The sequence below is a fragment of the Lampris incognitus genome, chromosome 3, assembly GCF_029633865.1.
Source record: "Lampris incognitus isolate fLamInc1 chromosome 3, fLamInc1.hap2, whole genome shotgun sequence".
Lineage (NCBI taxonomy): Eukaryota > Metazoa > Chordata > Actinopteri > Lampriformes > Lampridae > Lampris > Lampris incognitus.
The window spans coordinates 75,604,349-75,675,907 of record NC_079213.1 but is presented as its reverse complement, the minus strand read 5'-3'; the positions used below and the strand labels follow the sequence as shown (position 1 = coordinate 75,675,907).

At 45.2% G+C, this 71,559-nt stretch overlaps 4 protein-coding genes across 4 annotated transcripts in view; all 4 read right to left on the bottom strand.

The window, feature by feature from the left end:
* The window catches only part of crocc2 (ciliary rootlet coiled-coil, rootletin family member 2), a 69,292-nt gene extending 57,911 nt beyond the window's left edge, over window positions 1–11,381 (bottom strand). The window contains 5 exon segments of the mRNA XM_056276807.1: window positions 426–508; window positions 634–801; window positions 10,150–10,262; window positions 10,464–10,617; window positions 11,214–11,381. Coding sequence (XP_056132782.1) covers window positions 426–508; window positions 634–801; window positions 10,150–10,262; window positions 10,464–10,617; window positions 11,214–11,381 — 686 coding nt within the window.
* A 6,087-nt stretch (window positions 11,382–17,468) lies between these two features.
* klhl30 (kelch-like family member 30) lies at window positions 17,469–23,122 on the bottom strand. Its single transcript, XM_056277666.1, has 7 exons — window positions 22,349–23,122; window positions 22,059–22,197; window positions 20,120–20,206; window positions 19,676–19,831; window positions 19,155–19,343; window positions 18,789–18,934; window positions 17,469–18,329 (listed from the first exon to the last, which is right to left on the bottom strand). Exons 1-7 carry the CDS (start codon window positions 23,120–23,122, stop codon window positions 18,081–18,083), a joined length of 1,740 nt encoding a protein of 579 aa, XP_056133641.1. The 3' UTR covers window positions 17,469–18,080.
* Window positions 23,123–24,473: 1,351 nt separating this feature from the next.
* Window positions 24,474–62,646, bottom strand: LOC130109375 (espin-like protein). Its single transcript, XM_056276256.1, has 12 exons — window positions 62,515–62,646; window positions 61,350–61,675; window positions 60,424–60,614; window positions 58,460–58,646; window positions 58,076–58,258; window positions 57,854–57,985; window positions 52,859–53,026; window positions 52,400–52,544; window positions 52,057–52,229; window positions 51,771–51,935; window positions 49,990–50,951; window positions 24,474–25,236 (listed from the first exon to the last, which is right to left on the bottom strand). Exons 2-12 carry the CDS (start codon window positions 61,641–61,643, stop codon window positions 24,705–24,707), a joined length of 3,132 nt encoding a protein of 1,043 aa, XP_056132231.1. The 5' UTR covers window positions 61,644–61,675; window positions 62,515–62,646; the 3' UTR covers window positions 24,474–24,704.
* On the bottom strand, window positions 62,180–67,727 carry scly (selenocysteine lyase). Its single transcript, XM_056276255.1, has 13 exons — window positions 67,606–67,727; window positions 66,463–66,570; window positions 65,908–66,017; window positions 65,712–65,812; window positions 65,379–65,565; window positions 65,106–65,233; window positions 64,087–64,242; window positions 63,884–63,990; window positions 63,733–63,769; window positions 63,418–63,501; window positions 63,103–63,205; window positions 62,857–62,932; window positions 62,180–62,758 (listed from the first exon to the last, which is right to left on the bottom strand). The coding sequence occupies exons 2-13, from the start codon at window positions 66,552–66,554 to the stop codon at window positions 62,605–62,607; spliced, it is 1,335 nt and encodes a 444-aa protein (XP_056132230.1). The 5' UTR covers window positions 66,555–66,570; window positions 67,606–67,727; the 3' UTR covers window positions 62,180–62,604.
* Window positions 67,728–71,559: the final 3,832 nt, after the last annotated feature.

The window sequence follows — 71,559 nt, the reverse complement described above, 5'->3', positions numbered from 1 at the left end:
ATAAACACAACCCCTTAGCATACAGTTGCATTTACATGAAACTTCTCAGAATACATTTAAGTACCAGGGTAATGCTTATTTGGGACATGAAAGTACATGTAGATTTTCTGTCACTTACAAATGGTATAATTGCCTTTAATTGCATTCAACAATGGAGTGTTATGCATTTGCAGCAGTACTTTGCAGTACGTGCTAAATGTGTGTCCCTCTCAACCATTAGTAGACTGAGAGAGATTCACTGCTCACTAATTGTGAGATATCCACTATTACTATGAGATATCTACTATTACCACCATCTATGTCAGAGAAACAAATATATTCAGGGAGCTATACTGCTCTTTTGAAACTCTGTACAGTTATGAACCAGAAAACAGCTAAAAGAGATCTGCTTACACTATTGATACTGAAGGATCCTAGGACTTAACAGCAGTCTCACCTTTTCCAATTCTGAGGCTTTTTCCAGCACCTGTTCTTCAAGTTCACCACACCTTCTCTTATACTGCAGAACCTGATATAAAACAAACAACATGCAATTTATCCTAGATGAATTTCCTAACAAAACAACATACATTACTATAACAATACTTCAACTGTTGTGTAATACAGCCCAAACTCTTCTTTACATCTGGTTACCTTGGTCTGCAGCTTCTGAACAAGTTGAGCCTGTCTCTGCTGCCCCTCCTGATAGGCCTGCAGTTTGAGCCTGTAGGCCCTCTGCTCGTTCTGCAACTGTAGGTAGTCCACTGACACATTGTCCCGGTCAAAGTCCACTGCTGACTGCATCATTAGCATCTGCTCCAGCTGAACAGGGCAGCAACAAATTACCTTTAGCAATGTCAGCAACATTACTGTGTGCAACCAGTTTTATTAAAGTACACATTGTGGTTCTGGGTACTATAATTCATGCACAGACAAGATGATGCACAGGAGTCCTTGAAAATCTAATAATGATTTTTTTTATCACCCATAATAGGTCATATTTCATTTTCATTAGGATAACATTTAATGTATGTTTTCACTTTGTGTATTGTACAGATGACTCACAAATATATGTTCATGTATGTAGATAAGTAGACTAGTGATGCACCTTGAAGTATTACAAAGTATGTCAAATATGTCCAAAATATTAGTCATAGGGCATTTATCATGTCTACCTTCATAATTCCACCCCAAAACATTTATATTGCCATGATGAAATATGAATGACAGTTGCAGATATCACTACAGGAGGTCAAAGATCTATGCGCCTTTTAAACATAATCATTGTTCTTTCAATCACCACATAAAATTAATCTCACTAGTGCGGGTTAACACATGTAGATGTGCTAATTCTATGTAATCAAAATGATTTCTGAAATTAGCAAGCATTTCACTTTTTGTACAGGTCAGCTGTAAACCCCCCCCCCCCAAAAAAAAAGTTCTGAGTATCTGTTTTGAGCTCGGGTTCACTCATGTTGTAAATAAACTGCCAATCATTCATGGTAATTTATTGACAACTATATGCAAGCTATCTACACGAATAATGGTGGTATCAACTCAAAAGAGTTCTGTATACTCTAAGATTCAATTGTAATGAATGTGTTAAGCAATTTATAAGCTCAAGCCACAGTTCTTCATAATGACACCATCAAAGTTTCAAATAAAGGCTTAAACTTGTGAGTTGCTTAAATGTAAGTATATAATTTTTTACAGATTTTTAGCTGAGTTTAGTGTCTTTTAAAAGTTATGTTAATGTTTTTTTTCTGCCATGTTCTGAATTCAGGGAGGGGATTGTGAAGTTAATTTCAGTGGTACTGTCATATTTTTGTTATTGGGTCTGTGCAAAGTACTGTACATTTGGATTTTGGGATCCAAATGCCCTCACAATAAAATATCCTGCTGCACTTGTACGAACCCTGTCAGATCTTAAAAGGGTGAGGGACGGACATGCACCAGTAACACTTAAAGTCAGGGTTAGGGGTTACGGGTTCCAGAATGAATGGTAGTCTAATGAATGCCCAAGTACACAACACAAGTATGTTTGTCTGTGAGTGAGTGTGTGTCTTGTTTATCTGTGTGTCTTGTTTATCTGTGCAATGTTTGCATTGTTTATACATAAGGGAAATAAAAAGGAACCCCTACAGCAAATGCATGCAAACACAAAGATACACAAACGGACTGGTCTTTCTCATTCTGGAATCTCATATCCTCTCCCATATCTGAAATCCAAATGTCCTGTAACCTCTCAACCTCACACAACCTAAACTCCCTCTACACCACCCACTCTCCATCCTGGTGCCAGACACCCTGTCCTCACTAACACAAACCACATGGCCCTAAAGCGCTACAACACACTGCGTGCCTCCAACTACCCCTGCCGACTTCTCATTTAAAACAGAGGGGAAAAGAAGGAGAGCAAAGGAGCCCCCTTGTCTGTAACACTCTTCAAACCACCACCCAAGCCCCTCAAAATCAAGCCTGCAATCCCCCCCACCTCTCCTCTGTACCTCATCTCTTCACTGGGTGCTTAATCTCTCCAGCAGGCTCCAAGAACACCAGGACAATAGTCTCACTGTTAAACACCGCATCCAGCCGCCTCAGCAGCATTATTAACACATTTTCAAATACCTATTCAGACTTTTACACTACAAACTATGAATACGGGCTATCTTGTACTTGGCTCTGAGCTTTTAGAGTTTTTGTTTGACGACCTGGAGAACACAAAAGCCTCTTTTACTGCCCATTGTTGAGGTGACAGTTTTAGGGACTGAGAGGGGAGGAACGACCTTGGGTGGAGGGGTTTGAAACACAAGGGAAACAGCAGCAGCTGTGTTTAAAGGGACTTCTGGAAACAGCTGTATGTGGAGCATTACTGATTATGTATCTTTTCAAGTATTCTGGCGCAACTGCTGCAATTACTATGTGCTACCAAAAATGTACACTTCTTAAACCCACCTTGCCCATGACATTTATAGTTTATTACAACATGTGAACAATTCTACACTCTACTTTTGGAGCCATGCAGAAATAGCTCATGGTGCTACAACTTTGGAGGGAAGGTAAAGAGAGAACAAGTTACTCGCGTCCTCTTGGGAAACATTAAGAAAGGAATAATACCTTGGATTTGACTTACATGCAAGACTGAATTTTTATTCAACCTCACAAATGGAAATGTCCTGTTTTGATGCATAAGAAGGAAAATAACAGAACAAAAGTTCTTACTGCCACCAAACTGTATGACAAATTGTATTGTATCTATTACATTTCATTCACAAATTGCAACAGTTCATTTCCTCTCCTGTGAGACGGCTGTTTTTTTGTTGTTTTTTTCCCCCACAAGAAACTAATATCTCAGCCCAAGTTATCGCCACATATTTGCCACTGATAACACTCTTGCCCTAGAGGGAGCCATCATGCACACTTCCACTGAGGGCACTATTGTACCACACACTCTCATCTGGAAGACAGCCATGGCTCTTTTCTCCTTTTAACTAGAAAGTTTGAATCTACTAAATTCTACAAGTGTGGGTTTTCTGGGGATGAACAAGATCAGATAACACGCCTTGCAGAGAAAACACACCTTTCCTACAGCTGGAGAGTCACGCAAATTACACAAATCATTGGCTCATTACATTTCTGTGTGAGCAAACTGTCCAAGAATGACATTATCTCTGGCATTGTAGTGATGGAGCATCTATGGTTTGGTGAAGAACACCAAGTCATTCCACCATCAATGGCCACTGCCATGGACTCCAACCTCTGCCCAGTCAGCCTTTCTGTGCACTCAGTGACCAGGTGTCTGACAACCTGCCCTGATAGGAAGGGTGTGTTTGGCCAGTTTCATACATAGCTACACTATGTGGGCTTCATGCCAGAGCCCATGCTCCACACACCAGAGAGAGAAGGCTTTTTTTAGTGATTTCTCCCTAGTCAGCTGTAAAGCAGGAGGCCGGGGGCTGCTCTGGATTAGCTATGCTCCATGGAGGAAGCTCCCAAGAGGGCGCCATAATAGTCTGTTGTGGAGACCCCCTCCCCCACCTCTGCACTAAACTCCCCCACACCACCAACATCTCCACCCTTGGTCTGCTCGCATCATTAAATCTCATCACCCGCACCGCCAAGAGAGTTTGAACTCATTGTTCTTCACAACACACCCATCCATTGGTGACTGTAAAGGAACAAAAAAGAGAGGAAAGTATCCCCACTTCTCCATCTGCCCTAACTCAGGGGCTTATAGCGCTTACTGGGGCCCAAGAGTGTGCACAATGTAGACCCTTGCTATTTACGATCTGCCTCTGAGTACACTCACTCTGGAGCAGCCTCAATGGCCCCCTAAAGTGGGCTGAGTCCTATCCCGATGAAGGCCTGCTTTTTGAGGTCATCTACTGCCATTTTGCAACAATGGTCAATATGAAGTTTATACAAAAACAGCCCTCTTCTCATGGAATGTTTTATGCCTCCATATGGTTGCTGTGCCCCCCCCCACACACACACACACATCCCACCCCTCCACACACACACACACACACCGACACACACACACACACACATCCCACCCCTCCACACACAAATACACACACACCATTTCTTAAGTCCTGCTTATGTTTCAAATGTAAAAGGCTTTTTCAGACTTTTAAAATGTGTTTTGAATTAGTGTTTTATATTGCTTGATATTTATGATTTGTGCCACTCCTTGTATTGTCTCTTTTGATAAATATTTCAAACAACATCAAGGGATAATCTTGCTTTGATTCATCTGCCAACAAGCAACAAGAGAATCATTTTCAAGGCCCCTCTGAAGGGTTTTTGTGTTTGGGCCAAAGTTTGCTGCCATGTCCATGTGGTTGATTAAATTCCAGTCCATTTTGGATACCAAGTTATGGTTATGGTATTCCCTTAATGGCATGTCTCAACAGTTTAGTATTTAGAATTCATTGATTAATCTGATCCTTTGACAAGGTTTTGTGACACAGCTTTAATGTTATTTTGGAGGATGTTAATTCACTCCACACCCTAGATATTTGGTATTGCAGGTCAACAAGTCCTTCAGTTACTCGGAGGAATGATTCCATCCACAACCAGCGACAGATCCACATGCTCCCCCCACCCCCCTCTCTCTAATTCTCTCTCTTCCTCTCCCTCTCCTCACCCAGGACGACATCTGGCCTGTGTGCACAGTCCAGCCAGCATGTGAAGGGTTACAGCTGCAATCGTTTTCCCTGGCTTGGCCTGGACCCAGAGGCTTAATAAAGGGAATTAATGGAGTGCATTATCTGTCAGATTCCTAAACACAGCTGGAGCGGATGTCCCCCCCCCACGCCCCCCCCACTGCCCAAAACTTACTATCCTACTTCAACAACTTACCCACCCCCCTTCCCCTCCCATAACCCCCTGAGCGCTTACTCTGTGAAAGAGCCCCAGCTGATTGTGAAAGCTGCTTATGTATCGTCACTGAGGGTAATTACACAACGTGCGATAACAAACAGAGAGAATGGAGGTGGTGGTGAGTGGATGGATGGGTGAGAGGGGGGTCTCTGTAAGCATGTTTCCCTGTTGTGTCCCTCTTGTTTACGGGGAGGGTTAACTGCGATGGCATACAGAGTAACATCTACATAATGCACCAAATGTATATAGTGTAAAGTGCTAGACCAGCCTCACTGAATTCAATGGCCTTACGATAAACTCAGTGGCTTCATGCACAGCACAGCCTTAACAAAATTACATCCACTCTACCTTTTCAAGAATTTGCCTCTGATTAGCTGGTTCTTACATGCGGCAAAGGAGTGGTTAAAAGTATATTTGATGCCTGATGTCAACAGCAGGTAACATCAGTACCATATTATTAAATATGGCAAAAGGTTTACTGGGCTACTTTCATCATTCATGCTGTGCAGAGACGGACTTTTGAGCATATTTTTGTGGAGAGCCATTGATTTTTTTTTTTTTTTTTTTGCAGCTTTGTGAATGATGAGAGTCAGACTCTATGGCGGTACTCCATTTAAGCTGTATTATAAATGAATGGGTTTATGCAGGCAGGAAAAACAAACTGAAAACAGAAGGGGCAGAAAGGCGAGGGGTACAGTAACACAATCCCCAGTAATCTGACAATATCTACTCCAGCTACATTTGACAGGGACCTGATGCAAAAACGCCCAGAAGAATCAACATCTCCATGGGCAATGGCAAATAGCAGTCGGAGTCAGAAATCTCCCAGCATGAGTTAATCTTTCTCCAACCAAATATTCATCAATATTCATAAATAGCACTGTGCAGCCCATCACTAGGTTTTCAAGGAGAAGGGTATACATGTGTGTGTGCCTGAGAAAATGCATGGTGGCAGAGCTCCAAAAGCAACACAGGAGGTTCAGAATTCACCCTAACTTGTTTTCCGATCTCTAGGGACCATTGAGCTCTGCAAACTGGAACAAGGTTTATCTTGGTTCATGAGTAATATTCTGGGGTCACCAAAGATCACACTGAGTGACTTAACAGAAATGCAGAGGGAGGCTTACAGAATCCAGGTGAGGCGTCACTAGAATTGCTGAAATGGTTCCCTCTCAGATCAGGGGGAGGCGGAGTAAGTGAAGATAGGAAGGTTGGCTATTTGGGACATAGCTGTACTTCCCAAGCATCAGATACTCTGTGGTGGACAAGCTTTAATGAGATTGGTGATAACACCTCCTTTAACACCATTAAGTCGATTCTAGCTTTTCACTAAAAAGCTGTCTTTTATGCACACCAAGCATGTCTCTGCATTTCAGACAATATCCTGCTCTACAATCACCTCTGTATTATCACATTCTAGTGGTTATGGGGATACATAATTCCCCTTATTGAGCTAGTAGGAACATTGGTTTACAGCTGCTGTTTTCTCAGTTCGGGTTTGCAGTGATACACTTCCGCTGTGCGGGTTTTTGTTGTTGTTGTAATGGTGGAAGGAATAAATGGTGCACGTTGTGTAGCCGAAAGAGAAAGTTGTCACGACTCCTGCTTGAGCTCCTCTACAACATCTTTGTTTCGATCTAAAAAAAATTGGCAGGTGGACTAGATTATTCCTATTTATTACTATTTTACATATAATTCCTGCATTTGCACAACATGCAGTTGCTTTTTACTGTGGAATTTTGTCACAGAATAGGTTGGAATAGTTTACTGGTAGAATGCAAAGCCATCATTTCTGCAAATGTGTATCTGGAACACAAATATGCACCTTCATTGGTCATGCTAAGTCAACCACAACACATCCAATGTGCAAATGATGGGATCCTATGAGGCTGTGTCACACCAACATGATACCAGGAATAAATATACTGTGCCAATGCCTAAAAAGGTTGCTGCACCATACCCAGGACCGATTTCCAAGGATTTTGAGCCATAGACCCTTTAACAGACCCCTTTCTTCCAGTAAATACAAGGTTTAATTTCAGTGTAGAAAGTTAGAGTCAAATATCAATTATTATCTTCAAGACTGTGACTTTCAATCAAACTTAAAAAACAATACTTTTAAATTCAGCCATTGTTCCATTCCATCAGAATAATCCTTAAATTTGATCAAATAAAGTGATTCAACAGAATGTCAAGACATATCTCAGTGTTAAAAACTCAGAATTTTCCATCTCAGTGAATACTCTTGTGCTATAGGCAATTGATAATAGTTTTATGACATAAATAATAATAAATGTCAGTTGATAATCAGTAAAACGCCACTCAGAGTAAAGCAAATACACAATATGCTGTTTTTAATTTTCGTGTGTTTAGCTTGGTAAGTAGTCTGTGACAAACTGCACTGGAAGAACAAATACCTCACTGCAAAGCTTCAACCTGTTTCCCAAATCACAGTAGATTGGCCTCAAAGTAATTATACTGAAATACAAACTTATGTTGTTGGTATGCCTTACAGGATACAGTATACACTGTGGTTCCTTATGTGGTTCCTTCTTACACAACGATGACCAAGATGGCACAATCCTCTTGAGCAGATCACCAAACACTCAAACTGCTCCAGCATCATTGCAATGCAAGTGGCCTTGGATTTGGATCCCTAAGGAAACAAATAAATGGGAGCGTGTGTGTGTGTGTGTGTGTGTGTGTGTGTGTGTGTGTGTGTGTGTGTGTGTGTGTGTGTACATGCACATGGTAATTCTAAAGTCAAATTATTGTTACTTTGTGTAAAGTAATTTTCATTGTCAACCCTTACCATAGCCGCAGGGATAGCAGATTTTGATAATCGGCAAATGCTAATACTTTGAGACTAGTTGACTGCAAAGTTCTGAAAACCTTGGAACCAATCTTACTCCCCAACAGCTAGCCTAGTTGTTAACACAACAAGTCACAACTTCAGTAAGGAAACATGGTGCATACACATGGTTCCAAGTCAGAGATATTGTGTAGGTTACTGTCTGGCGGCTAACTCAAGAGCAGCCGAGGACACTCTACATGGGCCTAAAATTGGGTTGGCAAATTAAGCAGATCATATGCTACAGTGATTTGTGACCCCTCAGGCAATACAAGTTGAGGGAGTATTATATATCCAGGAGAAAGGTAAAATGTGCAAGAGGGTTAGCCAAAAAAACTAACTCTGTGCGCATACCACAGCCAAAGCAGTATTTTGCTGTAGGACATTGATTAGCACACAGCATTAACATTGCAGCTCGGTGCCAAACAATCATGCTTCTTTGCAGGGAAACATCTGACAGCACGAGTGGAGACGAGAAAGCAGCTGGCACTGGAGCTGACAAGTCACAACAGGAGTCTTGTGATGAAGCTCTTGACTTTAGTGCCACTACCTGATAACACACTGACAAATCTGTGAGAAATCTAAACTTGAGATGGACAGAAATCTGTTTGTGCTTATTCTGGCCCTGCATCCTTCATACATTACCAGCCAGCGGTGTGGACATTGAATGCTAACCCCCTTTTTTTCCCCCACATCTCTAAAAATATCAGTGACATAAATATGCTATTTATAAATGCCAGGTTAATTAAGTTGTATTTATAGTATTAATTTTAAAATAAGTTCCTGGAGTAAAGCAAGCAGTGGGAGTCCATTAGATAGATTTAAGCAGCAGAAAGAGGGCAGTGTTATCACAAATGGCAGCTTTGTGTGCCATGAAAAATGAGCTTTTTCTTCCAAGGCCTCTGGGGAGGAGGCCACTGACCCTCACAATTTTCCCCAAAAACAGCAGCCACTAGGTGTAGGGGGGCAACCATGGGGGGCTATGAAGGGAGACGCCAGCACAGGGGGTCTGACTCTGCCTGGACAGACCACAAGGAAACCCTTCATGAACCATCTTACCACACACACACACACACACACACACACACACACACACACACACACACACACACACACATGTAATTGATTGTCTGCTTACACTAATTGCAGTTGGTAAGCAGTTATTTTATATTTCAATTAAAGGTGAAAAAATATGCTAAAAATATATATGGGGATAAATCTGGCTAATTAGCATTCATTGGTTTATGAAAATATGTCTGTTATGGCTTTTTTCCACCCACTTTATAACTTCAAACTTGGGTTAATACAGTAAGCAGCACAAGCAGTTTCAACCTGCTTCTTTAAGCCACTGTATGTTTACACAACTCTAAAAGGGCTTTCCCTGTTTGAAAAAATAGTGCGATAAAAATGTTAGCTGTAAGTATATTCCATTTCAAAACTGCATGGACCTTTACAGTCAGTGCTGTAGTGTGACTGACTTTCTTGAGCTCAGCCCCAACTAAAGCTGTGCACAAGCTTCACCATCCATCACATACTCCTTGGCCCTTGAGTGCTGCACTAACCTCTTATATTATCAACAATATTTTCCTATCTAACCTTAGTTACTCAAGAACACATAAGTCAGAAATGGCAAACTTCCAGGAAAAAAATATTTGGGGATGGTGAATGAGAAGCAACTCATCATCCACAATGTACACTCATTACATATATTGGAAGTAAATTATGATCTGCGAAGGAAGTGCTTTTCACTGAACACTACTACTCAAAACAAGAACAAGAGAATGAGTATATCTAACTTAATTTGGCTAGTTAAAACAATATTTTTATATAAAATCACTTGGACTTTCATAGATTGTTAGCTGGTAGAATAACATTTCCCTCATTTTCAACACTGAGTAAACATAGGCCCACTTGCTTTCCGATGTTGTTCCTACCCTGTCTGTGAGAGTTGCCTGTTTAGCAAGCAGTTGGTCTTTGATCTGGTGCTGAGACAGTTGCTCCCGTAGCTCCCTGTTCTCCTCCGATACAGTGACATCAGAATTTTCATCTGTTTGGAGATAGGCACAATGTCAATGATCAAGGCTAAATCTCACATTCACCTCACAATCCTGAATTGGATTAAGTGGGTAAAGAGGATGGATGGAAGGATGATCTCACATACTGTATAGCAAAACAGTGGCTAAGAGGTGCAAATGGTAGGTATAGCTGGAATCTACTATAGCCATCCGTCTATGGTTCTCTTCCCTACCAGTAGGCCGCTCTGTTAGGTTGCAGGTGATGATCTGGTGGATGCAGGTGGATACAGATGGTGGTGTGGTGGTGGGGTCCTGCCTGCCAGCTCCAAGTGTCATGGCCGCCTCCTCAGTACCGTCCTCACAGTTGAGCAGAGACTCCTCCAGTTTCTATATGCACACCATTTACGTAACTTTATCATTTAGTTCCTGCAGACAAATCCAAAACCCATAGTACACTTTTGCTAAGGGATAAGGACAACTAACCAAATCATGACTACGTTTAGCGCGAATTAAATTGTTGTTCAAACCATTTTGTTTTGAGGTCTGCGTCAAACACCCACAAAGAGATGGGATTTGACTTAACCTACCTAAGTTTACAGGCTTACAGATAGGTTTACATATTAAATCTAGAAAACGGGCAATGATCACGACCCCCCCCCTTAATCATAAACACAGCCATCACTAAATAAGCTCGTTTACTGCAGAGAGACGTAAATTTTACCTGAATTACCGCCTCCAATCCCGGCGATTTCGTATCTTGATCCACCTGAAAACTCATTGCAGAAACGACCCAGCTATATTTTCATTAACTTGTCGCTGTGTTTCAGTGAACTGTAGCCTTTACAAACACAAAACGCAAACTCACGTCGTCATTAAATTTTAGAAATGGATTTAAGATTAATTATCGCCGCACTTTGCTGCACCTGTTCACAGAGGTTCAACTTGGCATCTCACTTTATTTATTTATTTTCCTTTAAACTTACAATCTTCGGAACAAACTTCAGGAGTGACTGGCGGTCTGTGAAAATCTCAGCCCCGATTACCAGGGCAACGAGACGCTTCCGGGAAGTTGCTATAGGAACAGAACGCTGGCTTGGTGGTTTCCATAGCAGGGGGAAACGCAATGAGCCAGACGACTTCTGTAGCGTCATGGATACCAACAGGTTAATGATCAGTCTGGAGCTACACAGACAGCGGACATTTGGCTGACTTTAGTCAGCACGTCTTTCAGAAGTCCAAACAGAGAGAGAGAGTTTGAGTGACGAAAAAAAGGCCCCTTTTTAACACAGCTGAGGTAATGATTTGTGAGAGGTATTGCCCCCCCTTTTTCCCCCTCCCCAATAGGCTCTGTGCATAACTGTAGTCCACTGACTTCCGGTTTCTACTTCAGTGGTCACACCAGTTTCCTGTTTGTTGGCAATGGCATATTTTTCGCGATGCCTGCAAGATTTACCATGGATAAATGTCAACGACATGCACAGAACTGTACTAATTGCACTTTCACCTGCACCTACCAGTAAACGGGTGAAAAGTTTCAAGTTGTACATATCAAGTTACGTCCACAATTCTGTGCATGTCATTGACATTATAAAAATATGCCACTGTCAATAGCACACGCCAACAAACGGGAAACTGGTATGATCGCTGCAGTAGAAACCGGAAGTCAGTGGACTACAGTTATGCACAGAGCCGATTGTACTTGGCCAATTACCCACTCTTCCGAGCCGTCCCGTTCGCTGCTCCACCCCCTCTGCCGATCCGGAGAGGGCTGCAGACTACCACATGCTTCCTCCGACACATGTGGAGTCGCCAGCTGCTTCTTTTCACCTGACAGTGAGGAGTTTCGCCAGGGGAACGCAGGAGGATCGCACTATTCCCTCCTGCCCCCCCCCCCGAACAGGCTCCCCGGCCGACCAGAGGAGGCGCTAGTGCAGCGACCAGGACACATACCCACACCTGGCTTCGGGAAACGTCTGGGCCAGGGGTCCCCAACCACCGGGCCACGGACCGGCACCGGGCCGCAAAGCATTTGCTACCGGGCCGCAAGGAAACGATATGATATACAATATTCAAATAAAAGCCCGGATCGTGTAATGCTAGAGGGCTTTTAATTTGAAATGGATACCTGAAGTGTGTACAATGATGTAATTTTATCACTCATTCACGTGGCATTCGGCAGACCAATGGTCACTAACTTAATAATTTAGAGACGCACTCGCTACTAGCAGCTAGTTAGCTACCATGCGTACTGGTGAGAAACAAACGTCGCTTGAGAGTTTCTTCGGAAGAGGTAGGGGAGATAAAAGGTCTAATGATGATGATAATGCAGAGAAGGCAGAGGCCGAGACAGAAAAAAAAAGAGGAAAGCTTCCTCCAATAGGAAATACGACGAGTCGTACCTAAAATATGGCTTTATTGCGACCGGTGACTGGCATACTCCGAGCTCCCTGTGTGTGATATGTGGAGACAAGCTGTCTGATGAGGCAATGAAGCTCTCAAAACTGTTTCGGCACCCTGAGTCCAAACACCCTGCACTTCAAGACAAACCCATGGAGTTCTTTGAGCGAAAACAACGCAAGCAAGCAAGACAGGAGCGCGTGCTGAGAGCCAGCACCTCTACAAATGCTGCTGCTCTGACAGCGTCATACTTAGCGGCTAGTCATGTTGCTAATGCTAAGGCTACTTAGTGGCTAGTCGTATTGCTAAAGCTTCTTAGCCTTAGCAATACGACTAGCAATATGACTCGCAATATGACTAGCAATATGAGCCTTGATTCTGCCTGCTGCCAAGGACATGTGCCGTGAACTGTTGGGGGAAGCTGCAGCCTGCAGCTAACAAGGTGGCAAAGGTTCCTCTTTCAGCTACCACAGTTTCAAGGAGAATTGAAGAAATAGCTGAGGGCATAGAAGCACAGCTGTTGGAGCGGCTTAATGAGTCACCATGGTGTGCTATCCAGGTCGATGAGTCTACCGATGTCGACAACAAGGCAATACTGCTGGTTTATGTGCAATATATACACTATATGTACAAAAGTATTGGGACACCCGGTCATTACACCTACAGGAGCTTTTATGACATCCCATTCTAAATCCATCGGGCATTAATATGGAGTTGGTCCCCCCTTTGCAGCTATAACATCTTCCACTCTTCTGGGAAGGCTTCCCACAAGATTTTGGAGTGTGTCTGTGGGAATTTTTGCCCATTCATCCAGAAGAACATTTGTGAGGTCAGGCACTGATGTTGGACAAGAAGACCTGGCTCGCAATCTCCATTCTAGTTCACCCCAAAGGTGTTTGATGGGGTTGAGGTCAGGACTCTGTGTGGGCCAGTCAAGTTCTTCCACACCAAACTCACCCAACCATGTCTTAATGGACCTTGCTTTGTGCACTGGGGCACAGTCATGCTGGAACAGAAAAGGGCCCTCCCCAAACTGTTTCCACAAAGTTGGAAGCATAGAATTGTCCAAAATGTCTTCCTTCACTGGAACTAAGGGGCCTAGCCCAACCCCTGAAAAACAACCCCATACCATTATCCCTCCTCCACCAAACTTTACAGTTGGCACAGTGCAGTCAGGCAGGTAACGTTCTCCTGGCATCCGCCAAACCCAGACTCGTCCATCAAACTGCCAGACAGAGAAGCATGATTTGTCACTCCACAGAACACGTTTCCACTGCTCCAGAGTCCAGTGACAGCATGCTTTACACCACTCCATCCAGTGCTTGGCATTGTGCTTGGTAATGTAAGGCTTACATGCAGCTGCTCGGCCATGGAAACCCATTCCATGAAGCTCCCTGCTGATGTTAACGCCAGAGGAAGTTTGGAACTCCACAGTTATTGAGTCAACAGAGCCTTGGCGACTTTTACGCTGTATGTGCCTCAGTGCTCGTTGACCCCTCTATGTGACTTTACATGGTCTGCCACTTTGTGGCTGAGTTTCTGTTGTTCCTAAATGCTTCCACTTTTCAATAATACCACTTACAGTTGACCGTGGAATATCTAGCAGGGAAGAAATTTCACGGACTGACTTATTGCAAAGGTGGCATCCTATGATAGTACCACGCTTGAATTCACTGAGCTCTTCAGAACGACCCATTCTTTCACAAATGTTTGTAAATGCAGACTGCATGGCTAGCTGCTTGATTTTATACACCTGTAGCAATGGGTCTGAATGAAACAACTGAATTCACTTATTAAGAAGTCTGTCCCAATACTTTTGTCCATATAGTGTATTTCAAGACAATGTGCATGAGGATATGTTGTGTGCTCTGTCACTACTAATTAAGACAACTGGGGCAGAACTGTTCAAGTCTTTGGATGACTACATGTCAGGCAAACTGGACTGGTAGTTCTGTGTTGGAATATGCACAGATGGAACTGCAGCTATGACCGGACGGCTGTCTAGTTTCACTACCTGAGTCAAAGAGATTGCTCCTGAATGCCAAAGATGTAACCCTATTCTTCTGTCTGCCAGCCCGCACACCCCTTGAACAGTTTCTGTGTTGTGTTATTTGTTTAATATATATTGACTCCAGGGAGGGATTTGCGACAGAAGGGTACCAGCAAGAGTTAAAGGTAAGGTTTACAAGATGGTTGTGAGACCAGCTATGTTATATGGTTTGGAGACAGTGGCACTGACGAAAAGACAGGAGGCGGAGCTGGAGGTGGCATAGTTGAAGATGCTAAGATTTTCACTGGGAGTGACGAAGAAGGAGAGGATTAGGAACATTTATATTAGAGGGACTGCTCAAGTTGGACAGTTTGGAGACAAAGCAAGACAGACAAGATTGAGATGGCTTGGACATGTGTGGAGGAGAGATGCTGGGTATGTTGGGAGAAGGATGCTGAGTATGGAGCTGCCAGGGAAGAGGAAAAGAGGAAGGCCAAAGAGGAGGTTTATGGATGTGGTGAGAGAAGACATGAAGGTGGCTGGTGTGACAGAGGAAGATACAGAAGACAGGAAGAAATGGAAACGGACGATCTGCTGTGGCGACCCCTAACATAAGCAGCTGAAAGTAGTAGTAGTAGTAGTAGAAGTAGTAGTATTGACTCCAGGGCGGACGGAGGGAGAAGACAGTTGTGCAGACGGGAGACAGGAGTCCTGATGGCGGTTGAGGCAGAGCAGGTTTGCTGCATTTATTAGCTTTCTTGTATAGGTACAGCACCACTTGCAGCATACAAGCAGCTTGTAACCCAAAACGGAACTCGTAAGTTTCTGAAACCACAAAAATAAACAAAACATTCAAAGAAATGCTCAATCCATATGAAAAATATCATTAATGAACAAAGTATTAGCCTACTTAGCGTACTAACATTTTATCATGTTAACCAATACATTGTTTAGCTAGCGCAACCGTACAATGCAATAAAATATCAAATGGCACTTTTCCAACTTCCATTTTTAAACAAAAGTCAGCTCTGTTGCATAAAAAACATGTATAACAGCTATCTCATATAAAATCTAACAGTGATAGGCCTTTGACATATTTTAAAATACCCATTTATGCAGGCAAACAATAGATACCAGCGCTTACCTGTAGCCCAGGCCTAGTGAACCTTACCTACCTGTAGCTAGGGTTGCCAGCTGTTCCTTAAAAGAAGGAATCGTTCCTTATTATATATGAAATATATATGTGTGTGTGTGTGTGTGTGTGTGTGTGTGTGTGTGTGTATAGTGTAAGGCACATTATATTTGTTATGGCCGCGCTGCCCTGTCCATCCAACCCCTGTCCCTTTCCCCTGTTCCTATTTCCATTTCAAGGAGTTGGCAACCCTACCTGTAGCCCAGGAACACTCCTCTTTCACAGCATTTCTCTGTGTATCACGCTGTGTGATACACAGAGAAATGCTAGCAAGCCTAAAAATGTCACCTGATCTGAACAGCGTATTGAGTGATGTTATGAAAATTATCACTCACATCAAAGCACACGCCCTTAACTCATGTCTCAGCGGCTTTGTGAGGAAATGGATGCAGAGCACAGATGCCTTCTCTTACACACTGAAGTCAGGTGGTTATCAAGGGGGAGATCCCTGGCCAGGGTTTTTGAGTTAAGAGAGCTGCTACAGAGATCCATCCATCCATTATCGAAACCTCTTATCCTGCTCTCAGGGTCGTGGGGATGCTGGAGCCTACCCCAGCAGTCATTGGGCGGCAGACGGGGAAACACCCTGGACAGGCTGCCAGACCATCTCAGGGTCGATACACACACATATTCACACCTAGGGACAATTCACCTGACCTACATGTCTTTGGACTGTGGGAGGAAACCGGAGCACCCAGAGGAAACCCACGCAGACATGTGGAGAACACGCAAACTCCACACAGGGGACGACCCGGGATGACCCCCCAAGGTTGGACTACCCCGGGGCTCAAACCCAGGACCTTCTTGCTGTGAGGCGACCACGCTAACCATTGCGCCACCGTGTCGCCCGCTACAGATTTGTTTCCGGGAAAAAAAAAAGTCACCATTGGCAGCACACTTCAGTGACGAGGAGTGGGTAACAAAACTTGCTTATCTGTGTGACAACTTCAACCTCCTCAGTGAACTCAATTTGTCACTTCAGGGGAGAATGACAACTGTCTTCAAGTTGGCAGAGTAAGTGTCTGCATGCAAAGCCAGCTGGAACTGTGGGGACCGCGAGTGGACAGGGGCATATTTGACATGTTCCAAACATTAGCTGGGATGTTGGGAGACTGAGGCTGCACCATCCTTCTCCCAGCTGGGAGAACAACCTTCGCTGTCAACAGAATTTGAGTGTTACTTCCCAACCACAGATGACCCAAGAAATGTAAAGGAATAGATCCGTGACCCATTTGTGAATGTCCCCGGCGAATCGTCCATGTCAGCATGGGAAGAAGATCAACTCCTCGAGCTTAAAAATGACAGTGGGCTGAGAAGTATGTTTGACGTAACATCTCTGCCGACATTCTGGATCCAAGTCAAGGCTGAATATCCTTAGATAGCCACAAAAGCACTGGAAACTTTGCTTCCATTTCCAACATCATTCCCCTGTGAAGCGGGGTTTTCTGCAATGAACGCAACGAAAACAAAATTGCTGAATAGACTGGACATAACAAACACCCTTCGGGTGTCGCTGTCTCCCATCACCCCTCGATTGGACCGTCTTGCTGCAGGGAAACAAGCCCAGGGCTCCCACTGATTCAGTGATAGTGGTAAGTTGCAATGTTATATGTATGTTAAGTTAATGCGAGGAAAATATGCGCTGTGTGTTTAATATCAGAATTTTACTTTAAATGTTGTGATACTATTGACTCATAAGCCTAACCTATAGTCCGGTCATTATTAACTCACCCCCGCCCCTCCCTCGGTCCGCCAGAATATTGTCAATATTAAACCGGTCCGCTGTGCAAAAAAGGTTGGGGACCCCTGGACTAGGTTGTACAAATGGATATTTTTCGGCTGTTGGAATGAAACAAAAAACAAAAAAAAACAAAAAAACTGCTTAACATGAACAACAGCTTTGTCATGCTTTTTTTCAGAGCAACAACAGCAGCATCAACAATAACTACAGAGGCAATCATACATTCTGGAAGTTATTGACAATCAAACAGTTTTTAGAATATTTTCTACAAAGACACTGATTCAACTGGCAGAAACTATAGAATAGAAGTAAACAATGTTTTAAGGTAAACACATGACCTCTAATGAAAATAAGCATGCCATGAGCAGCCAAAAGGGTCCTAAAAACAACAGGATACCTGAGGATCAAGTTACATGCTATTCTAGGGTACAGCCAAATCCCTACAATCATGTGATTAGCATTCCATATGCATTGTAACAAATGACTGTCTGTGTGCACAGAGACCCTGATTTCAGTCAAGAGCAATGTGTTTAAGTTGCATCTATGGGGAAAGGCTCCGGCCACTGGGCTGGGTCAAGGAAGATAGCACAAGTCCCACTGTAGAACCAAAGTCTTGGCAGGGAGCCCTCCACCTTCCAGGTGTTGGATGCCTGGTCGTACATCTCCATTTCCACTCCATAATCACCCTCCATACCCTTCCAATGGCCTCCTGTGACAAACAGCAGCCCATCCAGCACCACCAGTCCTCCATTCTCATGGAGCATGTGGAGAAACTGAATCTGGAGGGAGGGCGGATCAAAGTTTATATGACAAAGAATGCAACTATAGTAAGAAATACCTGTAAATTAGTACCACAAGGCTGTGTAAAGATGTTTTTTGCAGAACAGCAATCAAATTTGTATCCAAAAACATAAACAATGCATTGTTTGGCCTTGTTAGAGCATCTTGAAACATTGAAAATTGCAATAGTATCAATGAGTCACAAGTCAATGTACATATTCACATTTAAATTCAGAGTAGTTGAGAATGTAAAAACAAAATGATAAAATATCAATGTTATATGACTTCTTTATTAACTATTAACCATTTCTTAGTAAACATGTGACTTAGTCTCAGTGGAGTTGAGAATTTGACTGCAACAATAATAAATGAAAACAAATCGCTGTCTGGCTTGTTTCATTATCATCAGTCAGTCAAAAAAAGCACTTTCTTTCAGTCTATGTATTTCTGAAGCCCACCTTCTGCCACATGTTTGCATCAGGGTCATAAGAATAAACTTTTTTTGTGTTGTCAGCAATCAAATAAATGATTCCATCCACAGAAACAGCACGAGGTGAGGAGAGGTACTTAGGAATGAAGGGTGAGCAAATTATGCTCCAACCATCTGCAAATGATAAGCAATTAAGAGAGAAGAGATTAAATCGATGATGGGATAAATGCAGGAAAGAACAAAAAGTCTTTATTATGGTTATTTTCAATGAGAAAAAGAGAACAGTGTAGAAGAGAACAGCCATTGGTGCTGTACATCAGCTGATGTACTTATATTAAAGTAGTAAGTCAATGTAAAAATTGTTTGAGTAGAAGGTGCTGCAGATGATAACCACCTATGACAGGGTTGTAGCATTGCATGGTCAATGCATTATACTTCACTGCACATGAGCCAATCAGGTAGAGCTTTCCATGGCATGCAGTGGCAGTGAAGTTAGTAACATATCTCAAGGCGGGGCATGTAAGGGCCCAGGTGTCGTTGTAAGGGTCATAGTGTTCAACCTCAACATAGCTCAATGTTGTACCTTAGGAAAGAAAATACAATTCAGAGTGAGTTTTAAGTCTGGTTTAAAGATCGTCAAACACTAATCATTGCATACTGTGTAGCTAGTATCAACAGCTAGAACAACACACCTGCTAAAATTACCGTTCTGCTCTCAGAAACTGGTAATATTTGAACAGATTCATGCACAATGGAAAACCTGAGCAAATTCATAAAATACATCTTGTTGAAGTAGTGGATGGAAGACCCCAGCAAGGCAGTCGAAAGTACAGATTGGTCTGGAGACTTCGTCACAGTGCTCTATTCCACTGCAGGTTTAAGACACCACATGCCAGACTGTATTTATTTTCTTGCCTCCGATGACGTAAATCTCTCCATTCAGCGTTGCTGATGCGTGGTTAGTTCGAGGTCGGAGCATGGGAGCCACAGTTACCCATCTCCCCTCTCGAGTGATGTACTTCCAGGTCTCTGTGGTTGACCAGGTGTTGGTGTTTGAACCTCGTGAGCCCCCTGTGAGACAGGCAATAGTACTTTGTAAACTGTCTGAAAATACATGAGCTTTCACACCACAGAAATTAGCCTCACAGCTATTTTTTATTACAATTTTTGCTTTGCCCACATATTCACATAAAGTCTTGGTGCTCTGAAAAGCTATGCACACTCACACATGCGACACACATATTCAACTCACAGGCGCACGCACTTGCACACACACACACACACACACACACACACACACACACACACACACACACACACACACACACACACACACACACACACACACACACACACTACCTGTGACGTAGACATCATTATTCAGTGAAACCATAGAGTATCCCCACTTGTTTGGGTTGGGAAAATTAGGCAGCTGATACCACTGCTCTGGGGATAAGAGAAAATATTTATGAATTTATAGAGAATTACCAATTCAGCAAAGGAAAAAAAATCACAAAAAGAGTAAAGTGATCATGGATAAACGGACAATTGTCACAGATATGTAGATGGCAAAGCTGTATAACTGAAACCAGGCAAAGGCCCAAAGATGTCAATGAGGCTTGTGTCAGTGACATCAAAAGTTGGTTGGTCAGCAAGTTTTGCTAATTTGAGTACATACAAAGGTAAACCATTGGTCAATGGGGCATAACAGTTGTAACTCCAAATAACCTGAGCTGGGTTTGACAATTGTGGACTGTGTAGTCACAAGCCAATTTTCTTCTTTCGGCTGTTTACGTTAGGGGTCTCCACAGAGGATCATCCATTTCCATTTGTTCCTGTTCTCTGCATCTTCCTCTGTCAAACCAGCCATCTGCATGTCCTCCCTCACTACATCCATAAACCTCCTCTTTGGCCTTCCTCTTTTTCTATTGCCTGGCAGCTCCATATTCAGCATCCTTCTCCCAATATACCCAGCATCTCTCCTCCACACATGTTCAAACCATCTCAATTTTGCCCGTCTTGCTTTGTCTCCAAACCGTCCAACCCGAGCGGTCCCTCTAATATATTTGTTCCTAATCCTGTCCTCCTTCATCACTCCCAATGAAAATCTTAGCATCTTCAACTCTGCCACCTCCAGCTCTGCCTCCTGTCTTTTCGTCAGTGCCACTGTCTCCAAACCATATAACACAGTTGGTCTCACAACCATCTTGTAAACCTTCCTTTTCCCTCTTGCTGGTACCCTTCTGTCACAAATCACTCCTGACACTCTTCTCCACCCACTCCACCCTGCCTGCACCCTCTTCTTCACCTCTCATCCACACTCCCCCTTACTTTTAATAATTGACCCCAAATATTTAAACTCATCCACCTTTGTCACCTCTACTCCTTACATCCTCATCATTCCGCTGTCCTCCCTCTCATTCACACATATGTATTCCGTCTTGCTCCTACTGACTTTCATTCCTCTTCTCTCCAGTGCATACCTCTAGTGCATACCTCCCTCTCCAGGCTCTCCTCAATCTGCTTCCTACTCTCACTTAATCACAAGCCAATCCAGGTCCAGAAATCTCTGGGGTGAAATGTGATGTGTCTTCCAATTTAGCAAAATAACCTGACTGTGATGTAAAAGAAAATGAAAAGGCCCATTCTTGCCATAACAAAATTGCCTTACAGTCATTTATTTATTTTGGGCAGTGCCAATACTAATCTGCTTATCTAATTGATCCAAAGCTCTGTTCCTAGGATCTTGAATGGATCTGGGAGGGCAAGGTACATTATTGCCATCACTGATTCATTACACAGGTCCCCTTTAAAGTGAATTGCTGATTAAAAATGTTGCCTTGGAATCATTGTAACTTCATTTCCACTTTCCTACCAGCAAAGGTGGCATTTTACCTGTTAAAAGGAAATAGAGCCAAGGGTCCCATTTATTAAGGAGCCATATTCCCAAACCATGTTACAACATTATGATGAAGGTCATATTTTGAGTAAAGACTGACTCTTCATCTGGACACTTTTGTTCTCTTTTCCCACACTGACGTTTTTTTTTTAAACATTTCAAGTAACAAAAAATGATCTGTGCAATCTCGTATATCTGATTTAATCTCTAAATTTGTCAGGCTCATGTGTTTTGTCTTATACATTAACTAATTTTCTTATTTTTTTATTTTATCTTTCCCATTTGTTCAGATGCTCTCGATTTTACATTTTCCAAATTAATTTTAATTCAAATTTCCTATTTTATAAATAAAGACAACCTCAAATTGAAAACTTAGGAATATGGAAGAGAGGCTCATACGGGTCTTCGTGTTGTAGAAGGCACAGTTCCTGGGCAGTAGTCTTGGGTCTCTGTCCTCATCTTCCTCTTCATCGTCTGAGTCATCCAGAGAACGACCTCCCATTACAAGCAGCACCTCCTGCAGGTTGGGCTGTGGACTCTGGGAGGTGACTTGGTCAATATATCCAGGGGCCAAATCCATCTTCTGGAAAAAGAAAATGTCATCAGATTTTTAGTGGGGATCTACTAAGATAGAGCAAACAATGATAAAAGAGCAAAGAAAGGGCGGGGTAAAATGTGAACTCACTCACCTCTTTGTGAACTTTTTCCACAGCCTCCCTGCAGCTGGGGGAGGCCTGGACGAGATCGTTCTTCAGCAAGTTGTCAGCCAAGTAGTCTGGACTGAGAAGGGAGAGCCGGGCTAGGGCAAAGAGCTCAGGAAGGTGGCAGAGCCGTGACGCCTTGTGGTGCCTGACCCAGGTCAGGACAGCCTCCACCCGAGTGCACTCTGATCGTGTCTGTAGACCTTCATTGGACAGACAAGCCACCAGCCTCTCCTTTACCAACAGCAAGAATTCCTCACCCCGCTGCACAGCTTCAATGTTCTCCAAGAGGAAGGCCCATGCCTTGGCTACCACCTCTGGGCAGCCATGGATCTCCCCAAACTCCAGGATTCCCAGGCAGTTCGTGGCATCAATCTGGTGCTGGAGGTATCTACTACATACAGCCCGTACTGTCTGGAACTGCAGCTGACTCGAGGTGCAGATCAGTTCTTCCACATTGCCCTGGTTAATTGTCAGCTTGCCAGTGTAAGCAAAGTCCAGCAGGCAGCTTAGAATATCTGGGTCCACACCGTGAAGCTCCACACGTGCAGCAATGCTCTCCACAAAGTCCCCTGAAAACATGGAGTGGAAGTAGGTGCTACAGAGAGCCAGGATGCTTCGGTGACAGGGGAAGTCCCGCCCCCCCGCACTCAAAGTAATGTCCACCAGTTTTGGGTGAGAGCGGAGGGAGCGTAGGCCCTCTAGGATGCTCTGGGGGTGGGAGGAAAGGCAAAAGTCCAAGTCGTCCACATTGCGTACCATAATGAAATTTAGTTCAGGCCTTAAGCTATGTCCTCTTTTAACAGGAAACGTTGACAAGTTAGTGAGTAGTTACTTTAAGCGCAGGGGAAATAACTCTCAAAACAAAATTCACAAAGTGTTTTAGCAATGAGTTGACAGTCAAATGCCAAAATATTAGTTTCAAAATAATTTATGTTGAGCTTCCTTCGCTGAATATGTCCTTTAAAATCCTACATTAACCAGGCATTATTGATCCAATTGAATCACGTTCAGCATAGAAGTACAGTTTAGGAAATTGTAAATAGTTATCTGATGCAGCCTGTAAGATAGTGAGTGAAAGAAAGAAAGAAAGAAAGAAAGAAAGAAAGAAAGAAAGAAAGAAAGAAAGCAAACAAAGAAAAGGAAAGAAAGAAAAGATAAAGAAAGAAAGAAATGAACAAAGAAAGAAAGAAAGAAAAACAAACAAACAAACAAACAAGGAAAGAGACATTAAGTCTGAGTTGCATTTATAAATGATTACTGAAATCAACTTTCAGTAGACTATGGCAGAAATCTAAAGATTGTCAGGGAGCCCAAGAAAACAAACTTCAAATTCTAAACTTAAATAACTTAGAAAATACACCTCAGTGATCAGATTTAAGTCTGCCATAATTTGCCCTGAGAACTCAGATGCCATTATATCACGCTAAGGACCATACTGTTTGTTTACTTAGGGACAGAGCTCAGTTTTTATTTTGTTTTTCTGCGGGTATGATGTAACGGTATGTCTATAATCTCCTCTGAAGCCAATAAGTTACATTTCCCCATCTTCAAAACACTGTAAAATTAAAAGAAAGAGATGGCAAACTCACCAAAGAAGAAAAAAACGGCAATAATTGCTCATGTTTCCAGTAAAACGCTGTATGTGGCCGGGACGCTGGTTAGAGCAACATGGAGTCGTCAGTATGGCGGAGGGTTTTGCCAAGTCATTGAAACCGACTGCCTGTCATTTGCTCAGCTATTTTTAGGACCTCCAGAGCCCCTGTGCTTAAAGTCAGATTCCTAACAGCATGCATGGGATCCACACCTGCTGTTAAAAAGAACATACTTTGCCTGCAAGAGATGAGATATAGCAACATCTTTCAGAGGGTTATGTTTAATAGACCTTGTGCCATCACAGATAGAGTGGTAAATGCCCCCCATGAGGGTACATATATAAAATTGTGTGAGGTTTGCACTTTGGATGACTGCATGCTCAAAGGAAACCAAAAAGATGATAGGAAGTTAGATATCTATGAAAGCTTTCTTGGCATTTAGATGAGTGAAGATGTACAGGCGCTAATTTATAAGAAATGACATAATGCAGGTATACTGTTTTTGTGTGATGATTTATTTTGGAACAGTGTTAGAGCTGGTGTTCATCCTTTAGGACCATAGATCATCACTTAGTATTCACTTACCACAAAAATGATTTTCTCTCTAAGAAAAGGTACCTTTTATCTTTCTCAAAAACAAAACTAGTCACTCTCGGGCAAAACACAGGCACTCTCATTTTTTAACCGATCTTGATGTCACTTTGTTAACTACAAAGTATACAAAAATATCAAAATTATGACACGAGCAGTTACTCAAAATCAAAAATCTCTGCCTCTTTTTCTTTCCAAAAAGCAAAACTGCGGTCAATGTATTTACAGATTTCCTCATTACTAAAACTGGAAATGTCAGTTCCACTTTTCAGCACCCCTTCATCGGGGGTTGGGGTCTGGACAATAACTTTGGGGACCTGCCTAATCTCTGGAGGAGTAGGTTTCTCTGTTTCTTGGGTAAGTTCAGATTGATTCACTGCATTTCCAAAGAAGTTTAATTTAATATCCTCAAAGCCATCCTTCCACTCACGGTTCCCAGCCTCAATGTCCTGAATGACAGCCTTGTGGAAGTCCCTGACCGTCTCCCATGTAAAACAACCAACATGGTCAAACACCTCAAAGCACAGCAGGTGTCTCATTTTGCGTTCATCTGCGGGCAGCTCCAACTCCAGGATGTGAAAGTATCCCAGCATGAAGAGGTCGAGGGTAAGGCTGTCATAGTCCACTGGTACTCCATCCACACGAGGCAGAAACTGCTCTGGTGAGTAGAGGGCCTTCTGCCTGTGGAGCCTGTGGAAAAGGCAGCACAATCAGGGACGTGCGGTCAGGGGAGGCAGGTGAGGCAGAGCCTCACCTTTCATCATGAAAAGAAAAAACAAATGATGATAAAATAAAATAAATATTAATATTTGTCTACTGAACTGTGCTATAAATGTAATTTATGTACAATTCCAATAATTTAAATCATTTTTATTATCAAAATCGCTGAATTTGCATATTTCCTGTTCAATTAGAGGGGAGATACGTGAGTTGAGGCAGCGAGGAGTGGAGCCTCACCTCGGATTGAGCAATCCCTCACAAATTGGGTTGAGCGCATGCCTTTTGCTTTCTCACTGTTTGTCACCAATGTAATGTTTGTAGACACTTTTATTATATGTCCTCACTTTCCTTAAAATAGTTAATGTATTTCATGTATGTGTATAACATATTTAGTCTTGCTGATCTTACATAAAACCGCACTGAAAAAGCATGAGATGAGGCAGCCAGTACCTCTGCCTCACTGAAGGGGGCGTATGCGTGAGCCCACGGGTTTACAGGACGGAAAGACTTCTAAAACTTAAAGAGGATAAGGAGGACTTTTACAACAAAGTCACGGAGATTTTTGTCCAGAAGGATAGGAGAATGGAATTCATTTTCAAGTAAAGGTAAGCCCATGCATACACTGCAGTACATCCTTTTATTTGTATTGACTGAGTATGTAATTAATTAAATACTAATAGTAGTAATAATAATAATAAATTTTATTTATAAGCGTCTTCCTGGACACTCAAGGACACTGTACAAAGATAAAAAAGATACAAAAAGCAACAACAGATAAAAACTACACAATATAAAAAATAGTAATAGTAATTGTGGAATTACGATGGCAAATTAGGAAAACACGCACGGTGCAGAGCAAATGCGCTCTTTCTCTGAGCCGCTCCTTGTCCAAATATGTACCTTACTTATGTGTGTGTAAAGAATGCTGATGAGATATGAAACACAAGCAGTAGTCAATGTGCAAGCTGCCAAATGAATGGTGAATTGAAGCTACTACATTGGGTCCATATATTTGTAAATCTGACTCTGAAAAAGACAGTGCCTCACCAGCCACGAACCTCACCGCATGTCACTGAGCACAATTAATCATTAAATATCGACAGAACATCTTTCATTTTGGTCAAACTCAGTGCAAGTATCAGCACGCCATTTTCTAAGTTTCTTCTTTTAAGATTTTTTGATTAAAGATATGTCAACTTATTAGGTGCATACATATGATTTAAAGGGCTAGAAGTGTACCGTAAATATGTGTTATGTGTTGGTAGCTTGTAATACTTAGAGCCCATAAGAAAAGTTTAAAGAATATTTGAGCATCAATGAGAAAGCTGTGAGCATTTTTGTGCTATCACATGCCACCAGGAGGAGGAGCCACACAGTCTGCTGGAAGAGCAATGTGCACCATAGTATTGGCTCAATGCTGAGAAACTCCATCGTTCAATTTTGTATAGGTTTCGCCTTCTAAGGCTATCGCTAGTGGGTTTATCCCTCTCGCCCCTGCGCAGCACTGAAAAAACTTTAGTCTACACTAACTTAATTGAGGGCCCCACTTACAGCCACAACTCGACAGTATATTGAATCAAGGCCGAATAACTGGTTCTCATTTTTCTTCAGCTACTGCTGCAAGCACTCTAGATTTTACAAAAAAAGGAAGACATTTTCAATCAAGCAGTTTGAAAGCGGCGTCTGATTGTGTCCTGTTTGTAAAACAGAATACATTATGGGCTTCGACCTGCATGGTCATTGTGAAGGCTGCCTGGGTCCAGAGCACCATGGCCTGGCGCTCACTCCGCAAGCGACGTGCCCTTACTGTACACATCTCCCCCAAGCAGAGAAACAGCTGAGGGTGGAAGCCTTCGTTGTTGCTGCTGGGGATGTGTGGCCGGTGCAAGACACCTTTTCGGTGGATGAATACTTGGACGAGCCAGAGTCAGATGACTCCACTCTCTCCTCTCATGGATCACCACGCAGCTCGCCCCAGACTTCCCTCCTCCAGGCGGAGGAGCCGGAGTCCACCAACGGCCCGCAGCATAAACACCCAGGGGACCCTGGGGTTTCCTTCTTTGCCTCCAATGCCATGTCAGCGATAGGAGGATAGGAGGCCTTGTTCGCTAGCTCCCAGGCATTATTAAGAGGGCGGTGGCCTACAAGAGTCTTATTGTGCTGCTGGTGCAGGAGACCGCTCCTATGGGTGACATGTGTGGGGTTTACCCTCTAGTTCAGGCAGCTAGACGGGACCCTATCTGGCCTTGCTTCTGGTCATTAAGAGGTATCAGGAGGGGGTGGCAGCGGACTCCAGGAACTTGTGGGCCCCCCATCTCCAACTTCATGCTCATCACCAAGGTGGAAGGCTTTTCGGAGCATGGCATTCTTCCTGTTCCTGCCCTGGAGCCCAGGTTGACCTCTGTTTTTGGGGTCAAGTAACAGGCTGCCTCGGTTGTTGGTTGGAGGCCAGTACCGCCCTCCTCTTGGGACCAGCTGACGGCCCGTTTGGTGAATCGAGCGCACCAATGCACCTTCCAAGCATCGGCATCATTGAACATCTCCTTGTTGGCCTTTTCACTGGCCAAGTTGGCTGTCAAGATGCCTAAGCTGCCCTTGGAGAAAGTGGCAGAGTTTAGCAAAGCCAGCAGCGCCATTCTGACACTGTGTGCTTCTGTTGCGGTCTCTAAGGCCAGAGTTGTGGCATTGCAGACCATGATCCACCAAAATGTAAGGCTGCAGGAATCACCTTTCCCAGAGGTATCAAAGAGGAGCTGATTGAGGTTTCCATCAGTCTGGATGGAATTTTTGGACCAAGGTTCCAGAATATGGTTGACACAATAAAGTTGGCTTCGAAACAAGTGGAGACCATCAGACGTCACGTCACCTGGGCTCCTCCGATTGCATGACCTTTACACCCCCCAGTCAATGGCGGGACCGCCATGATCGTCAGGAGCCTCGCGAATGGCAGAGACGTCCCGCAGCACCTGCCATGGCTTTGCCCTGTGTTACTGCTCTTCCTCCCCTTCACAGCCCCCGACGCAGCTGCCGCCATCTCAGAAGAGCTCCAAGTCTAGATGGCTTTTGTGGCCTGTGCTTTGACCAACCCTCCCCGAAAGCAGAGCAAGAGACAATGACGGTTGGGGGGGGGGTTATAAAGTTAATATATTTGATGAGTGTTCTGTTGTTTTGAATAAAACACAAACATCATCGCAAAAAGAGTTATTATCCTGTCTAAATCAGTCTGCCCCTGAATTTTCTAATTTGGTGGTGGCTGTTGAACACACTTCCTCCATATCGTGTGAGCCGGCAGCCCTTAATCTTTCGGTTGACGATCTCTCCGGACTCACGTCTCCTATGCAGCGCATTTCCTCCTTTTCTCAATCAGAGTTTTCTTCACAACAACATTTTTTTTTACTGAAATGTATGACGATGAGTCCACGAATGCCGACTTTCTGCCTCGCGTTGAAAGCGCTCACGTGCTTTCGCTTGTCAGTAGTGGCTCCTCCCATCCCCTTCGGGACGCGAGTGCGAGTGTGCCATTGCATCACATTAATGTGCCTTTCTCTCTTGAACGACCGTCAGGGGGAGCTTGTGCACGACACAGCCTCTGAATTGTTCCAACCAGCCCTTTCGATACGTTCACACAATGACGGCTCTGGCTCGGCTTGCTCACATGGCAACCGCGGCGCAACAGACTCATGCACAACCGCTCTCAGAGCACTTCTCCGAGTGGCGGCGTGCATGTACAATGAACTGTTGGAGGAGAGGGCTAATCAGCAGAGGCTACACTCGCTTCTCCCCCTTCGCAGTTCAGCAGGATACTAGAGACAACCCTGTCATCTCAGGATCATTGCCTCACTCTCCAATTGGAGCTGCAAGAGCTTCTGATTAAAGACGCCATTTCCAGGGTTCTCCAGGGCGACGAAAATCAAGGTTTTTACTTTCGCTATTCCCTGGTCCTAAAAAAGAAGGGGGGGTGAGGCCCATTCTTGATCTGTCTTTGTTCAACAAATCGATAATGAAGAGATCGTTTCGCATGCTGACGATCAAACAGGTGCTGCGCGATATTCACCAGGGCAACTGGTTCACTTCCATAGACCTGAAAGGCACGTATTTTCACGTTTCCATCATCCAAAAACACAGGAAATTCCTGCATTTTTCTTTCCAGGGACTACAGTATCAGTACAACTGTCTGCTGTTCGGTTACTCCCTGGCTCCATGCACTTTTTCCAAATGTGTGGAGATGGCTTTGGGGTGGTTACACAAGAAAGGGAAGAGTATTACACTGCTCAAAAAAATAAAGGGAACACATAAGCAATGCAATGTAGCTCCAAGTCAATCACACTTTTGAGATATCAACCTGTCCAGTTAGGAAGCAACACTGATTTGTGAATCAATTTCACCTGTTGGTAAATTGTCTAATTTCCACCAGGTGGAAATTAGACAATTTGCAAGACAACCCCTATAACAGGAATGGATTTGCAGGTGGTGGCCACAGACCATTTGCCTGTCCTCATCTTTTCTGGCTGATCTTTGGTTAGTTTTTCATTTTGCTAGTGCCCTCACCACTAGAGGTGGCATGAGGCGGTATCTGCAACATACAGAAGTTGCTCAGGTAGTGCAGCTCATCCAGGATGGCACATCGATGCGTGCTGTGGCAAGAAGATTTGATGTGTCTCCCAGCACAGTGTCCAGAGCATGGAGGAGGTACCAGGAGACAGGCCAGTACACCAGGAGACGTGGAGGGGGCCGCAGGAGGACAACAACGCCGCAGCAGGACTGCTACCTGGTCCTTTGTGCAAGGAGGAACAGGAGGAGCACTGCCGGAACCCTACAAAACGACCTTCAACAGGCCACTAATGTGCAGGTTTCTGCTCAAACAGTGAGAAACAGAATGCATGAGGATGGTATGAGGGCCCGACGTCCACAATTGGGGCCTGTGCTCACAGCCCAACACCGTGCAGCCCGATTGACCTTTGCCAGAGAACATCTTGGTTGGCAGATTCGCCATTGGCGCCCTGTGCTCTTCACAGATGAGAGCAGGTTCACACTGAACACATGTGACAGACGTGAGAGAGTCTGGAGACGCTGTGGAGAACGTTCTGCTGCCTGCAACATCCTCCAGCATGACCGGTTTGGCGGTGGGTCAGTGATGGTCTGGGGAGGCATATCCTTGGAGGGCCGCACAGACCTCTACGTGCTAGCCAGAGGTACCATGACTGCCATTAGGTACCGGGATGAGATCCTCAGACCCATTGTCAGACCATATGCTGGTGCAGTGGGCCCTGGGTTCCTGCTCATGCATGACAATGCTCGTCCTCATGTGGCCAGAGTGTGTCAGCAGTTCCTGTATGTCGAGGTCATTGATGCTATGGACTGGCCTGCACGTTCCCCAGACCTGAATCCAATCGAGCACCTCTGGGACATCATGTCTCGTACCATCCGCCAACGCGATGTCGCACCACAGACTGTCCAGGAGTTGACCGATGCCCTGATCCAGGTCTGGGAGGAGATCCCTCAGGAGACCATCCGTCGTCTCATCAGGAGCATGCCCAGACGTTGTAGGGAGTGCATACAGGCACGTGGAGGCCACACACACTACTGAGCCTCATTTTGAATCGTCTTGAAGAATTTCCACAGAAGTTGGATCAGCCTATGTTCTCATTTTCCACTTTGATTTTGAGTATGATTCTGAATCCAGACCTTAATGGGCTAATGATTTTTATTTCCATTGATCATTCTTAGGTTATTTTGCTCTAAACACATTCCTCTGTCTAATAAATAAAGATTTTCAGCTGAAATATTTCATTCATCGAGGTCTATATTGTGTTTTAAGGTGTTCCCTTTATTTTTTTGAGCAGTGTATTTTATCTGGATGACCTGCTTTTGCTGGCACGCTCCAAGGAGGAAACCGCTTTACAGACGACAATATTAGTGTCGCATCTGTCAAACCTGGGGCTTCACAATAAACTGAGAGAAAAGCTTTCCCTCTCAGTTTGCCATTTACCTGGGGGTGGAGTTGAACTCAGTCAACATGATGGCTCTTCTCCACCACGTCACACCTCAAAAAGTGGTGACATCGCTCTCTGTCATGTGACGACTGGGCATAGTGGGGCACGTTACGATTCCCCTAGGCCTCATGGAGGAGGCTACAGAGATGGTTCATTCACCAACGCATCCACCCTGTGCGTCAACAGAGACACACGATTTGCATTCGTCCCTCCGTAGGTTCAGATCTAGCCTACTGGAGAATTCCTCACATCCTGTCAGTGGATGCATCCCCGTGTTGGTAGGCAACGGAATAGACTGCGATGCCACCCGGACGCCCCCAATTTGATCGAACATTTAACCTGGCAAAAGCCAATCACCTTCAAGTAGGGCTAAAAGCCTTACAGAAATCCCTTCAGTCAAGATGGAGGACAAGCTGATCATGTCTCCGGTTGATAATGTAATGACCACGGATGAGTAGACTCGCTAGCGATTGGCTAATGGGTCGGACCCTTTAGCTGACTGGTTAGTGCAGTTGCTCGTGGTGCGGGTGACAAGGGTTCGCGTCCCAGCTGTGACTGTGGTTCCTGGCTGCCCACTGAATTCGCTACATTGGTGTCAGAAGTGGGATGGTGAGACCGTGAGGCCATCGGAAGGCGTGAATCCCACAGGACTGAGGGAGCTGGTATGCTGAAGCACTTCCCGAAGGGGGAGGGGGGGGTAACGATCACGGATGAGTAGACTCGGCAGCCCTTGGCTAACGGGTTGGACCCTTTAGTTTACTGGTTAGCGCAGTCGCCTGTGGTGTGGGTGACCCGGGTTCGCGTCCCGGTTGCGACGGTTTCCGGCTGCCCCCTAAATTCGCTACAATGCTATGCTCCCAAACGGACCGCCAACGCCGGATCCGGGGGGACTTCCAAGCACAGCTACGGCACTGACTGTCAGTGATCCATGATCACAAGAAGATGACTTACTTTTTAGTAGTGATGTGTTGGTTGCGAAGAGTCAGCTCTGTGAGCTAGCTCCTTTAAGTGAATGATGGGAGCCGGTTCCCGTCGACCCGATTCTTTTTTTTTTTGTAAATTAATACAAGAAAAAATAATAGGATGATCCCATAACGTTTTTGTTAAATACAATCCGGAAATATCTCACTTTGGTAATAACATTAAGAGCCAAGCATGGTCAAGTCAAGTCAATTTTATTTGTATAGACCAATATCACAAATTACAAATTTGCCTAAAGGGGCTTTACAGCAACACAACATCCTGTCCTTAGACCCTCGCATTAGATAAGGAATATGGTGAGACTTGTATGTTGCGTCGGTCACCAACATGAAAAAAAAAACATAGTTAAATATTGTAATGACCATGGATGACTAGACTCACTAGCCCTTGGCTAACGGGTCGGACCCTTTAGTCGACTGGTTAACGTAGTCGCCCGTGGTGCGGGAAACGCCGGTTCGCGTCCCGGCTTCGGTGGTTCCCGGCTGTCCCCCGAATTCGCCACATTGGTGTCAGAAGTGGGATAGTGAGATCGTGAGGCCCTCGGAAGCACGTCCGCCCAGAAGCTTGAGGGAGCTGGAGCACTTCCCGAAGGAGGGAGGTAGTGTAACGATGAACGAACTCGCTGGCCCTTGGCTAACGGGTCGGAACCTTTAATCGACTCCTTAACGTAGTCGCCCTCGGTGCGGAGACCTGGGTTCGGCGGTTCCCGGCTGCCCCCCCCCCCCCGAATTCGCTACAATACTCAATTGAGATATTAATGCATTGTAAATGTTAGTGTTTCAGTAGGCTATCTTATAAAGAATGACACACACACGAGTTGCTCAGTGCAGCCAAGTATAATCAAAGTGTTGTAACATGTTCCTGAGCGCGGGTCATGTGTATCTAAGGTAAACTAGTGGATAGCCGATGGCATCGATCTATCTAGACCCGTAACATCCTCCTTTTCCAAGTATAAACACATACACATGAAGTTAGTGCAAAATAAAATTACTTTCATATACGAACAACCAATAACAGTGCAACAGCAGTAAATCTCTTCATATCCCATACCAGTGTAATAACCACAGTAGCGTATGATAACATTTCTCCTCTTTCCCCCCTCTCTCCCACATAGCAACCATCAACATTATTCAGATTACATAGTGAGTTTCAGTGGAGGTTTAGACAGCCGTCCAACCCTTGTGTAAGTGTGTCCATCCGAACGGGCGCATTGAGAAGTGGCTTGCTGAAAATAGAGATCAGAGGCTTATGGTCCGTCTCTGCTGTGATTGGGTCGCGGCCATATAGGTAATGGTGAAACCTCTGGCAGGCGAAGACGATACTGAGACACTCCTTCTCAATTTGTGCATAGTTTTTTTCGGTGGGGGTAAGAGCCCTCGAGGCAAATGCGATGGGCTGACCTTCCTGCATGAGACAACATCCGAGACCGCTCTGGCTGGCGTCGCTCTGGATTGCGATTGGCTTAGTTACATCATAGTAGCGCAGGACGGGCATGGCTGTCGCCAGCGCCTTAAGCTCATGAACCGCCGCCTCGTGCTTAGGCAGCCAGTGCCAGGGTGTGTCCTTGTCCAACAGGCGTCGCAACGGCTCGCAGACTGTAGATAGATGAGGCATGAACTTGGCTAAATAGTTAGCGAAGCCAATGAGACGCTGCACGCCCTTGGCATCTGTTGGGTTCGGCATGTCAATAATGGCTCTCACCTTCTCTGGATCGGGCTTCAGTCCAGCAGATGAGAGAATGTGGCCATGAAACTGCACCTCAGCCACCTTGAACTGCAACTTCTTCAGGCCGAGGCGAAGCTTGACCTCGCGGCAGCGTTCCATCAACGCCGCAAGCTTGACGTCGTGGTCGTCCCCAGCCTCCTTGTCTGTGTCCCCGCAGCCGACGACCAGGATATCGTCTGCAATGGGCTCAACGCCCTTCAGACCGGCGAGGAGCTCGTGCTGCTTGCGCTGATATACCTCGGGCGCCACCGATACTCCAAATGGTAACTTGAGCCACCGCTTCCTCCCCCAGGGGGTCCAGAACGTGGTCATGAGGCTACTCTCATAGTCCAGTTTGCATTGCAGGAATGCATCCCGAGCGTCCACTAACGTGAAGACTCTGGCCTTGGGCAATTTATACAAAATGTCCTCCAAGGTAGGCATGATGTAGTGAGAGCGCTTTAGGGCTTTGTTCAATGGTTTAGGGTCAATGCATATTCTCAGCTTCTCCGGTTTTTTAACAATCACCATGTTGCTGATCCAATCTGTAGGATCTGTGACAGGCGCAAGGTGGCTGTCAGCCTCATACTTGTCCAGCTGGGCTTTGACTGCTGCTTTCATTGCGATTGGGACATTGCGAGGGGCACTCTGTACTGCAGCAACACTAGGATCAAGGTCAAAATGGACCTCCCCAGGCACGGATTCCACAGGGGAGTTGAACACGTCACTGTATCTGTTGATAAGCTGCTCTTTAGTTAGGGCTCCTGGTTGTGTGTGTTCCATTTTGAGCACATCCTCTGGAATTGTGAAATGCATGAGCCCTAAGCGTTCACAGGTGGAGCCTGACAGAAGAGGATGTTGGCTGGTCCTCACTATTTCGAATGAGAGCTTGTGTGTTTGGCCTCTCACAGTACAGTCAGTCTCAAAGGTGCCCATAGAGCTCAGTGTTTCCCCCGAATACAGCTTCAGTCTGGTGTCACTCGGGCGGAGAGGTGTGTTTGGGGCCAGCCTTTTCTTGTCTTGAAAGCCCATTACATTGCAGGTGGCTCCAGAGTCCAGCTGACATTGTTGTGGCTTGTCGTGGAGTTTCAGAGTCACAAACTACTTCTTTCCTTTGGTGTGCACTGCGCCGATTGACTCAAACATGTACAGATCATCTGCATCATTACTATGCTCTGGGGGTTCTTATTCCACACAGTTTACCTTGCCCTCAGCATGCCCCTTTTTGCTCTTTAAGCACACTTTAGAAAAGTGATTTAGTGTCCCACATGACCTACATTGTTCCCCGAAGGCCGGGCAATGCTCTCTGCCCCTTGAATGCGAGCTGCCACAATATTTGCAATTGCCTGCATCTCCTGCTGTTCTGGGTGGATTGCTCTGTTTCCATTGGTTTTGTCTGGGTTGCCTAGCAACGGCATGCACTGCCTCCGGCTGCGGTGTTGTTGCAAACTCCATTGCTCTCATACGGATGTCAGTTTGCTCTGCTGCGCGACACATGTCAATAGCTGTGACCATGTTCAAATCCTTCTCTCTCAACAGCCTGCGCCTAACGGCCTCGCTTGCAACTCCCAGGACTATCTTATCACGGATCATTTCATCTTTCAACTGTCCATACTCACAGGTTGCTGCCCTCTCTCTCAGTCTCGTCACAAAGGTATCAAACGATTCTCCTTCCTCCTGCTTGCAACTCCCGAAAATGTACCTCTCGTATATTGTGTTTTTTGCTGGCTTGAAGTATTTCCCCAACTCTCTCAGTATGGCGTCAGGATCCCCTTGATCATCTTCTGAGAGGTTCAGATTGTGGCGGTAAATATGCCTGCATTCACTTCCCATCACACTCCTTAGAGTAGCCGCTTGTATTTTCTTGTCCTTGCCAAGTATGCCCGTGACGAGGACGTAGTCTTCATATTCGGCCCGAAAAATGTCCCAATTGACACTCCAATCGCCTGTGAAGCTCATCGGGGACGGTGGTGGACTATTCACGTTAGCTGCCATTGTATGTGATGCTATCGGCGCCGGTAATGCTAGCGTTAGCTCCTCTGTGACAACGTCTTCAGCAGAAGTACTTTGCTCTGAATCGGAATCCTCCGACATGTGACCTACTCAGGCCTACAAACTTAAACATGCGAGCTAGTAAAATAAGAAATAAGTTCTCCGACTTCTGGCACCATGTTTCAGTAGGCTATCTTATAAAGAATGACACACACACGAGTTGCTCAGTGCAGCCCAGTATAATCAGAGTGTTGTAACATGTTCCTGAGTGCGGGTCATGTGTATCTAAGGTAAACTAGTGGATAGCCGATGGCATCGATCTATCTAGACCCGTAACAGTGCGTCTGAAACGGCGTCTGTAACCAGACATGTTGGCAATAATCAGAAATGAAGTTAAGACTGCACTGGAGAACGCTAGTGTATTTCTAGGACAGAGCAACTAACTTTGCGGAAGAAATGATGCGACCAACACACGTGGTAAATAGTGACGTGACGCACACAATGACGTGCAATTTACGCGCCGTCATTTTGACGGCTCATTGTCGTTTTGGGTAGACCTTATCATAACTTGTTTGTGTATAATTGATCTAAAACTAATTTAATGCAAATATATGCAATTTTAGGAGCACCCACGGAGCGGCAGGTCTGTACCCCCCCCCCCCCCACAAAGTTATTAAACTTTGAAAATCCAAAAACCGTCAAAATGACGGCCTTGGTCGTTCTAGTGCTAGACTCGCCAGCCCTTGGCTAACAGGTCGGACCCTTCAGTCGACTGGTTAGCGCAGTCGCCCGTAGTGTGGGCGACCCGGGTTCGCGGCCCAGCTGCCACCTGAATTCGCTACAATATAAATAAAATGCCCTGTGATGTCCTGGCAGCCTGCCCGGGATGTCTGTCCGCCTGCCGTCCAATGACTGCTGGGATAGGTTCCAGCATCCCTGAGAGCAGGACTAGCGGTTTGGATAATGAAATGGATAAATAAAATGTTCGATACACATGTAATAGTGCCCGCCAAGTTTTACATCTACCATATATATCATCTGGCTCTTATTGCTGTGCTGAACCAAATGATCTGGCTCAGTAAAGACACCCGGAAGTCCCATCATCATAAATTAGCTGTCTTCTATAAGGTCTAGCAAACTTGCTAGCAGCACTGGTGTAATCAAAAATGCTTGCTGTGATGTGGCACTAATTCACTTGTTTATTGTTCAGGCAAGCGATCAAACCCGAGCGAGGAAAACGAAGCAAAATTTCGCTTCGCGTTCGATTAGAACGCACAGTCGTGCAGCAAAATGGTGTTAACAAACATGGGCCAGCAATTCTAGCGTTTCAAGTCTTATTCGTGTGCTGGGGTGACATGTCAAGTCAGAGCATCCATGCAACCGATCCGTACAATTTCTCTGAGTGGTGGCATTCATGAAATCGTCAACGTGCTTAAAAACTGACGTTTGGAGACATAACTTAGTTGTTTAAGGTCCTTATTTTTCATCATTTGTATGAACTGTTAGTATTGTAAACTACTAATAAGACACGTTAGTCCCTAGCTAACGGGTCTGACCCTTGGGCCGAGCGGTTAGTGATGTCGCCTTGTGGTGCAGTACAACCCGTATCGAATCCCGCACCGGGCAAGAAAATAACCGGTTACATTGGTGGCAGCGGTGGGATCCGGAAGTGTGCAGATCCTCAGAAGTCTCTCCGTAGCGCGGGAAGAACAAAGCGCGAGGGCGCGCTTCCGGGCAGGGTGACGACTGTAAACTACTAATAAGACACATTAGTCCTAGCTAACGGGTCTGACCCTTTAGCCGAATGAGGTCGCCTTGTGGTGCAGTACACCCCGTATCGAATCCCGCACCGGGCAAGAAAATAACCGGTTACAGTATCAATTATAGACTAGAAATCATTGACTTTTTACGATTCTAGGTTTTGTGTTAACGTTTGCCACCATTTTATCACATTTTGGAGCCAGAAGATCACTACATTTGGCAAGGATGCGGTGCTGAGGTGGGATCTGCTTCAGCTGCATGAGTAACCTGTTAATCGCTCCAGCGCCAGGAATGTATTGTGTACTTCCGGGTTACTTGGGTTGCGTACGTCTCTCTCGTTACCTTGACGTCATTCAGTAAAATCATCTATGCACTCACCGGATCGTGTCTGTGGCTTTGTGAGTGTCTTCGCCTTATACTAGCGTGGTGGCAGCGTTTAACGAATTTACGCTTTGTTGTTGAAGATTATCAGTGCGGGAGTCTGGCGCATTCATACTCTTGTGAGTCACTGTAGATCTACTGCTAAACACGAACCGGGAAGCTATCTATTGTATTTTTAAATCACGTCAGGACACAGCGCTGTCGCTCGACACAACCTCTCCGTGGCACTCTTTATTTAGACTGACACAGCATCAAAGGCAGACCCGATCAAACAACCCAGAGCCCGCAGGCATCACCAATCGATCCCAGCACAATAGAACAGCACCAAATCAAATGCAGCACTGTCGATGTGTGCAGACGTAACATTCCCCCCCCCCCCCCCGGCAGGATTTCAAACATGAAAGGTTGACACAAAGTCCTCTAGGTGGCCAGGGCATAAATGTGTGCGAATAGGTCGCGGGGCGGCCTGAGGCTGGGCAGGCCGAGGTGGGGAGGGAGATGGCAGGGGAAGCTGAGGCCCAGAAATGTCTGGGGCCCGTGTAGGAGCTGCATGAAGCCCCGGGGCGTCTCGCCATGCTGAGGGAATGGCTATGGTTGTGTCACCAGCTGTGTGTGGCGGAGCTGACACCTTCCGTAGACGACTGGAGTGCCACCGAGTGCCATCGCTGAGGAGGTAAGTGGCTGGGCCCAGCTGACGGGTGACTTGGAGAGGAGAGGACCAGTATGAAGCCATTTTATTGTCCCTGTGGGGCCTGCGGACCCTGACCCAGTCTGACACATTGATGTCTGGCACCCTGGTTCGTTTTGACTGGTCAAACCGTTGCTTCGTCTGCGTCTGCTGACGAGTGACTGGGGCTCTGACCCCAGAGGGAGGTGCCCTGAGGTGTGGAGGGGCGGAGCCTGTCAAGGGGCATGCACAGTTCCCGGCCTAGCATGAGAGAGGCTGGGGAGACGCCTGTGGTCGAGTGCTGTGTGGCCCGATAGTGCAGCAGAGTGTGACGGATGGCCTGCGTGAAAGAGCACCCTTGGGCCATGTGTGCTCTGAGGCCGTTCTTCAGTGACTGGTGAAAACGTTCAACGCCGCCATTGGCCTGGGGGTGGTAGTACGCAGTGCGTATATGACGGATGCCCTTGCTGTCGAGATAAGCAGTGAACTCTGCAGAGACCAGCTGAGGGCCGTTGTCAGTGGTGATGTTCTTTGCGAGGCCCCAGCGAGAGAACAGAGAGTCCAGGAAGTCGATGATGACTTGTGAGGTCACAGTGCCGGAAGTGGTGAGTTCAGGCCATTTTGACTGTAGATCGTAGGCGACCACCATGAAGCGTTGGTGGTGGGGAACTCCATGGATCTCACCACAAATGTCCAACTGCAGGTGTTCCCAGGGCTGAGAGGGCCAGGCGAGAGGTTGCAGGGGTGGGGGAGCCTGGTGGCCAGTCTTGCCACTCACAAGGCAGGCAGAACAGTCCTTCACCAGAGCCTCAATATCTCTGTCTATCCCCGGCCACCACACCAGGTCTCGGCAGCGCTGTTTCAGTTTCACAATGCCCAGGTGGCCTTCATGCGCCGTATTCAAAACACGTGCACGGAGAGCAGCTGGGACCACTGTGCAAAACCCACGTGCCACGCAGGTGTCGTTCCAGCAGGAGAGCTCCTGTCTGACTCGGGCGAACGCAGCCAGCTCCTCTGGGACCTTGTGAGGCCAGCCGTTCTGGATGTAGGTGCGGAGCTGGGAGAGGACAGGGTCCTGTTCGGAGGCTGCCCTCAGCTCCTGCAGAGAGACAGTGGCCTGGAGGGGTGTGTGTAGCATTTGGACAATGTCCTTTTCCACACAGTCAGTGTCCGTCTGTGGAGCTGGGGTGGAGACAGAGCGAGAGAGCAGGTCGGCGACAACATTGTCTCTGCCTGGGGTGAACTGCAGGCTGAAGTTGTACTGGCGGAGGCGGTCAGACCAGCCGTGCAGCCTCAGAGGTTTGTGGCCTGTCCCAGATGTGGACAGCAGCGCTGTCAGGGCCTGGTGATCTGTCCTGAGGGTGAAGGAGCAGCCATAGAGGTAGAGGTGCCACCTTTCACAAGCCCAGATACAGGCTAACGCCTCACGCTCACCCACGGAGTACCGCTGCTCGGTCAGGTTGAGGGCATGGGAGGCGAAGGCAATGGGCTTCTCCACACCGTTCTGGGTTTGAGACAGCACAGCCCCTATCGCTGTGGCTGATGCGTCACAGGTCACAAAGGTGGAGCTGGAGATGTCGAAGTGAGCCAACACTGGTGGTGAAGTCAGTTGAGTCTTGAGATCACGCACAGCGTCACTGCATGCCTTTGACCACACCCATGGCTCGTCCTTACGCAGCAGCTGGCGCAGGGGGGCTGTGGTCGCAGAGTACTGGGGAAGAAACCTCAGGTAGTAACTTGTCATACCCAGGAAGGAGGCGACCTGGGCGGCCGAGCTGGGCTCAGGGATGGCCTGAATGGTGTCCACGTTGGATTGTAGTGGAGTTACACCACTCGCTGACAGCCGGAACCCCACGAAGTCGATGGCTGGCACAGAGAGGACACATTTCTCAGCATTGAGAGTTAGCTTGTGCTTGGACAGGGCTGCGAAGACCATGTTGAGGCGCTTGTCGTGGATTTCACTGGTGGGCCCGTGTACCACTATATCGTCCAGATAAATGGCCACGCCCAGTATGCCAGCCAGCACGGAGACCATGATTTTCTGGAAGCAGCTAGGGGCGGAGCTGAGACTGAAAGGCATCCTGGTGTAGCGAAACACTCCTGCATGTGTCACAAAGGCTGTGAGGTTTCGGCTGCTGGGATGGAGGGGCACCTGTAAGTACCCCTGTCTGAGGTCGAGCTTGGAGAACACCTCAGAGCCATAGAACTGAGCAGTGAGTTCTTCTGAGGTGGGCAGTGGATACTTATCAGGGACCACTGCCTTATTTACTGCACGTAGATCGACACAGACACGCAGGCCCCCCGACTTCTTCTTAGCCACCACGAGGTTTGAGACCCAAGGTGACGCGTCCACCGGTTCAATGATGCCAGCTTCCAGCAGTTGTTGCAGCTCGGCGGAGACCCCATCACGGAGAGCCAACGGGATGCGGCGCAGTGGTTGGATGACAGATTTCACAGCAGGGTTGAGGAGAGGTTGATGGGTGAAGGCGGAGAGGCAGCCCAGCCCCATAAACAGCGATGGCCACTTCTGCTGCCAAGGTGTGGCGACAGTCAGGATTGCTGCCCCCCTTGTGTCTAAGAGGGAGAACCCCAGAGCGGAGAACAGGTCCAGGCCCATCAGGTTGGCCCCACGGCGTGCCACATGAAAAACTGCATTGGGCACCAGCTTGGTTCCATAGCGGACAGTCACTTGGAGAGAGCCAACCAGATCGATTTTGGAGTCACCATACCCACAGAGGACAGCTGAGGGTGCGGACAGTGGCAGTGAACCGAAAAATTGACTGTAGGTATCAACATTCAGGAGAGACACACTTGCACCGGTGTCCAACAGCAGGGGGATGCACACATCATTAATGTTGACTGTGCATGATTTGAATGACACTGGCCCAGAGCTCACCTTGTGAATGACGGCGGTTGAAGACTGGGGGGTGTGGCCCTCTGACCCAGCCGGGGAAGATCGACAGATGTTGGCAAAGTGATTGTGCTTACCGCAGCTACGGCATGTCTGGCCACGGGCAGGGCAGTTCTGAGCCCTTGAAACATGAGACCGAGACCCACAGTTACCACAAGACTGTTGAGGGCGGGGCCGTGAACGCCGTCGTTGCAGTTGCAAGACGTCCCCAGTGGAGTCGGCGCCCGCCTCGCTCTGGTTGGGTTGCGCCCCGAGGGGCAGCCGTGAGTAGAGGGAGGAGTCGTTGGCAGCTTGACTGGAGGTGGCCACTTGCTGTGTATTTAGCATAGCAGCACACTCAGCTGCTCCCTCAACCTGTAGTGCGATGGTAATTGCTCTGGACAGCAGTAGATCGTCTTTTTCCAGCAGGAGAGTCTCACGCACCTTCGCGTTGTTGGTGTGTTCGATTAGCTGGTCGCGAACCATCTCGTCCTGAAGCGCGCCAAACTTGCATGAGCTAGCTAGCCCTCGCAAATTAGCTACGTACTGCCGCACAGACTCACCAGGCAGTTGGTGTCGCTGACGGAATATAAATCGCCGAAGGAGGGCACTCTGTGGAGCAGCGAAATGGGTGCTCATAAGTCCCACAGCTTCGGCAAAGCTTGTGACGTTCCCCAGAGTCCCGAGCACACGATGACCCTCTGCTCCCAAGCAGTGTAGCAACAGAGCCGTCTTCCTAGCCTGGCTCACGTCGTCGAGCCCTGAGGCGATGATGTAATTTTCAAAACTATGTAGCCAGCGAGTCCATGGTACCGGAGGCTCGCCAGGTAATGCCAGGAAGGGGGCATGTGGTGGGAGAGCGATATCAGCCATCCTTGTCGCCAATATTGTATTTTTAAATCACGTCAGGACACAGCGCTGTCGCTCGACACAAGCTCTCCGTGGCATTCTTTATTTAGACTGACACAGCATCAAAGGCAGACCCGATCAAACAACCCAGAGCCCGCAGGCATCACCAATCGATCCCAGCACAATAGAACAGCACCAAATCAAATGCAGCACTGTCGATGTGTGCAGACATAACACTATCACTAACATGGCTAACGTGCACAGAACACCGAAGCAGTGGTGCCTAACGAAAATAGAGACCGTGAATTCTTTTGAAAACTGGCGTCAGAATCGTATTGATACACTGTTGTTAGATAATGAGTTTGCTCCTTTTCTTGTTGAGGGCGTGCACTGGGAGAAAAAGTATAAAGTGTCTGTGTTCAGAGGTTTCGAGGACGACAGTGACTTAGTCCCAGTCGCTCTGAGACGTACCAGACAGCAAAAAGTTAATATGCTGGAGTTAATGCTGGGGCAAATAGCCAATTATTGACCTATCGTCTCACGCAACACAATTGTCAGAAATTCCACATCTGTAGCTTACATTTGGCAGACTATTCGGGTGCACTATGGATTCCAGTCTACAGGTGCTCACTTTATAGACTTTGCAGCAATTACACTCGAGGCAAATGAGAGACCAGAGGACCTGTTTCAGAGGCTTATGACCTTTGTGGAGGATAATTTACTTTGCAAAGATTCTGCTATTACTCATTTAGGCGCCCCTGTGCCTGAAGATGAGGAGCTCACTCCCACTGTAGAACATTTCATCGTGCTCACCTGGCTCCGCCTCATACACTCTGACCTACCAAAGCTGGTGAAACAACGTTATGGCACAGAGTTACGGTCACGCACATTGACCTCAATTAAACCTGAGATTTCCCAGGCGCTTGATTCCTTGCTGGAAGAACTGCGGGCTTCTGAGTATGCGAGAGCCATGCGCGCAGCTCTGTCTGTTTTGCCCTGGGCCAAACAGATCCCCGTGATAAGAACAAAGAGGTCCTGTCCACTGTGCAATGAGGCGCGGAGACCCGACAACCACTTCTTAAGCAAGTACCCATTTCTGCCACCTCAGGATAGAGTGTTTATTGCTAAAGCCAGGCAGGTGGCTGAGGCACCAGATGACACGGAGATTTAGCCAGATGACTGTGAGGGTGACATCATGGCCATACCCAGTCTCATGCAGTGTGTGCTTATCCGGCAGTCACCATACCTCAACGTTTCCAAAAGTGAATATGGGTTCTGTTCAACCACCGCAGTGCAAGGGCAGAGTTCCCTAGTACTCAAGAGACCAGTTGCAGGAGCTCCAGGCCCAGTTTGACACACTGGAACAGATGGGCATCTTTAAGCAGACTGAGGAGGCTGATGTGTATGTGGAATGTGTCAACCCATTGTTCCTTCAAAAAAACAAATGGGGATTTTTGCCTTGTCACTGCCTTTGCAGACGTGGGCAGGTATAGTAAGCCCCAACCTTCTCTCATGCTGAACATCAACTCCACCCTGAGGATGATAGCCCAATGGAAATACATTGTTGCAACTGACCTCACCAAGGCATTCTACCAGATACCATTATCTAAAGACTCAGTGAAATACTGCGGGGTGGTAACGCCTTTCAAGGGTGTTTGTGTATACAGTGCATCCGGAAAGTATTCACACCCCTTCACTTTCCCCACATTTTGTTATGTTACAGCCTTATTCCAAAATGGATTAGATTCCTTTTTTTCTCATCAATCTACACACAATACCCCATAATGACAAAGTGAAAAAGGTTTTGTAGAAATTTTTGCAAATTTATTAAAAATAAAAAACTGAAGTATTGCATGTACATAAGTATTCACACCCTTTGCTATGACACTCAAAATTGAGCTCAGGTTCATCCTGTCTCCACTGATCATCCTTGAGATGTTTCTAAATCTTGATTGGAGTCCACCTCTAGTAAATTCAATTGATTGAACATGATTTGGAAAGGCACACACCTGTCTATATAAGGTCCCACTGTTGACAGCGCATGCCAGAGCAGAAATCAAGCCCTGGAGTCAAAGGAATTGTCTGTGGACCTCCGAGACAGGATTATATCGAGGCACAGATCTGGGGAAGGGTACAAAAAAAATTCTACAGCTTTGAAGGTCCCGAAGAGCACAGTGGTCTCCATCATTCATAAATGGAAGAAGTTTGGATCCACCAGGACTCTTCCTAGAGCTGGCTGCCCAGCCAAACTGAGCAATCGGGAGAGAACGGCCTTGGTCAGGGAGGTGACCAAGAACCCAATGGTCACTGACAGAGCTCCAACCTTCCTCTGTGGAGATGGGAGAACCTTCCAGAAGGACAACCATCTCTGCAGCACTCCACCAATCAGGCCTTTATGGTAGAGTGGCCAGACGGAAGCCACTGCTCAGTAAAAGGCACATGACAGCGCGCTTGGAGTTTGCCAGAAAACATCTAAAGGACTCTCAGACCATGAGAAACGAGATTCTCTGGTCTGATGAAACCAAGATTGAACTCTTTGGCCTGAATGCCAAACGTCACGTCTGGAGGAAACCAGGCACCTCTCATCACCTTGCTAATACCATCCCTACAGTGAAGCATGGTGGTGGCAGCATCATGCTGTGGGGATGTTTTTCAGCAGCAGGAACTGGGAGACTAGTCAGGATCGAGGGAAAGATGAATGGAGCAAAGTACAGAGAGATCCTTGATGAAAACCTGCTCCAGAGCGCTCAGGACCTCAGACTGGGGCGAAGGTTTACCTTTCAACACGACAACAACCCTAAGCACACAGCCAAGACAACGAAGGGGTGGCTTCGGGTCAAGTCTGTGAATGTCCTTGAGTGGCCCAGCAAGAGCCCAGACTTGAACCCCATTGAACATCTCTGGAAAGACCTGAAAATAGCTGTGCAGCGACGCTCCCCATCTAACCTTACAGAGCTCGAGAGGATCTGCAGAGAAAAATGAGAGAAATACCCCAAATATAGGTGTGCCAAGCTTGTAGCTTCATACCCAAGAAGACTTAAGGCTGTAATCGCTGCCAAGGGTGCCTCAACCAAGTACTGAGTAAAGGGTGTGAATACTTATGTACATGCAATATTTCAGTTTTTTATTTTTAATAAATTTGCAAAAATTTCTACAAAACCTTTTTCACTTTTTCATTATGGGGTATTGTATGTAGATTGATGAGAAAAAAAAGGAATTTAATCCATTTTGGAATAAGGCTGTAACATAACAAAATGTGGGGAAAGTGAAGGGGTGTGAATACTTTCCGGATGCACTGAATGTTTGATGTGCCATGGGCATGCCTGGCTCAGAGACGGCCCTAGAGGAGCTAACATGCCAGGTCTTTGGTGAACTCCTGGAACAGGGTAAAGTGGCCAAGGTCGCAGATGATTTGTGCGGGGCAAATACAATTGAAGATCTGCTTAGTGTCTGGAAGGGAGTGTTAGCACTGCAACATTGTGGATCAACTTATCGGCTGCAAAGACAGTTGTTGCTCCTCAACAAACAAACATCCTGGGCTGGTTGTGGCATCATGGGACCATTCAGGCCAGTCCCCACCGTGTTGCTGCATTAACTGCATGCTCTCCTCCTAAGAACGTGGCTGGCCTTCAATCATTCATTGGCGCATACAAGGTGCTTGCCCGTGTGATTAAGGGTTGTGCATCTGTCCTGGCCCCACTGGATGATGTCATTGCTGGCCGTGAGTCAAAGGAGGTGATAACGTGGTCAGATGAACTTCTGTTTGCCTTCAACAATGCACAGAAAGCCCTGGCCACTAACCACTTAATCACATTGCCTCAACCAGAGGACCAGCTCTGGATTGTCACTGATGGTGCAGTCAGGGAGCCTGGTCTAGGAGCCACACTTTATATCACTCATCAAGATTCAGTGAAAGTTGAAGGCTACTTTAGTGCTAAACTCCACAAGAACCAGTCAATTTGGCTACCATGCGAGGTAGAGGCCCTTTCTATTGCTGCTGCACTGAAGCACTTTAGCCCATACATAATCCAGTTCCCAAAGAAAGCCTGTGTGTTAACAGACAGCAAGCCTTGCATACAAGCCTTTGAAAAGCTATGCAGAGGAGAGTTCTCAGCTAGCCCCCGTGTAACTACCTTTCTGTCTACAGCCAGTAGGTTTCAAGTCTCCATTCGGCATGTGGCTGGTGCAGCGATACTGCCTTCTGATTTTGCCAGTCGCAATGCTCCCGACTGTGACAATACCACCTGCCAGATCTGCAGTTTTGTCTGCACTTCTATGGCGTCTGTTGTATGCCAGGTTACGGCTGAGGGCATTCTTCATGGGTCCCAAAAACTCCCCTTTACCAACAGATCAGCATGGCTGGCCATACAGGCTGAGTGCTCTCACCTTCGTTCTCAAAATACAGGGCTCCTGTGTGTAGCCAAAAAAAAAAGAAGTCAGCTGGTGGCAGGGCCTTTTCCTATCGGGCTCCATTTTTGTGGAATAACCTGCCTGCTGCCATCAGACAATCAGAGTCTGTTGAGTCCTTTAAATCCAAACTTAAAACTCATCTTTTTGCCTTAGTTTACAATTAGTTGCCTTTAAGTTGAGTGCTTCACAACCTGTACTGGATGGCGGTTTGGTATTCTGTCTCAATGAATTTACCAACCACTGTTCTGCCGATGAGATTATCAAGTAGATTACAGAGTATAGATTATGACGAATTGATGATTTAATTGATTTTGGCTAATGACTATTGCAAACTGTTCTCTTCTCTAACATGTCTTTTCTCTCTCTCTGAATGATGTCTTCTCCTTTCTCTTTTTCTGTGTTTGAATGGTGTCATGTGAGTCTCTCTTGCATGCATGTGCAGTTGGTTCTCCTCCCAGGTCTCCGTGGTGATGGTGGTCGTCATTTGGATGCTGCCTGCCCTTCCACTCCTCACATAAGTTTTTCTTTTATTACATGATGATGCTGGTCACGTGGCCTGGGTCCTGGACTGCTCCATTGGCATGTGGACACTGCTTGGCATCCTGTGCATCATGTTCTTCATAAATTTTATGTCCATTATAATTCTGTTATCCTCTTTCAATGTTGTATTACGTAAATTGCGTGAACACAACATCCATTGCACGCTGTCCATCTTGGGAGAGAGATCCCTCCTCTGTTGCGCTCCCTGAGGTTTCTTCCTATTTTTTCTCACTGTTAAAGGGGTTTTTTAGGGAATTGTTCCTTATCCGATGAGAGGGTCTAAGGACAGGTTGTTGTGTTGCTGTTAAGCCCACTGGGGCAAATTTGTAATTTGTGATACTGGGCTATACAAATAAAATTGATTTGATTTGATTTGACCTCCAAAGGACATGTGCTCACCTCCGCCAAGGCACCCGGCCCTAAAAGAAGCTACTAACTAACATATGTGATGTTAAACGTTACCTGAATGTAGCCACATTATCCAATGATGGTCTTTTGGTGGTGCATCACCATACCGCCCCCCCGCCCCCCTTGCTTCCTCAGCTGACTGTATCATAATTCCAAGGTTGGTCCTGGATGGCCTCCTTATGTCCCTTCATATAAAACTTGATCACCCTCCAGCTGAGATTGGTTGTACAACACTCGATGTTCTGGACATGGATGCTGCCATCCAATGTGTCACTGAGGGTTGTCACCACTGTGCTGCACTTAAGAAAGTCGCTGCGTTTGTGGTGGACCAGTCAGCGTGATCCGACAGTCATCATCGGTGCATCCTTTGCAGCCGATGTGTTCGAACGTGAGTGCCAGCTCATCCTTGTGGTCCGTGAGTGTGTCACCTCTTTCACGGCATCCACTCTCATTGAAGATGAATGGCACCAGACCCTTTGTGATGCTCTGATTTGCTTGTGTATTGGCTTGTGGCCGCTGGATGGTCCATTTGCTGTGATTAGAACTGACCCGGCTCCTGGCTTTGTGGTGTTGGGTGGCGATGGCACTTGCCAGGCATAGGCTGACTGTTGAGGTCGGCAATGCTAAGAACATCAACAAAAATCCTGTCGCTGAGAAGGCCATTCAGGAGCTCCAGGGCAAAATACTGCGTCTTGAGCCAAATTGCAGAGCTGTCACCTCCCTGCTTCTGTCAGTTGCCATTGCCCACTTGAACAGCCGCATCAGATCCTGCAGTTTGTCTGCCCGTGAGATGCTATTACACAGGGACCAGTTCTCCCACAGTCAGCTGCCTATCAACGACTGGGACATCATTATGCAGCAGCGTGCACAACGCTTGATCAATCATCCATATAGCATGAAAGCCAAAGCTCCCACTGGTCATGTTGCATCGCCTTCCATAGTCCGTCCTGGTGACCTTGTATATCTCTATAGTGATTGAAATAAGTCTAGAGCCCAAGACAGATACCTTGTCATCAGCATTGAAGGGTAATGGTGCAACGTGCAGAAGTTCACAGGTACCCAACTCCGTCGCACTTCGTACAGGGTTAGATTTAGTGATTGCTACCAGGTGGCGAGTGACACTCCTGACGTGGTCTTATGTGATGATGCAGACGAGGACACGTCTGGCATAGATCCTGATGTCTCCCCTCCCCCGGGACCCAACATTCTCCCTGCCATAGCTGAGCCTGCTCCAGCACCCTTTTTGCCCACTGGGGTTCTCAGTTCTCTTCCTCAAGACGAACCCTCTGCTGGTCCAGTTAGTGATCAGCATGATGAAGAAACCCATGGAACTATTTTGCATACAGGTGGGGCTCTTCGGCTTTCCAGCCGCTCCCGCAGGCCTCCCATGTGGTTGAAGGACTTTGTTGCTTTGTAGCTTTCTTGTTCATTCCTCCACACCATAGTTGGACATTCCCATAATTCCTTCAGGGTCTGTGTGTTCTGCCTTTGCAGCATGTTTCAGATTCTGTTACTGTTCTATCCTATAGTGCCTTATGCTCTGCACCCTTTGTATTGTTTGTGCCCTTAGTGGTGTTTTTCTACACTGTTTTTGAGTTGCCTTATGGTTTTTATGGATGGGTTTTGGGACTGGAAAAGAGGGTGGCACCAGGAATGTATTGTGTACTTTTGGGGTACTTGGGTTGTCTATGTCTCTCTCTTGTTACCTTGACATCATTCAGTAAAATCATCTATGCACTTACTGGATCGTGTCTGTGGCTTTGTGAGTGTCCTCACCTTATACTGGCGCGGAGAGGTTTCTTAATGGAACAATACTTTTCAGAATCTCTACCAATACACACATTAAAAAAAGTCAAATATGCTACTGAGACCTTACATCGTGTGGAAAAATGTTAATGACCTTGTATTTCTAGAGAGAAATTGGGCTTTTTCCCAGACTTCCATACAACTGGAATCTTTTTGGAGGCAGCATCTAGCGGCCATTACAAGAACCTGCATTTTAAGGCACTTCCCGCATTGGCTTCCAAAATCACATTGCCACTTGATCTGTCTTCTTAACTGTAATTTAATCATGTGTTTATGCTTACTTTATGATAAAAAAACAAACAAAATAAACACGAATATTTGTAGACATACAGGAAGCCTACCTGCGGATCTGTCTAGAGGGAACACTGGAGATCATGTTCCTCCAGTTCCCTAACATCTTGTTGACAGCACTCCTCTGCTTGAAGAACTGTCCCAGAGAGCTGTTCATCATCTTTTTAGAGTGGGGAGTCTGCACACTTTCCTGGCACTCTGACCCAGACTTGTCAATGATGCTGGTCTCACCGCCACTCATCTTCCTCTCTGCCGCATCCTTACTCTTCAGTGTCACGGTGTAGGCAGACTTTTTCCAGTGGCCCAGGAACAAGACCACTATACGCTCCTTTCGAAGACTGGTGGTCTCTATGACATCTTGCCCATTCTCACTGTAGTCAATGCCAGAGTGGCTGTTTTGGTCCATTTCTGGGACATGATTCAGGACTTTATCTTTTTTATCTGTCTCTATAGCATCTACTTGCATGGGAGAATTTAACACAACAGCCTCCTCTGTGTTGTCTGACAGCGGGAAATTCTGACTCTCAAAATTGGACTTTAGATTACTCACTGACACACCAAACTGATGAATTTCATCCACTATCCTCTCCCTGCGTCCTCTGGTGGAATTCAGTCTGTCTGGCGTCTGGGAAAAGACTGTTATCAGGTCTGTGTTGGGCATCTTGCAGTAGGGCTGGTCTGTCAGATTGGTCATGAGCAGCGACATGCTCTTTACAATGCCTGAGATGCGGCTGCACCACACAGGCAGAGGGACTTGGCTAGAGAAGTTCCTGAATTGTGTGTTGACAGTGATGTTGACGATTGGAGCAGGAAGGATGTGCCTGAGTTCCTCAGCCAGACGAGCAAGCTCTAGCTCATAGCCCTCACAGTTCTTCTGCATGGACACATTTGCAATTTGCTTTTCCAGGTAGATGAGGTCGTCCTCGGTCAGCAGCTCTCCAAACGGGCCGAGGATGGCATTGTGGGCCTGGGAGTACCTCCAGCTGACCTTGGCATATTTGCTTCCATTCTCCTGTAAGACAGGCAAATATCATTGAAATAAATAAGAAGCAGGTGACATGCTTAAGCCCTTTTCAAATGGCTTGGTGAAAAGTACTGTAAAGATCCAGAAGAATTGCCCACTTCCAAACCTTGGAAAAGCGTATTGACCAGTTATCCAAATATAGATAACTGATATCTAAATATACTATTTGTGCTCATTTATTTTATACATGCAATTGACAACAAATGAGGCGGAGGTTTTTTATGAAAATGGATTCATGTGTTTTGCACATTGTCAACAAATTCGTGCATAGTGACTTTCAAGTGTCTCCACTCAACATTCCCACTCTTTTTTCAAGGACATTTTCCATGAAAATGATATACAGCTAGATATACATAACAAATGCTGCTCATGAAAGGTTATATTATTCAGTGTTAACTATCAGTGGAATCCTGGAAAAGTCTCTAAATGGACTTTGTAAATTTTAGCTGATCGCTGATTACACAGCCCAACGTTCAAGCACTGAGCTCAGCAGTTAAAAATATGCTATCTCAGTGGGTAAAAATATGATTTTATAACCCAATTTTAGAATTTTCCATGACCTCAATAATATTTCCAGGAAATGTGATCACTTCTATAATGTTCCAGGTGTTTTCCATAAGTGGAAAATTAGTATAAATATTGCCAGGTTTTGCAGGACGCGTGGGAACCCTGAAATTCATCTAAACTGTAATAGCTCTGCTACAGTATCTGAGTACCCCATACCAGTACCCCCATGCTGAATGTACAAATGACATTTTAATGTAGCATAAAAATATATATCATGCCAAGAAATAAAGTAGACCTTACCTTCCTTCTCTGATCCTCCTCATCCAGTAGCCTGGCCTGCAGCTGCCTCACCATCACCTGCCTCTTCCACTCAGCAATAGGACGACCCCTCTCATCATGGGTAGGGACGAGGTAGTCAATGTCTGCCAGGTTGGCTTCCTCTGTGGGTAGTACTACCATCTTACTCTGTAGAAGGCACAGAGCAATAATTTACTGTAGATCAGCATTTTAAAAAAATTGAGATATTGGCCAAAAAAAGCAATCAGGCAAGTGATGGGTAAGAAACAGGCAGGCTTATTGTACATACTGTTTGTCCTGTAAAAGCCCCTGATATCCCTGACCGTTTCAAGGATGTGATGGATTTCATGTCACCGAGAAGGTTTTTTTCAGCCAGGAGTTTCGCATCAGGCAGTATCCTCTTATCAGAGGGGACTTTATTCTCACTTCCAGTCACTTTGGTCTGACTGAAACTTTTAATAACTGCAAAGAAAATCATCAGAGGTCTCTGCTTATTATTGCATAATTTATTACATATTCTAAACACAAATACAAACACTTATTCATGACAGCTGTACTGTAAAGGTTGCCATTTTTGCTTGGTAAAAACGACTGATTAAATTAGCCAAGATAAAACAGAGTGGCTCACTCACCAGATGTTGCAATCTGAACCTGCTCTATTCTACAGGCTGGGGATTTCTCTGGCTGGACAGGTGTGCTGGACGAAGATGGGGAAAGATGAGGTGCGAGATGTAGCCGAGGGTACCGTGCCCGGGGGGGCTCCTCATTCTCTGATTGCTGGCAGGGAGAACAGAGGATCACTTTGGATAACAATATGAAGACTCAACAAATTAAATGTTTTTATACATGCTCAATAATCCAGGTAAGAAAATCAAAGAAAGTTGAAACAGTTCATCTGGATACAATGTTTACTGACAGAAACGTTTCATCACTCATCTAAGTGATCTCTTCAGGCTGACTGAAGAGGCCACTTAGATGAGTGATGAAATGTTTCAGTCAATAACATTGTATCCAGATGAACTGATTCAGCTTTCTTTGATCAACAAATTAAAGTTTAGAGAAGGTACTGAAAAGCACAGTGCAGTCTTCACCTTTAAACTTTCCATCTGTCTGCTATTGCTGTGACTCCCTCTGCATGTGTCACTCAGGCATTGGTAGTAGTCCTCTCTGCTGGGCTGCCACAACGAAGTTGGCTTTTCCTTGACCTCCTCCTCTCTCACTGATTCAGTCCCCTCAATGGGCTTATCTGCCAAAAAGGACTAGTCGAAACAGTAGACAGAGATACATTTTGAAACCCCTAGCGGAAAACAGAAGAACACATCTGAGCTGTCGTTCATTAAGTATATTGACTGCAGGGGAAACCGAGCAACCCCGACTACAATGGCAACATTTCACACCACCGCAGGGCGGATGCAGAATATATGGAAGCATTTAGATCCCCTTAATGAACCTGTATTGTCTTAACTGACTTCATGCAGAATCCATACCATCAAATTTAGCCCTGTAAGGACATTATTAGAAGCAAAACATCAAAGGCTAATATGCTGCCACATGCTGTTATGCTTTGTCTCCATGAGGTGGTCCTCACTATTTCCTGTCATGTGGTACTTTGATGTCTTAACAGTACAAAATATGCTGTGACATTGCTCAGGCGAAGGAATAAACTTCCCAGAAGTTGTATAATACATAGCTAAATAGATAAACAGGGGGCTGGGAATGGGTGGAATCCAATTCCTTAGTGACCCTTCTCGTAACAGTTCAACGTCCTCCAAGCTACATCGCATTCGTTCGTGTGTGTGTTTAATTAGATCCAGTGGCCAGTGAGCATTTGGTTTTCATCAGCACCCCCAGTACAATTGCCACACTGATCTAGATAGCCTAACCCTGTTCTGCCCAGAATCCTCTCTTCAACGATCAGAGGCCACAAAGACCCTGATCTGGACAGATTAGGAGCCATGAGTTATCTCACAAACAGTTACTTACCACTGTCACAATGACAGGCATACAGTACCAGTAATCTGTGGTCTCAGTGGGTAAAGCCAAACGGACTGAAAATGATTTTAGAATATCATGTCTTATCTAAATAACATTGTGTTTCACTACTTTCTGCTCTGGAATCCATCAGTAAAACAGCCTTTTCCCATACAAAATACTTGTGTTTTGATGATAAATTGTGGTGTGGAATGTATACAGTAGGTATACATTATACACAGAACACTTAAATGTAAATACATGTCCACTCACACCTTCATACAATCTCAGTGATGTGGCTGCCTTCACTATAGAGATGGATACTTGTGAGTCTAATAGGAACCAACACACACAATCACTCTCTGTAGCTGTTTGGTATTTTGCAAAACCAGCCACATTTGGATGCTCAACACAAAGCTGTCTTAAAGAAGAAAAAGATCTTTATCAGATTATTGCAGATTTTGTAAATATTTGAACATTTTTCAGAAATGACTCTTCATTGGTCTCACTGGAGTTTATCATACTGTTATAGATCCTTTACAAAAGCAACGATCAAAACTCCATACCCAAGTCCAGTCCAAGACCCACAGAAAGAAAAGCATATCCAACATTAAAAAAACCTCCTTAATCATCTTAACAGTAGCACGCCCATGATCTAATAAAAACAACTTGAGAATAGGTCATGACCAGCAATGAGTAGCATACCAGTAAATAACTAAAACATTGCAAAATCAACTCTTCTGTTAGTTTTTCTCATGAGTTTAACAAAAACTGCCATCCAACATACCAAAGTGAATACTCAGCCTGACAGATCTCCCATACTATTAAAACAGTTTCCCAGAATTTAAAAAGACGAGCAAAACAAAAAAAAACTTCCATTCAATCTCTATCACTATCAATTAAACAAGAAGTAACAAAAAAAGGAAAAATACTGAAATCACCAATACATCACCCTTACACCTTACTAACCTTGTCTCAATCTTTTTTTTTCTGTGAGGACCAATAAAATGAGAGGGGCTCTCTAGGGCCACTGCCTTGTCCAGCCAAGTATCCAGGTGGCCACCCAGTATTGAGGATGTGACCCTATCTGACGATCACCCACCATTCGTTTGACACCATCATCAACAACTACACTAGTCGCCAAGGGCCGCCAGGCAATAAACAATAAACTCTGATCGGAGAATGCTGTTAATAATTAAGGGAAAGGATAGGATGGCCGGTAATGTCACTAATGCACGGACAAACCAATGGCAATGTTGTTGCACGAAAGGGGGGTATCAGCGGAAGGCTGTCAAAGCAGCTGGAAAACAGACACTTTATCCAGTGTGTTCAGGTGCTTTTTCCACTCCGCTCCATTGTACGAGGAAGCTAATGCATCATTTTTTCTTTGGCAAAGTCTCAGTGAGATGATTAGTGTAATACAACTGTGGAAACACATTGATCATGTTCAACCATTAGCTCCAACCTGGGCAGAAGGCAGGACTTTGATTGATAATTAGGAAATTCAGACAGTGGATGTGTGGATGGGACCAGGTAGAGCTGAGATAAACACTGTCTCTAATATCACACCAACTCATTAGTGTGAACCCATGGTTCATTCGACATGAAGCTGCATGGGTGTTGTGACAAACTGGAGCCACATTCTCAGGATCAAGTGACTCAAGTCATCCAGCAATCTACTGAGTTTCTTGATATATATACCTTTTTCACTTCCCTTGTTAAGATTAAAATGACGTGTGCCAGTATCCCTAGATGAAAGAAATGAAAAACAAGAAGACCCCCTGGCTGAAAGAGAATGAGGGCAACTTGGTGTGTTTTGACTCCTATTGCTGTTACATATTTTTTGGATCCTATCAGAAAGGGACATCAAATACAACTTTTTGATGTTGTTGGGCTATGAATACCAGCCTTTTCAACTGGAACTACGTTTGAGCATAATCCAGCAAGGCTTTGCGAAAATTTTAGGTAACTATATCCACAAGCTTAATGTGGGAGAATGAGGGTTTAATGAGAAGCATGCTTGCAGATTCCTTCATCCTTGTGAAGTGAATTAAGCACTCTCTGGTGACAATGCTGAAAGACTACCATGAGCCATCCTACTTGTGACCACCTCATACACAGACATGTATCGTGAGGAACTATCACACTGTAGCATGCACTTATTCCCCACAGAAAGCAAAACAAAAACAAGGTGTCAAAAGAAGGTCCAAAAAGAACATTGCGATTGAACGGGAGGACATTCTGTCTGAGTCATGCAAGTGATCTAAAAATACCACTCTCTGACAACAATGTCTTTGTTGGATTGCAGTGAATGAAGAGCAAGAGACATAAATGTGTGTAAGATAAACCTCCCGCCATGTATTGTTTATTTGAATGCAGCTGTTTCTGAGAGGCACGATGAGGAAGAGCAGTTGGCAACACTAGAGGAGTGTGACCTCTTTGTGAGCAATCAAACATGCGAAAAAGCCAAACACGCAACTCTCCGGTCACTGTCTCAAACAATCCATTTGGGTCGTTGCTCGGAAATGAGACTATCTGACTGACACTTTAGAGCCAACGAAACCCTGTGTGGTACATGGTACTTTACAAACGTTCGACAGCATTAGAAATGTAATTAAAACAAGTCTTTTTCAACAACCCAGCTCTGGCACTGCAGAGTTCAAAGCACGCACAGGCTATTTTTCAAATATTATGAAACCCGGATGGATTTAGAAAAAAAAAATTAAGCCTCATTTCAGGCACTCTATCATATGAGCCTGTTGTTAACATCCTTTCTCAGTTCATCCATCTAACATTCACTGCCAAGAAACATAATACACTGCACAGTCTGCTACCACGTTGTATAGTATCCAGAAGTGACAATCATCGCACTTCCAAGCCTTGGAAAAAAACATGACACACAATCAAACGTGTGTTTGAAGCCAATGACATCCTGCTCTCCAGGCTCTCTGAGGGATAGAGTTGCCAGTTCCACGCCATCAGAATGGTGAAAACGCTGAAACTTAAGCTCCTGGATCTCATAACGGGCTCAGCCCCTGGGCCTTCCACCTGAGCCACTGGAGAGGAGTAACTGATAGGCCCTTAGCTGGCAGCGGCGCTAGCTGCGTTCGATGCTGCAGCGGTCCCTCTGCTAATTAGCTCTCCATTGTTGATGGAGGATTATTTCTGAAGTAGCGCAGCAGCCAAGCCTCACTGGCTCCCCATCATCAGCCTCTTCCCATGTGAGTACTCCTCTCCTCTGCTGACTTATTCATTGTTTCTATTGGCTGCCAGCTTCCGTTACTCTGCACATCACTGTGCACGCCGTACACTATGCGTCTCGTTCTGCCCGGGGCAGCTGAAGTGGAATACAGAAAAAAGACCCACATCTCGCAAGTGAACAGGCCATTATTTTAAGCTTCGACAAGTTTGCTGACAGGGTGGTCCCCACGGGCTCTTTCATCCAAAGGTATACGTTCTTTGCGATTTGAAAAGAAACTTAACCAATGCTCAGATTTCAGCATGAAATAGTAACACTGGAGGGAAAATACTTATTTTTCCCTTTGAAGGTGAAACAAGTCTAACAAATAAATGTAATAAAATATGCTATATGCAGCAAACTCCCTTTTCCCTTCTTTGAGATGAGCATACAAATATTTGACCCAACTTACTCCTATCTTCATAAGGAAAGACCAGTGCAAGCAAAGCATTGTCAATGAAATATTCATTAGTCAAATCAAGGTGTGTTGTGTTTAACACAAAACAAAAGAGCTAATCTGAGACGGTCCTCAGTGGCACCTGAGAAGATGAGACCAATCTGCTCGTGTTCATAGACACAGTAATGAGCCGTAATGCCTAATTAAACACCAATACAATTGTGCTCCACTTTCTGGGTCTCTTCCATTAAGGGTTATTCACTCAGCATAAGTGGAGAGAACAATTGTGGCATAGGGAAGACCTGATTTAAATGTGTGTCACAAATTAAAACAAATGAAAAGCAGCGAGCTTCAAGAGGTCTGCTATGCTCAGGCAACATTGCGGCTTTGATTCTCATGCTAGAGGAAACAGCTGCGCAATGCAGACAGGTCACCATGAAAATGTGCAAAATAAAACACAGGTAAAAAGGGAGTTCTTACGTTTCTCTCCATGGCACGGAGAAAACTGGTACATTCATGGTGTCCATTGTACTCAGCCAAGTCTGCTGCTGTGAATCCATCAATATCTTGGTCTGAAGGGATCGCGTGATTGGCCAGGAGGATTTTACAGCACTGATGGAAAGGATGGATGAGCAGTAATCATACAACGAGCACACAGCAGGGATATCTTAATTTTCTTATAAAGTCATAGTGATAGCTAACCTCCAGCTCTCCATTTTCTGCAGCATCATGCAATGGGGTGCCACCCCAGTAATCCTTGATGACCGTTGAACCCAGGTGGAGCAGCCTCTCCACAATGCAATAGTGCCCTCCACTGGCAGCAAAGTGCAGAGCAGTCACTCCATCTCTGTCCTGGCAGGACAGGCTCACATCTGTGAAGGTGACCTGATAAAGGGTTGATGAATCATGATCAAAGTGCTGATTTGACTATATGACTATGTGCGTGTGTGTGTGTGTGTGTGTGTGTGTGTGTGTGTGTGTGTGTGTGTGTGTGTGTGTGTGTGTGTGTGTGTGTGTGTGTTATATAAGTTAAAGGAAAGCTGGTGCTCTATCCTAATTCTAAAAAGGAATACCACTCCCACTGACCAGCCAGTCAACCAGGGCATGATGGCCCATGTGGGCTGCGGCGTGTAGGCAAGTCATGCCGTCATGGGCCCGCAGATGGATGTCAGCCCCACAGTCTTTAACCAAGTACTCTGCCACATGCAAGTGCCCCTCCTGGCAAGCTAGGTACAGTGGGGTAGCGCCTATTCGTGTCTGGCTGTTTACACACCTGTAGCAAGACAAAGTTAATTACAGGTCACTTTTTTTTTATTATTACTATTAATCTTGGATCTTGTGGGGGAGAAAGCAGACCAGAATTTCCATCAATTATGCAATTACTGGTCACTTAATTACAACTGTAATGTCAAAACTCTTTTAAATCTCACAAAATATGATTTGCCCTTTTTATTTCAAGTTATTGGTGAAATTATTGTGGTGTGGCAGTTGTGTATTTTAAATACAGTTGACATGAAATGAATACAGCTGGGCCACATACACATTTACACACAAACTTGACGTAACGTGAAGAGATCTGGCATATGACAGACAGCCTCAAGTCTTCCATTATTCACAGGCTGCTGATGGTCACATGTGACACTGTGACCTCCCTGTGTGCCATGCAAATTGCAGTCATGCCCTCCTGTGAGGAGGAGATGGAAAGGGTGGACGTGTAATGTGGTTTTATCTTGTGCTGATGTAGTACCTTGGTCTCAGTTCAGAGGTGAGGAGAAAAGGGGATTCAGTGGACAGGGATATCATTTCACATGATCCCCTCCCCCTATCTCCGGGTCCAGACATCATCAGGAGGGCCAGTGCATTGTCACCCATGTTATGATGCAGCCTAAGTAAAGCCAACTTTATTCGTATAGCTCTCAATCACAGTTGCAGTCTCAGAGGGCTTTAAATTCACACAGCGAAACACAGTGGTTGCGGTTAATGACAATAAACGACACATCCTTAGACCCTTCATTTGCCCACTATACAATTTATTCTCTTGGTCAACTCAGAACTACCTCAAACAATGAGGTTACAGATTTTACTTAACTGAAGCATCAGTAGTCTTGAGCAAACCCTATACATTTCAGATTAAAAAAATTTTTGCTATTGCTGTATTAGTGTATATGTATCTTAAGACTTTGCCCCTTTACCTAAAACACTACGTTAAAACATGTGTAGTGAATCATTTATGCTATGACGTCCCAGCATGCTTTGCGTGAAGTTTGCATTGGGGTTCTCAGGTGACTAGTCTGGATGAGATTGTTTAACGGTCTGTATGTGTGATCACATGTCACATGATGGCAAAGAGACTGTCAAAAAACACCCTGTGTTTTACTCTGCGGGTCACCAGAGGTCCATTGTATATATTCTGCAAAGATAGGGCTTAGCCTGAAGTATGCAGTTCAAACAATATGAGTCCAAGTCATTCAGAGACTATGTGATAATTTACAGCAGATTTGGTGTTGATGTTTGGAGAAATTCTTTCCCCCCCCCCTTCTCTCCTCAATTGTATCTGGCCAATTACCCCACTCTTCTGAGCCTTCCTGGTTGCTGTTCCACCCCCTCTGCCGATCCGGGGAGGGCTACAGACTACCACATGCTTCCTCCCATACATGTAGAGTCACCAGCCGCTTCTTTTCATCTGACAGTGAGGAGTTTCGCCAGGGGAAGTACCGTGTAGGAGGATCATGCTATTCCCCCCAGTCCCCCCCCCCCTGAACAGGCACCCCGACTGACCAGAGGAGGTGCTAGTGCAGTGACCAGGACACGTACCCACATCCAGCTTCCCACCCGCAGACATGGCCAATTGTGTCTGTAGGGACGCCTGACCAAGCCAGAGGCAACACGGAGATTCAAACCGGAATCCTCGTGTTGGTACGTAACGGAATAGACCGCTATGCTACCTGGACACCCCCATCTGGGGAAATTCTAAACGAAAGGAAATGCTCTTTCAAAGTGAATATCGACCTGGCCCTTGCACGGTAAATGCAGGGATGTCATTGTCTTACCCGGGTGCTTGTTGAACCAGTAGTCTTAGACAGTTGAGGTGCCCCTTGGCTGCGGCATAGTGAGCAGGTGCAGCTCCACAGTTTGTCTCCACCTCGGCCACACCCCCAACAGATAGCAGCCACTGAATAACTTCAACACAACCAAATCGAGCCGCAAGGTGGAGTGCAGTGGCCCCGGCAGCATCCTTGTCCTGAAACCATCCAAAACGATGAGTTAAGTGTTAAAAAAAAAAAAGGTGCTGCATGCTCATTGTGGGGAAGTATTCTCATGACTACCAAGAACATGGTACCCTGGTGGTCATGAGAATGACACAAACACACACATATGCACAAACCATACCATAAAACCTACTCAAGCAAATGAATGAATTCTCTTTTCAATGCAGTGGCACCAACGTTAAAATCCGACCTTACTTCAAAAGCTTCAAGTAGAGCTTCTCATGGAGAGCCCCCACTTATCCTGATGATAATATAGAACATGAGACATGTGTTGTCTAATTTTGAGCACCTGTCTGCATTCTCTAGTCAGGAGGTTGTCTTGGGTTTAGAAATCAACACTGGGGCAGGCGCAGTCGACTCTACTGTATCACATGGGAGCTAGCGCTAGTGAGGAGAACCCCTGACCCATCTGGACATAATTACAGTGGCTATGTAATACCAGAGGATAATAAGTAAGTCAACACCATATGATGTAATCAGCTGGTAAAACATCTGAAAAGATACTCTACAGAACCTTTTACAACTGCAGTGATGTAAGAGCACTTGAGGATTGCTTAGATGATCATCTAAAGCCATCCCTTGAATTTGGATTTCTTTAACACACAACTCAGTAAAAGATAACAAGAAAGCAGGGACTGTGACATTTTAGTGGCTTTGAGCTGTTTGGTTTTATGTCCCTGTGTGATCCAAAGCCACTGGCCACTCACCTCAACGTTGCAGCCACCCTGATCCACCAGCCACACAAGCTCCTGAGTGTGACCTGTAGCTGCGGCGTCATGTGCCGGTGTGGCCCGGTTTAAGGCCCGGGCATCAGCTGCCAGGCCCAGCTCAGATATCAGATAGCCCAGGCAGTCCAGACGTCCACATCGTGCTGCATGGTGCATCGGACCAGCCCCTTGGGCATCGGTAATGTCTGCCGACAGGTGGCCAGAAGAGGCCAGTTCCTTCAAGGCTGCCAGGTTGCCCGCCCGGGCCGCCTGAATGGCCCTATGCAGAACCATCCCTGCCACTATCTCCCAGATCTATCGATGAACTATGGCACAGAGAGCAGGTTTACGGGAGCTCCTTGGACCCCCAGCAAGCTGTTTTCTCACATACACACATAGGCAGGCAAACACACATGGTAATGCAAATGCGAGCACTTGTTGCCACCCCCCAAAGCCAGGAAAGTGACACCCAAGCACTAGCCAGCAGGCCTGCGTGGCTGTGGGAGAGAGAGGCGCCAAGTCAGACCCAGTGAGATAGAAAGGTAATGAAAGATGGGTGGAGGTGCAGCACTCATGGCCTCCTGCTCCCCTTTGTGTGGCAGTGAACACATGCTGGCAAACACGCTTGTGCTTCACTGGAGATGGGGGAACCGAAGCAGCACGGAAACTTAAGTAATGGGAGAAGTCACCGCCAAGGCATGGTGGATTACCATGAGTGTTATTTTTTACAACTATTTTAAAAATTCATCTTGGACTCAGTGGGGAATGAACAGAGTCAACTGTAAAACTGGCAAGATTACAGCCAAGACTATTAAATGTGATCAGCTCTGGTTTCATTACGTAAGGTATACAGAAAATAAGCAAATTTAAAGTGCACGTAAATGTTTTATTGTAAAAATACATTTATTACTGTGGCTAAATAGCTACCCGTGTTATGTTCTGACAAGCAAGAAAGGGTGATGACGTTTTTAGCAGTGCAAAACAATTCATAATCCATCCATCCATAACCAGCACCCATCAATTCCCTTCAAGGTTTTCCATTCCTCAACAAATGCAACATTTTCTGTAAAAAAGCACCCACTGCTCAAATAAATTCTTGTATATTCACCTCATATATATGCACATATAAACTTTAAATTATTTATATAAATTTAAATTATCTTACATGATTCAAGGAAAGCACAGATAATGCACCCCTCAATTCCATATATTCTCACTCTTTTCCATAACTACGTTGGCAACTTCACAGAGGCCATCAGTTCATTGCTTCTAGCAGTTTCACAGTTTTCCTCAGGTCCTCCACCACAGTGTCCACATCTGCTCTCGATGTGCCCCTACCCACACTTAAACGTAGGGCATTAGCGGCCACCTCTGGGGGGATGCCACAGCTCAGGAGGATATGGGAGGGCCTGATGGACAGACACAACACAGAGTAACCATTTCGCTTATTCATTAACACATTTGGAGTCTTGACGTAGGCAAAGTAAGTGAGAGACGTACTCATTACCTATCACCACTGTCTGAGTGGCAGGCAGCACCAACACTGGCCAGCAACCTCATGCAGTTGGACAATACTTTGCGGCCTAAAGCAAAAGGGAGGTATTAATCATTCAAAGCCTTTGTAGTTTACAAATAGCCCCAGTGCAGGTCATGACCTGCTTCCGACAAGCATGGGTATAGGGTTAGGGGACATTGTCCAGAGTGGCAGACCAAAACACATCATGCGAAGGAAAGGAGTCAACAAACATCTCACCTTGTAATGCTGGGCCGAGTATGGACACATTACACGTGTTGGGGAGAATGTCAGATCCAGGGAAATGACTGTTGAAGTGGATCTTCTCCTCCCCAAAGACAGCCTGAAAACACAAACGAACAAAAAATGTCAGGCATGCAAGGATGTTGTGTAAATCAAGCATCATTATGTTCAAAATATGGAAACGGTTCACATCAAATCCAATACCAGAACCACCACAACAAAGACCATGACACAGTCATAAATATTGCACATACAAAGACCATTGAGTTTTGTGTGAGTTTATTTTCTCACGACACATGCAGACTAACCTACCCTTAGTCGCTCTTCCAGATAAAGTCTGATACTTCGCATATGACTCTCATAATCCGAAACATTGGCAGTCACGAGCTCTGCAGCCTGACACAATGAATCAAATACAATGAAACAGGTAAAAAAAAAAAAAAAAAAAAAAACCTGACATCAATTTGGCGTCTGAATTAAACAACATAAAATCAGTATCTTCTATGTAACCCTTCCTCTTTTAGGGCCTTCAAGGGTTTTACTTCAGTTATTCAAAATTTGAATATACTGTTGTTCCCTACTGACACTTGGTTTCAAAATTCAAGAAAAAAGGAAGTTCACACCTACCTTCCCAAGACCAGCGATCATTGGGGTGTTTTCAGTGCTGTAGAAATTGTAAAAAAAACTAGACCTGAACATCTAAATATTAATTTTGTGACTTGTTCCATGTGTGGTATTTTACTAGTGATATTTCCAGTGAGACAGTCTAGAACTTAACCCCGGTCTGAAGTTCCTCTCTTGTCCTCCTCCATAGAGCATTGGGTACAAGGGAGTTTTGTTTCCAGGTCCCTTCACGTACAAGGCTCCTACCCGAGGTGCATAAAACTAGAAATGTAGTAAAAGAGAATCCAATTAGATAATTACCTTTACCATGAATACTGCTTAGGCAAAACATGGTATTTCATTTTGTAAAGTCCTGACCTTGTGTCCAACTATGGTAAGGTAATCCACTTCCAGGTCACAGACATCTACTTGTATTTTCCCCAAAGCCTGGGCAGCATCAGTGTGGAGGAGGATTCTGGAATGTGGACGCTGCTTATTCAGAGACTTAATTTTCTGGCAGATCTCTCGCACTGGCTAGAAAGAAGAAGTAGTTTTTGCATAATGAAGGTTGAACTCATATAGCATTATCAAAATCAGCTTTTGCTGAGGGATCAAAATCAAGTGTTGCATATGGAAACATATTCATGAAAGATCAACTTTTGATATATTTTGGGGGAATCTGTGAGCAGAGCCAATAGTTTTTTAATAGGATTTACAACTATTTAGTTGATTGAATAAGAATGTTGATCAAAAATCCTCTAAATATTTTCCCCCGTTTACATAGAATCTTTGACCTGAAAATCTTTATTTATTTTGCGGCTACTGTATGTGACTCGGCGGCATAGTGACGCAGTGGTTAGCGTGGTTGCCTCCCAGCAAGAAGGTGCTGGGTTCAAACCCCGGGGTTGTCCAACCTTGAGGGTCATCCCAGGTCATCCTCTGTGTGGAGTATGCATGTTCTCCCTGATCTGCGTGGGTTTCCTCCGGGTTCTCCAGTTTCCTCCCACAGTCCAAAGACATGTAGAGCAGGTGAACCGGTCATACTAAATTGTCCCTAGGTGTGAATGTGTCAGCCCCGTGATGGCCTAGCAGACTGTCCAGGGTGTCTCCCCACCTCCTGCCCAATGACTGCTGGGATAGGCTCCAGCATCCCACGACCTCAATTGGAATAAGCAGCTTGGATAATAGATGGATGGATGTATGCGACTCTTCTGGAATGAAAATTTGGAACGACGTGCATCCCTTACATATAATTACTTCTCAAAAATTGTCCTTTTATCAACAACCAAGATGCTTTATCCATATAAACCCATGTCTAGAGGCACTTTGAAAGAAATGTGCAGAAGATGGAGGGGGAAAAAAAAGTGCTTGCATTCCCAGATTGTTTTCAATTTTACCATAATGACTCCGGTCTCATTGTTGGCCAGCATGATGGAGATAAGACAAGTGGTGGGACGCACAGCAGCAATGATGTCCCCCACCTCCACCCGGGCCGTCACCTTGGAAACAGGAATGACAGTCACATCTGCGGAAAAAAAAATGACTGGTCTTTGAGAAGACAAGAATCACAGAGCAAGGTCAACAATAATGAAAGAATGAGAAGAAGTACAGGCTTTTTCTGCTAGTAGTTGAAGGAAAAAAGGGACTTAAGATATGAAGCAGGCTCTTACCTGCCTTGCCGTCTTCCAGTAGGTGTTCTGCTGTCAGTTTGACTGAGTCATGTTCCACATTGGAGATGATTATGTGAGGAAGCCAAGCACTTTCATTCTGGTAAATTCTCAGTCCTTCACTTTGTTCTGAATACATGAAGCTCTTACTGAAGTGCTCAATGGCAGTGTGAAACACCAGGTTATTGGCCTGAAAGAAGTATTAAGCACATGCCTCAATGCTAAGTGTTGGAGTTCTCATGAGACTATTTAAAACTTTCTGCTAATATTCATTATTAGACAACACATAAGGTTGCCAATTTCAAAACACAGTTATGTCCAAATACTAATGCTTACCTCTGTTCCACCTGAAGTGAAAATCAAGTCCTCCATTTTACCTCCCACCATTCTTGCCACGTTTTCTCTGGATTGATTAATGATTGCCTTGGCATTGACACCTAGATATTAAAAGGAAATCATACAGAGCTTTGCTGTTCAAATTCTGAGTTAAATGTCAATTCACAAGTATTTGATGCAGGACGTAAGTCTTCACCTGCTATATAATTACTACTTGGGTTTCCCCAGGCTTCATGAAGAGCCTCAGAAATAGCTTTGATTACTTCTGGCTCCAGAGGGGTGGTGGCATTGTAGTCCATGTAAATCCTGTATTGTGAAAGGTACAAGAGAGACATAACTTACATTATATTGAAGATGCAATAAAATGGACTGCATAGGTATAAGCAAACTCATGCGGTTGGTCTCTAAAACAAAATGATGCCCTGACCATCTGCTGACAAGTGAGAATGAGCAAATTATCTTTATGGCCAATATAGGATTCCTTCTGCCACGAAAATATACATAAGTATTTGTATCATCATTTTTCAAAGAAACATTTATTTTCCTGTATCTTTAAATATGCTCCTGAGGGAAAAAAAACAACAACAGTTGAATAGATAAACGTGTAGCATGTAAAACAGTCAAACTTCTTTTGACGTGCAATGTGACTTGACTTCATGCATTGGCTGCATGAAGTCAAGTCAGATTACGAGTAAATGCACTGGTAAAAACCAATTTAGCTTTAGCTTTGTATCCAACTGAATTTCCCTACCTGTCCACATTCATCTCTGAATGATGAAACAAGGTATTTCCAACCATTGCATGGCCCTTTAGCAAGGTGACATCATCAGGTCGATCAGCCATAACCTAGTAAAATAATCTGAGAAACGCTTTAATTAATAAACATGATGCAAACACGTGTCATGTCAAGTGGATAGTTAACTAGGTTAGTTTAGAGAGTCTGTGGTTGCTTGGGACTTGTATTAGATTGTTTTCATTGATCAGCCAGCGTTACCTGTCACAATAGGCAAATACATAACATTAATCTTGACGCAGGCCCAATAATCCACCCATTCCCATCCATTTATCCTGCTCGCGGGGATGCTAGAGCCTATCCCAGCAGCCACTGAGCGGCAGGTGCGGAGACACCCTGGACATTCTGCCAGACTATCGCACAGGGCCGACATACACACACCACATACATTCATTCATTCATTCCTAGGGACAATTTAGTATAGCCGATTAACTTGGCCTTCATGTCTTTGGACTGAGGGAGGAAACCGGAGCGGGCCGACGCAGGAAGAACATGCAAACTCCATACAGGACGACCCCCAAGGTTGGACTACCCCGGGGCTCGAACCCAGGACCTTCTTGCTGTGAGGCGACCTTGCTACTCACTGCGCCACCGTGCCGCTGCTCAATAATCCAGGTAAGAACATCAAAAGATTGCATCAGTTCATCTGGATACAACGTTCCAGATACGTTTCATCACTCAACTAAGTGGCATCTTCAGTCTAGACTGAAGATGCCACTTAGTTGAGACCGAAGATATCACTTAGATGAGGGATGAAAGTTTAGACTGAAAATGTCACTTAGTTGAGTGATGAAACGTATCTGTCAATACACGTTGTATCCAGATGAACTGATGCATCCTTCTTTGACATAACAGTTAAGATCAGCAAAGGTCGTTGGGAACACGTAAACATTTTTCCAGGGCGTTTACTGCTGTTTGAGCCACAATCGTTTTCAAGTACGTGTAGCAGCTGGCCGACAGAGCTAGCGACATAACCAGATGTTAGCAGATGTGGCTAACCACGTTAGGTAGAGTTGCCATTTATCCGGCGGAAATCACATTCATCACAGTGTTGCGATGACAGGCTGACTTTCTGAGCCGCATCACTTTACTGACTCTGACCTTGTAAACGGATGAGAAGATACTCTGGGTAAGTTGGACAAGTAAATCATCTGTTGAGTGTGGACTTCTGAACACTGGGTGATGTCACGTCTTCCACCCAGGCTCCGGAGCATGCGCAGAACTCGCCACGCTATTTTTTCTGAGGCGGTGATTCCGAACGCAGCCGGTATGCCGAGGTCTGGAAATGATCACGTGAGTGAAGACGTAGGCGCCACTTCACCGCCTCAGTCGGGCGGGATCAGCTGACTGGTTCGGGTCGGAGAGGTGGGGCTTCGAAACGTGGCGGGATGCAGAGCTTTTTAAAACGACCGCAAACGACGCATCGTTTGTGGGTTGCAGTGGGACGTGCAGTGGATTGTCGTTGCGCAGTGAATCGATTGATTATTTCTGAGTGTTGTGTGACGGAGCCGTCAAGAAAGAGATCCCAAGTGTGGACACATTTTGAGCTGTTGCACCCGAATACGGTTATACTAAGGTTATACCATGGTCAGTGAGTTTTGTATCGTGTTGGTATAACCATTATTCGGTTACACCACCAATGAGTTTTGTATCATGTTTGTATAACCCGAATGCGGTTATACCAACATGACACAAAACTCAAAGTTCATGGTAAAATGCAATATAACAGATACATAATTGAAGACCTTCAAATGATTTTTTAACTTTATATATTGATGTTTTTACAGGTTCAGTGCTTCCTCTGTCCTCAACAGCTGACATAATAAATAATAATAATAATAACATGTCTTCAATGCTGACACGGCAAACCATGAGAACTCTCGGGTGGGATTATGCCAATAACCAAGGTAGGCCTCAACATCAGTTTATAGTCCTACTTACAGCTGACATGCTAAGAAAATATCAGTATTACACACATACTTAACAAAACCCACAATAGTGATTTTAAAGGCTTACCTTATACTACTAAAGTAGGCCTACTCTCATTTTCTCTTTTAACTACATTTCAATGAAACATCATACTGCAACACAAACCTAATAAATTCCTTTCTATTAGGCAACAGAAAACATGAGCTGAATGACGCTCTTGCAAACATAACTGTTCAATATTCTCAGCTTTTCTCTGGCTTTAGAGCATTTGTGGCAAAACTGGATCCCACAACCCAGCAAGGCAGGTTGTGTAAGCAATGCACGGTGGATAAGAAGTATGAAGGAGGAAAGCAGAAGGCCAGAGCCGACTTCAAATAAAACAAACTTCAAATACAATTTTCTTATTCCATTGGTATAGTATCTGCCAATGGAGTAAGACATGTTTATTTGAAATAAACATGGTGAAACTCGGAAAAATATTCAAAAGTCCTTCTTAGCCTTGTTCCTCCAGTATCCACCTGTATACCAAGCGCCCCTGCCTTGTATGCCAAATGTATATGAAATGTATTTTATACATAATGTAGCCGGGTGGTAAATCTGTTAAATATGTTAAATGATTTTCCACTTAAATTTAGTATAGTTTAACTGTTAATATATGTAATTGTTACACTGTCAAGCCATGTAAAATGTCATTTGATGTAGTTAAATTGTGAAGCAGATTGTGAGTGTATTTTTATAGTTTTGGTTGTCATTGCATGTTTTGACCAGTAAGTGGCAGTGTTGCGGACTTTTATTGTAACTCCGTGCAAGTTATCCAAGTGCATCTTGGGTATTCTTTCTTTTTTTCTTGTGTGGAGCGCCTGAAGATTGCGGTGTGACGGTGCTCTGACTCCGCAGTAAGTAAGGGTAAATATCTTGTGAAATATACCTGTAACATTATTCCAAACAATATTGTATGTCGGTAATTTGACAAGATGGTTTGATTCAGACGCTACTGGAGTTGATGTTCGGTGATTTTGGGCGCGAGCCGTCGACCACTGTTCGCCATTGCAGGCATGACAAGGTAATGTTGGCGTGAATAAAGCCACACCATGCCATTGTATTTGGGATGTAAAGGTTTTATATGCGTTTTAATTCTGTTTAAAGGTAACTGACAGAGTGAGAAGTTGCGCGATCTTCAGGAAGTTCCACATGTCTTTGTTAAAGCCTGTTTAACATACATAGTCCACTGCCGTATTTTGCACCGTATGTTGTATGTTGTATTTATTTTCCTTTTAAAATCTTTTCTGTTAAACTTGCCACATCTGTGAACATTTATGAGCTGTTTGCTTGAAAGACACAGGAATTTATGCACTCAGTAAAACGATCTGCATTCGAAGGTTCAAACAATAAAATTAAAGCTACAAGAACCCCGGAAGTAATTGTGTCCTGTGTGGTATCTAATTCCACGGGCTACAATAATTTATTATTTCTATAAATATATGTATTACGTTTACCTTCCGCATGAAACAGCTGGTACGTCTCATTAGACTGCACAGCATCCACGTAAGCAGCAGATGTCACCCATGTGCGCTGTGAACGAAGCTTCGAGTAGTGAACCAATTTCCAACACAATGGTTCCGGTTCAACAAACATGGTAAAAGCTTCAGGAAGTCTCTGTAACCCTGTGGTTAAATTATAGGCCTTAGATATATTATATTGCACTATTAGATAAGAGTTTGGCCTATGTTTGTTATTTGTTTACCTTTTGAATATGAATATATTATATTGTTGATATTGTTCTGCAAAACAGTTGTTTACCAATGTGAAATGCATTTACTTTTATTATTGAAAAGTTACCATTGTTGTGATTGGTTGGCTGTGGAGAGAATAACTTACCATTGTTGTGATTGGTTGGCTGTGGAGAGACTACCTTACCTTTAATGTGATTGGTTGAGAGGGCAGCGGGGAACGTCAGCGCGAGCAGACTGAACAGTGAGAGAAAGTAGGTCACTCGTTCCTTGTGTGAGGAAAAACGGAGCAGTTTGATGTCGAGTTATGTGCTATTTTGCGGGGAGAGAAATGTAATTGAAGTTTAGTGAACAGTTATGTGTGCGGGTGTCTGACCGAGACCCATCCCGGGAACTGTTTGTGTGGACTGGGGAGACAAACTGACTACTCGTCAGTCCCATGTGGACCCAGCGACGTTACGGAGCGAGCTAGCCAGTCGGTGTTCGTTGCTAGCACAGCAAGACGCGCGAATGGACTGGATGCGGTAAGGGGCTTGCCCCACAGTGAGTCGGGCCGTCTTCTAGTTTAGCGAAGTAACGTTATCAGTTACAGTGTAGTGGTGTGTTCATGCGACCATCGAGGAACGCAGAAGGAGTCGTCTGTTGCCGTGTTGTGCTGCTGAGGCGAGCGCACTGTTCGACCGTGAGATGGTGCTAACGACTAACTAGCCAGTTAGCTAGGATGGCTGCCTGCCTGACGTTCGCTGCTGTGCTGCGGTTGTAATATTTGCTAGTAATATTTGATTTGCTAATGTCCCTTACGGCTTTCCGTAGCGCCACAACAAAGTCACGTGATGTACGTAACAACGTCAGTCGGAATCCGGTCGGTGAATAAACACCCAGCACGAGAGAAGTCGTCCTTGCTTTATTAATGTTATAAGTTAACATAGCCAGAGGGCACAGATCATTACATGGTGTCAGAGTAGCGGAGTTTAAATACCCAATATGGATTCGTACGGCGTTCCAGCTCCACGGATGGACTGGGAATCGGCGAACTTACCTGAAGCATGGAGACGATTTCGGCAAACAACGGAGCTAATGTTCAAGGGCCCCCTGCGCGGGAAGAACGAAGAGGAGAAATGCAGCTACCTCCTGCTCTGGATAGGGGAAAAAGGGCGCGATGTGCACAACACTTGGACACTCAGCGGAGAACAAGCCAAGAAGCTAGAAACGTACTACGATAAGTACACTGAGTACATCACCCCCAAAGCAAACCCGATTTATGCCAGATATAAATTTCATGAAAAGATGCAGGGAGAGAGTGAATCCTTCGAACGATTTGTAACTGAGCTAAAGCTCCTAGTCAAAGACTGTGGCTACCCAAATGCCGACGAGATGGTCAGGGACCGCATCGTGT

Excerpts from the sequence above, each read along its gene's own strand:
- scly (XM_056276255.1), bottom strand. The coding sequence starts at position 66,554 with ATGGCTGATCGACCTGATGATGTCACCTTGCTAAAGGGCCATGCAATG. Across the intron at positions 65,813-65,907 it reads AAGTAGTAATTATATAGCAG|GTGTCAATGCCAAGGCAATC; the intron begins GTGAAGACTTAC and ends TTTAATATCTAG. Across the intron at positions 63,502-63,732 it reads TGATCGCTGGTCTTGGGAAG|GCTGCAGAGCTCGTGACTGC; the intron begins GTAGGTGTGAAC and ends TCATTGTGTCAG.
- klhl30 (XM_056277666.1), bottom strand. The coding sequence starts at position 23,122 with ATGGTACGCAATGTGGACGACTTGGACTTTTGCCTTTCCTCCCACCCC. Across the intron at positions 22,198-22,348 it reads TGGAAAAAGTTCACAAAGAG|AGTCCACAGCCCAACCTGCA; the intron begins GTGAGTGAGTTC and ends GTCACCTCCCAG. Across the intron at positions 19,344-19,675 it reads AGAGATTTACGTCATCGGAG|GTACAACATTGAGCTATGTT; the intron begins GCAAGAAAATAA and ends TTCTTTCCTAAG.
- LOC130109375 (XM_056276256.1), bottom strand. The coding sequence starts at position 61,643 with ATGGTTCTGCATAGGGCCATTCAGGCGGCCCGGGCGGGCAACCTGGCA. Across the intron at positions 58,259-58,459 it reads ATGCCCTGGTTGACTGGCTG|GTCACCTTCACAGATGTGAG; the intron begins GTCAGTGGGAGT and ends ACCCTTTATCAG. Across the intron at positions 52,230-52,399 it reads GGTTCAGATTGCAACATCTG|TTATTAAAAGTTTCAGTCAG; the intron begins GTGAGTGAGCCA and ends TTTTCTTTGCAG.